The sequence below is a fragment of the Microplitis demolitor genome, chromosome 6, assembly GCF_026212275.2.
Source record: "Microplitis demolitor isolate Queensland-Clemson2020A chromosome 6, iyMicDemo2.1a, whole genome shotgun sequence".
NCBI lineage: Eukaryota > Metazoa > Arthropoda > Insecta > Hymenoptera > Braconidae > Microplitis > Microplitis demolitor.
Genome location: NC_068550.1, coordinates 6977941 through 7050029, shown reverse-complemented (window position 1 = coordinate 7050029; position 72089 = coordinate 6977941). Strand labels below are relative to the sequence as shown.

The window sequence follows — 72089 nt, the reverse complement described above, 5'->3', positions numbered from 1 at the left end:
CTTTTAATCAGGGCCCATAAGAATCTGGAGGTATGAGGAATTCAGTTGAAAGTATCATGGGAATCCATAGGAATTAATTGGGCCCAGTAGGACTAATAGGAGTTCTGGACATGATATATGATTCATAGAATTCTATTGGGATTCGAAAAACCCCATAGGATTCTATTGGCTCTTAGGAATTTCGCTGATAGTATCATGGCGTCCCATAAAATTTTTTATGAACCATTCAAGCCTTTAGTTCAGTCTAAATTTCTTGGAATTTATATGAAATTTATAGACATCCATAGGAATCAATTGGAGCCCTGAGTTTGGCCAAAAGTTTCATAGAAATTTTTGAAAAAATTATTGGGAATCCATGCAAATAAACAGGAACCCATAAAAATTCATGACAATATTAGATTATTTAAGATCTTAACCATAAATGTCATAGAAACTCATGGAAACCCATAGAAATTCATCCGTCCTTGAAAATTTGGCTGATAATGTCAGGGGGTCCCATGGAAATTTATTAAAATCCCGAGGATTATATACTAAAGTATTTTTGTCGTGAATTCTAAAGAAAAATGATTTTTCTGTGCAAAAAAAAATTTTGGGTGAAAATGCGCAATTACAGTTCTTAGGTGTGACAATTTGATCAGTTTAAATTATAGGTCAATTTTGATATTTTAATATTGACCTATTGGCCTTAAGTTTTGATATAAAAAAAATTCAAATTTTTTTCTCTATAGCGGCCTATTCAATGTCAGTGTCAATTTTATCAAGGTCTCGATAGCATAATTCAAACAATATTTCATATAAATTCATGTCTTATTCATTTACTTGTATATATATGTATATATAAATCTTGTATCATATGTTAGAACAACCTCAGAAGCCAAGAGATTGTAATCATCGATCTATGATCAATATCATAAATCATTTTGAATCACGACGATGATCATCTAATAGCTGATTATAATTACAAATCATTTGATTTTATAAATTTTTAAATACTGATTTATAATTTATTTAATAATTACTAATAAATAATAAGTGCTAATTTTATTTATAAAAAATAAATGAAATATATTTAAGAATCAGTAAAAATAATAATATTATTTTTGAGACTACGCCAATGAAAGTCAATGATCGTTGACTTGCGAGGGAGAGTCTCCGCGCGCACAAGTGTGGGTCCACTATATATCCGGAAGAAGTGGTAGTCCTTTGAAAGTTTCAAGGACTCGACGCCAGGTGCCGCGGTCAGGAACTTGCCGAAACATATTTACAGGTACAATATTTAATTTCATATATTTTTTATAATTTATTATTATAATGGTACATTTTTTTCGAATTTAAATGACAGGCGATTGTGAGTTATGTGATATACTTTTTATTATTTTATTTCAAAAAAGACTTTGAACGAGAGTCAAATTTCGTAACAATTATTGTATAGTTAATATCGATAGATCAATCTAACCCCAAGAACAATACTCTAAGCTATATAATTTTAGTTGATCGATTTTATTTTTAACAATAATGTTCTTTTTAATTATATGTCAGGGTCACAGTCAGTACTTTTATACTGCTCGTATTATCTTTGAAAAATATTTTATTGAAACAAAAAACTATACTTTTTTTGGTATTTATCTATTTTGTAAGCAATAAAAAATTTTAATCCATACAAACAAGTTCGATCAGTATTTTTATTTCACTGAAGGCATCAGTGAATTAATTTTAATAAAGCAGCCAGTGAATTTGTATCACTACAGCAGTCTAAGAATTGTATTGGAAAAATTGGTGAGTTTCTTTTACTGAACCAACCTGTGAATTTGTTTCACTGAGTCCATCAGTGAATTTTACTGATGAAATCCTAGAAATTTGTGCAGAAAAAAACTCGTAACTTTGTTTTACTGATTGCTTCAGTAATTTTACTAATTCAGTCAGTGGGTTTTTTTTTACTAAAGCAGTCAGTGAATTTACTTTACTGAATCTATCAGTGAACTTTACTGAAGAAATCAGAAATTCCTAAAGAAAATAATCCGTACGTTTGTTTCACTGATTGCTTCAGCAATTCCATTAATTCAATCAGTGAATTTGTTTTACTACAGGCCGGAGAATATTATTAAAGAAATCAGTAATTTTCATTCAGTGAACTAATCAGTGAATTCATTTCAGTGAATTTTACTGAAAAAATCAATAATTTTTGCAGGAATAAAAATCCGTAACTTTTATCTACTGATCGTTTCAGTAATTTTATTAATTCAATCAGTGAATTTATTTCACTGATGCAGTCAGTGAATTTAACTAGATACTTATCTACCATTTTACGGACGCAAACAGTGTTTTCTACTAACAAAACTATTAAATATTGTTAAATTCGTAGTAGCATACTACTAAAGAAAATATTGAATGCGCAGTATGACTCAGTGATAATTCACTGTTTCATTATTAGATTTAAAAAAAAAAAGGAACCTTTAAAATCACATTAGGTATATTAATTATATCGTATTGACTTGGCGTGTTACCTTCATGTGTTGAGCTAATTGAGTAAGGCGGAAGTATACGTGGGTACTACACAGCATATATCTGTATGACGGGGATCGATTGTTGTCTGCAATCGGACGTCTCGAAGATCATTAGGCTGCGCGGGAGTCCTTTCTCGTATTATATATACATATATATATATATATATATATATATCTGTAAAATATATCGAGTGTTCTGACGATGTGATGTTGGCTTTGGCTTTCACATCAATACACACACTGACTTTCTCCAATAGCCTCTCTCATACATTGTGTGCAAATCAATTTTTATTCAATTTGAATTTTTTTTTTTTTTTTTTATTTTTATTAATCACCGAAATTAAATTATTCTGCATAGCAAATAAAAATAATTAAATTTTAATAATTATTGCATAAAAATACAACGTAATTTAACTTTTAAGTAAATAAAGTCTCAAATGAATGGATAAAAAATATTGTTATTAATAATATGAGGGAATGAAAAATATGATAAAAAAAATATAAAGAACAAACGGGCTCTCGGTCCACCTTTGGTGGAGCTCGATGGTACACGCGCACCCACATACTACATACACCTACACAGTTGGAAACTTGCTGAGGAGTTTCGTATCAGGCACAGATCTTCGTAATCTCCGGCATCGACACATGGCTGTCCTGGGCCTTCTTACGGGCGTGCATGATTCATCCGTGGCTGTAAATCACTTCTGGGTCCCACTTTATAGCTTTCGAGGACGAGATCCACCCGAAAATCGTTTTCTCCATGTATCCAATACTCAATACATGCATAAAATATTCACAAACGTGGATATATTTGTTTTTTGAATGTACATATTGTTGTTGTTGTTGTTGTTGTTGCTATTATTGTTGTTGTTATTGTGATGATAAAAAATGTTTTTAAATTAACATACGTAGTACAATGGATTCAAATTTTATTTGCTCATTTATTTTATGATTGTATGAATTAAAAAATTGATTTTATTTCAATGAATGCTCAGCTTGAAAGCTTGATAATTGATAAAAAAAAAGTTTAGTATTTCCAATAGACATCTTTATGTAAAACCGTAGATCAGATTAATTTCTTGTAGTAAAATAAAAATGTTTGTGGTAAGGAATATTTACTTTTTATATTGTGGTGAAGAAACAAATAAGTATGAATGATTGTTGCTGGCGTAATGCGAAAATTCAAAGCGATCAGTGGGTAAATTTGATAGAGAATGGTAAATAAGATAGTGTTTTATGTATTTATGGATTGCTGTTGTCGATGATGTAGGTCAATTTAACGTGAGTATGGAGGTCCGACAGGACGTTAACTCGACAATTGCGTTTAAAATAAGCTCGAGAGCTGGTTATCGCTGCACTCCTGAGAGCACTGATGAAAGTTATAAGTCGAATGATCCTTCGGTAAATCACATTGCGGCACAATCTATCGGTTTTTTACGATCTATATATTCATATCCAAGAGCAATAGAGACCGAGGAACCCAGTAAGCTAGTAAAGACAAAGACAGAGATCGAAAGAAAGGGAAAGAGAAAAGGAAAAAGAAAGAGAAAGAGAATGAGTGTGTTCTAGGCATCACGACTCTTCTTGAAGAGTTGACGCGGAGCATATTCACGGTGTCTCAGGAATCATCGGATATTATACTCTGATCAACGTTATATAGAGAGCAACAGGGTGGAGTTTTATCTAGTCGTTGTATATCCCAGCAAAAAAAAAATAAACGTGCAATCGATTCAGCCTGGCTCACTTTAATACCAAATCCCGTATATTATTTATCTTTTTTACAAACCAGATAAATATCTGGTTAAATACATTATGATTTCTGTAACTGATATTTGCAATGAGGACGCTGGCATAGAGTCAGTGCACACCAGAACAAGGCAAACGTTAATGCAGATCAGCTATCACTCTAACGCAACACCAACAATTATCAATAATAACAATTAAAACAGCTGATTGATTAACAGAGTCGCTAAAAAAAAGTTAAAATTGAATAACAAGAGTCAAGTGTTGAATCAATTAACTAATCAATTGTCAGTCCTCTTGACTGTCCTCCTGAATTACTCATCAAGATCGCGAGTGATTCGTTTGTTGGCCCAATCAACATAAAATGCCTCTTATTTTCACGGCGCCGATACTTTGTGTGACATACAACAGCTCGGTGTTCTGACCGTCAATTTACTCTGATCACACACACACGTGCTAGACACCCGACATATCTATTATTTAATAGGTCTGCCTCCATCTTTATCTTCATGTGCACTTCCTTAACACAGTCCCTGAGTTCCCGGGCATCATCTTGACATTATACCTTTGGACATGATCACTATCTGATCATACAAGACAACCCGTGCAACACACGGTCACCTTACTCCATTTTATTATATCTTATCTACAATATAATTGAATAAAAATATTATTTAACAATCTATTGGACGCAAATAATCATAAGAATATAAATATATTTTTGTAGAATAATATTTATTAAACAAAATGAGTTAGTAAATAAATACAAATATGAAATTTAAATTCAGATTCTATCAAGGCTAATATTAAAATCGATCTCGTGGTACTTTGGGCTGTTGCACCCGCACTCTTGTATAAGCAGTGTGCCAAACAGGTTTGACGAGTTGAAGGTGGTGTACCACTGAGGCCACGTGCTGCAACGCATTACTTATAATCCCATCAGCATTTCTCTCCCTCTTTCCCCTTCCCCCTCTCCACGCCCTCCGCTATCTCACTTTTTTATCATCTTTACTCACTCGCTATTTTTTAATATTATTTTCAATCCTCTCTTCATCCTCATACTCATACTCATCTTCCCTCTTCATTATTCCCTTCTCGGACCATTTACTTACTCAGTTACACTCATGTATAATAATGATTATTTTTCTATATACTTCACTTTTATTTATCTTAACGTCCATTCTCGCACTATCACCGCGGTCTAATAGATCCGATGCTGTTGCTATTCTTGGTAACAAACCGCATCACGTCCACTCAACTTAACCGCACGTGCGCAAGTGAATTCGTCCATCCAACACTTATTGACACAAGTATTTTAACGCACTACCTTTTATTTTTGTTGTTATTATTATTTATCAGTACAATATTTTTTTATTATTATTACTGTTTGTTTACACTTAAATTAATCAATCATTAGGTTTTTTATTCATTTTTTTTATGCTTGTTGTAAGGAGTTGTTACATGCTTATAATTATATTGTTTAATGATTTATTATCTTTTAATACGTCTACTTGGGGTAATAAATAATTTTTATTATTATTAAATACAAACGTTATTTTTTACAGTTAATTAATTGGTTACCTTTTTTTTATTTATTAATTCTTATGTGAATGCACAATATTATTTTTTTTTATTTTTTTCTCCCGGAAAAAAAATGATTTACATGTAAGGTGATTTACAGTAAATCTATGGAAATCAAAGAAGTGTCAAACTCTCTGAATCTGAAATAGTAAAAACCACTGAAAAATAGTGTGGATACACTATTTCACAACTATTAGTATCCCTGTTTAGAAAATCTCATAGAATCCAATAAATTCTCATACATTCTTATAGAGATTTTATAAGAATGAATGAGTTCTATGAGAAGTGCAATAGTTCCGTATACTCTCTAGAAATGAATCAGTGAAATTTCTTCGAATTAGTGAATATTCAAGGAAACCAGCTATAAGTATACCACTGGTTGAATCAGTGATATACTTATAGCTGTAGAAATAGTGACGATCCACTATAAGAATCTATCAGATTTTTTAAGCAGGGATACCACGACATATGTAGTTAAAGCTGTGAAACAGTGAATAGTCACTGTTTCAGATTTAGAGAGTAGTTACCAGGATTTTTTTTTCAAGAGATCAATGGAAATTTGTGGAAAGTCACGGAAATCGTCGGAGATATACGATGAGCTTCACAGCACTCATACACGGAGGAAATTCTATATTAGCGCTAACAATACTTCTTTTATAGATTCTACTATTTTAGATGGTAATTAAACTTGTGAAAAACAAGATGATAAATATAATAATTTTAGTATTGTATAAGATGATAATTTCTAAAATCGAGCGATCATACGATTTACAATCTAGATGATTACATTTACCATCAAAAGTTTTTATAGTTACCAATCTTATCATAAAAACTACACAGTAAAGACAAACACTGATTTTTTTAATAATAATAATAATGTACACACGGATGTCCAACCGAAAATAGTCAGAATAGCTTTCTAAGATCTCAAAACGTCGAAATTTTAAGAAAACTTGACTTTCGAAAATCGGACCGAAACCAATAACTTCCCTTTTTTGAAAATTTTCAATTTTCATAGCAGGAAGTTTAAAATTGTTTTTTGGTAAAAATTTCAAAATAATCACACTATTTGGGATGATCAACTTACCTCATATTTTTTCAAACTGTAGACAAACCTTTTCAAAAAAAATTTTGTCTGATAATAGATGGCGTTTTATTTTAACCCACTGTCTCCTAAAGTATTTTTCAAGATTTTCCTGAATTGTTCCACATTTCTACTAAAGTCTAATTTCGTTTTTTTTTTTTTTCTTCTAATTATTTATATCACGTTATTCCAGTGAAAACCGACATCATCAATTAAAGTTTGCGGCCATTTTTAATTCTTTCTTTTGCTCTACCAACGACTGGCAGCAGCATCAGCGCAACGGTACTAAGAATCAGGCGACACCTATCAAAAAAAGGCGGTCTATTTAAAAAAAAAAAGAAAATGGGAACAATTGATATGGCTCATATACAAATTTCAATATCAAAATTAATTATTTATCTAATATTATAGTAAATAAATAACATTAATACTTTAATTAATGTAGAGCTTTGTTAATTTATTTTATTTACATAAAAATAAAAAAAATCTACTAGCTAACGTTGCAAAGATAAGATCGAGATAAAATTGTAAAATACCTCGTAAGTTTCATCCCTAAAGGTTTTTTGCTCCACTATCACCATATATATATATATATATGTATATATGAGATGGTATAGTACAGTAGGGTATTGAGAGCATCTTGTGGGTAATACTTTAACGCTGGTTTAGTATATGGGGGAGGAACAAACGCGTAACGAGAATGCGAATAAGTTGGAGAGGTATATGAGATACAAAAAAACTGCAATATTTATACAGTGCCATGTAAGTATGGGTTCGCAAAAGAGTTGTGAGAGTAAGCTTTTACAATCTTACATAAGTATATTTATTTTTCCTGTTTTTTGCTGACCATGTGCTCTGACTTATCGATATTGGCCGCGAGTTACGCTCTCTGAAGCTAAATTTGTATTCCTTTGCGGCTAAAACCCTAGTGCATTGTAGAACCTTATAAATTTAAGTAGCCGAGAAACGTAACTAAAAAATTTGTAGTAACGTCTCTTCAGCAAGTGAATTTATTGCTAAGTGAGGGCATAAGTTCAACTAACATTTAATATATTTTTTTTAGATAAAGGGAAGATAAGGAAAAGTAAAATAAGTATTCTAAAGGAAAAATCCTGTAACTCAACCCTTAAATGATGCGTCAGTTGAATGACGCATGTGTCAAACGGTGACATTTTAACCTCAGTGTGACAAAATGGCCAATGCAGTTTATAAAATTTATCTTTCAATAAATTCTAGATAAATATTTCTTCTCATGATGAATTTTTTAGATTTTCATTAAAAAAAAACCCGTGAAATTTTTTTTGCAACTCAAATACGCGCCATTTTTTAAATTTTCAATACTTAAACAAAAACAAGATTCTGAGCTACGGATAGACGACTAAAGGATAGTTTTGGTTCCATAAATGGGTTTCCTAAAAAAAAGATCTTTATTTTGAAAGATGAAAAGTAAATTTTCGGAGGTAACGTTTGAGGTCTCAATTGACGGAAGAAAAAGCGGCGCCCAATTTCTAGCGGGAAAATTTCAAAAAATTGATTGAAAATCTTTGGGGTTAAAATGGCCGCGGTGTCATTTGGAGTTTAAGAAAAAAAAATTAATTCCCATTTCCCAGGTTCTCCGAATTTTTGGTGAATTATTTTAAGACTGTTATTCACATTAAAAAGTTAATAACCCACGTTGAATTTGATCACAAATGTTTTTATAAAAGAACATCGTAATTAAAAAAAATATTTATTGTTATTTTTATATTACTGTCTTTATTTCCTGTTATACAAGTTAAATGAATATAATGACGGTTATAAACAATGATAAATATTTTTTTAATGTTTTTATGGTTGCATAAAAAATAAATTTATTGTCGACCGAACAAGGTGAAGAAAAAAAATAAAAGAGCATAAGAATAAAAAGGAAAAAAAATGACGAATTTTTTATTTCGACATTAAATGAATTTATGTCGTGATTTTATTATAAAAAATTTTCTGTTCACCAAAAAACATACTCGAGGTGGTTTATTGTTTATTGCTGTCACTTTCTTATGTCTTTAGAATTTTTATACGCCTACAATTTAACGTTGGTACGCCTGCTACTTTGTAAGGGGATACCTACTAACGGTGACTCGACCTACTACCAGACCGGAAGTATGAGGGCGCTCGTTTTAATTTCTCTCTTCTAAATTTTCTTTTCTGATTTTTCTTATTTTTACTATTAATTAATTTTTAATAAAACGTGACGTCAAGATTCATAAATTTCATCTTAACGGTTTGTTTTTCGTCAGATTTTTTTTTCTGATAATGAAGAATTTTTTTTTTCTTTCGATTGAGATTAGATAATCCGACAGGTTAAAATAAAAAAAAAAAAAAGAAAATTTTTTTCCGTACAAAGAAATGCGGGCCAGGCACCAGCAGTATGTGCAGGTGAAAAACAGTAATTTACTTATTTATTTTATGAGCAAGGTGTATATTTCAAATATATATTAATAACATTGTAACGACATTTTGTATTGAAAAAAAAAAAAAAAAAAAATTAATTACTTGACTATTTCATTGACGGAAATGAAAAAAAAAAAAGGGTGAGTTTCTATATTAGATTTGCATTTTCTCACTTTAATGTCTTTTGAAGCAAAGAGAGAAGGTTTTAAGACCAAGCCTCTGTCTCACACAGTATAAACTCGTACATGAAAATTAGCATACGGTTTGAAATCGAACGAGGTACCTCGCGATGTCTCCATCGCTCGTGAAATGGATACCTCGTTGTAGTTGTATCGCTCGTTCTCTTTTCTTCACGATTGGTTTATGCACGATCCAGACGACTTACGACCATCAGGCTGTGTGCCTCAATCGCGCAAAGTACTTACACTATACTCTGTGTAGGTGTTTACGTGAGAACATTAAAGTACATTTAATTTTTTACTTTACATTTTTCTTATTGGAAAATTATTATTTTATTCAATGTCAATTTACTGGTAAAAATAATTTGTATGATTGAATTTTTATATTTATAGATTTTTGAAAAAATATTTATAATTATTTACATATATATGTTCATATGACGATAAATCAATTGCCTGTGATAAATGAGAATTATAGTCTTAGCCGAAAAAATACTGTTATAAGACACTCTGTTTGATCTTATGAGCATATATCATCATATCTGACCATATCACGTATGACCATGTTTGATAGATATTTTGCATGAGCATGGCTGATACTGATCATGTATAACAATATCTGACACTGATAATGTGTGATCATGTCTGGCACTGATCATGCATGACAGTGTCTGATACTAATTGTGCATGATTATGCCTGATACATGTCTTCCATGATCATGTTTGACACTAATCATCTATAACAATGACTAACATTGACCATGTATGTCCATGTCTGGTATTTGTCTTTTATAATCATGTCTTATACTAATCATGCATGACAATTTCCGATACTGGTCATGTCTAATACTGATCATGCCTTATATTGATTATACATGACGATACCCGATACTGAACGTGCCTAATATTGACCATGCATGACTATGCCTAATTCTAATAATGTATGGCCATGCCTGATACTGATCATACATGTCTATTCCGGATACTGATCATCATGACAATACCTGATACTGATCATGTCTAATATTGATTATGCATAACAATACCCGATACTGAACATGCCTAATATTGACCATGCATGACTATGCCTAATTCTAATCATGTATGGCAATACCTAATACTGATCATGCATGTCTATTCCGGATACTGATCATCATGACAATACCTGATACTGATCATGTCTTATATTGATTATGCATGACAATGCCTGATATACGTCCTCCATAATCATGTTTGATACTGATCATGTATGACTATGTCTAATTATTATCATGTAAGATCACATATGATCTACTTTCTTTGTAAAAATCTAAATGCGCTTATAGTATCGCTACATTTTTTCAGCATATTAATTTTGAAAGCCGTAGATACTTGTGAGAAAAATATACACAACTACGCCACCTAGCGATTGATTTAAATACCAAGATATTTTAGTAGATAATTTCTATTACTTGAAAATAAACCTTATGTCAATTATAAAATTATTAAACAATACAGCGATGATGAACTGGCCCGAAAAACTACCGTCCCTTGATCATGAAACATAAAAATAAATATATAAAAAATAATAACAATAAATAACAATAATTTATCATTAAATCCAAAACATTAATAATAATAATAATTAAAAATTAAATGTAATTTATTTAATGTATATTTTATTATTTTTATCAATTGTATTTGTTGTATATATATATGCATTTATAAAACCTATAACGAATGGACATGAGTGACATAATAAGTCACCATGCTCGACAGGACCATATAGCGCTAATGATTATGAATGGTCTGTATAAAAAAAAAATAAAAAAAAAAAAAAAAAGGTTAAAGAGTTAAGGTCTTGGGTTCTTTGTGGGCCTTCGCCAAAACTTGATACCGTTGATCGACCGGATTGTATGGTGTGTGTTATATGTTCTGCATATATATATATATTGTATGTTGTATATAGTAGGAGTATGTCGTGTAAGACACAACAAAAAAATTCAATACACTAACGAAACGACACTACTCATTTCAACTCATTCTAAATTTATGTATCTGTATATTGATAAAAAAAAAATTATGGATAATCGAATATTTCTAATTATGATTAAATAAAAAAAATTATGTTATATAAAGAATCTGTTAGTTTGTAGGAAATTTATTTTAAAAAAATTTTAAAAGTGGAATTTTGGAAAATTTTCTACATAGATAATTAATAATTAATTAAAAAAGTGAACGTAAAATTTCATTAATTTTAAATATATATATGTATGTTAGTAAAAGCTCCAGGTGTGATATTTCTGCCTCACATTAATTTGTCAAAGAGTTTTTTTTGGTTTAATTGGTAACATTAATTCATTTCCGGCTTGAAAAGTGACGGAAGTTAGTTGTTAGGATGAGGTTATAAGCGTGTGCTTGCCACGTGACCACAATAAGTATTCATATATTAACTCAATAAATATGTATTTCACTTATTTCTTATAAAGTAATAAATAAATTTATTTATTTTTCAAATTAATTAACTACAAAAATAATTTATTAAATAAATTCTTTTCAAAATTCAAGTTTATAGCAATTAACAAAAAAAAAAAAAAAGAAAAAATACGTTATGTATATAAAAATCCGTTGATTGCACATGTTATAAATAAGCTAGACTGTAATAATTACAGTAAGTTTTATTTTATCTTTGAAATCGTGCGGGTAGCAGTGCGTAGCATTAAATAGCTAGAGAATAATACAAACACCTGTCAAGCGCGTGCCAGTACGCAGCTAGTCACATTACTATGAAAACACAATAACACGATAATCATAATGATTTTATTATTTCAGAGACACTTCTATTTTTATTTGTTAACTTGTTACCTGAGTCAGAAGATTTTATCTTTTGTTGGTTGACCTTTTTTCCCCCGGTGAATTAAAAAGTTCGATTAGTCGGAGTTTAGAATTTGAGACCAATTCGAACTTTTTTTTAATTTTTATACCAAGTGGTAGGACGCAAATTATAGAAAATCGAAAACTTCGATCACCTGTGAAAAAATAAATCAGATCTACTGTAGATCTTCATAGATCTAAAATTTGGTTCATAGATCTTTGATGATTTCGATGGGTAGTCATTGATTTCAGATCTATGATGATCTCAAAAGATCTCTTTACTGATCTCGCACCAGATTTTTAAAGATTTTACCATAACATCAATGGAGATCTATTGAGATTTATGGAGATCTACGCAGATCGACAATTTATAACCATAAATTTTTCTTATTAACGTTACAACAGACACCAACTATTTTCGTGAATTTCCGATAATTTTCGTAGATCTCTTGGAAATAAGTTCCTGATTACTATTAGATCTGTTTCGATTTCCGTAGATCTACTAGTAGTAACGTAGATCTAATCGTTAGAAAAATCAGATTTCTATAGATCTTCTGTAGATTTACGCAGATCTCAAATTCAGAACAGATCTTAGAAGATCTTTCGCGATTTCTGCAAATCACTAATTATTTCAGATCTATAGTAATCTCTTAGGATTTCCAATGATCTCGAGTTTTCGATGATCTTAGATCTATCGCGATCTTCAAAGATCCAAATGATTTCACAATGATATCAATCTAGATCATTGAAATTTATGCAGATCTACGCAAATTGACAAATTATAAATATTAGGGTTACAAAAATGGCTGACGATCTCTTGAAAAAAAGCTCTAGTAACTCTAAGATCTACATTGATCTCCATAGATCTGATAGAAGTAATATAAATTTAATTTTTGGAAAAACCAGATCTCTGTAGATCTACTATAGATCAAAATCGATCTTAATTATTTATTTCCACGTATCCACCTTGTCGTCTTGTTTGTAATAAAATATCCTAAAAGATATGGAAATTAATACATATATATATTTTTTTGAATGATAGTACCCCTTGAAAGCCGATAAAAGTACTTATTAAATAATTATTTATAGGGATTATGTAAATCAATGGATGTGGATATGAATATTTGCATTTACGTGCGGGCAGATGATAAATGTATATCATTTAAAAATTGTCAATCGAATTCATCGAAAATTATAAAGTCAAAAAGTCTAGATGTATGGGTGGTCCTCGTGATAAATGTGTTGCGTGTGCAAGTGAATGTCCTTTGACTTGTAATAGTCTGTCAAGTCCTACTGTACTTCGTCCTTGCATGTAAGTATATAATCTCAATTAAAATAAATTTTTTTTTTTATTTTATACAATTTTACTTAATTACAATTATTATTATTGTTTCATTTTTTTAGCATTACAAGTATTTTTTTATCAATTCAATTTTTCGAACTCCGTACACGAAAATCTTTACTTTCTACTGTCATCAGTTTACTTGATTTTTTTTTTATTTATTAAATATGAAAATTAATTAATGTATGCATACAGCAGTACAAACATCTGGGCCATTTTGATATTGAAATGTCTTGAGACAATCTGGTACAAGCAACACAAATTTCATGTTTACCACCTGTACTAAAGGTTTCACAACTTCCTGGTATTTTTGAAATAAAATAAATCTGAAAAACTGGTTGACCGTGTAAGCTAACCCCAAAATTTTTCACTCTTTTCGAGCTCACGAAGCTCAAAAACGTTAGACTTAGTAAGCTTTTTAAACTTTTCGAGTTCAAAAAACGTCTGGACCAAAAAAATATATTTTTCACTGAAAAAAAGTAATTTTTGATCGAAGATATTTTTGGAGCACATATTTTTTCATCAATCAAAGTTAAATGCATACTTCCTCTAAATCATGCTTCTAATACATTAGATCACATTTTTGATCTAATTAAAATTTTTTTATTTTTTTTTCGCAATTTATTATATTTTGTAGTAGGGATCGTTCATATTAGAACATTTAGGTCTTACCTAATTGGAAGAGTATAGGGAATGCCCGATCGAGGTCCAAGTACATTTTTGCATTACATCATAATGTGGGGTCCCAAGTGGGTGCACTCAAAAATTTCTAGTCGGGATCAACCGATTTGCATGCTCATCGCGACAATTGAAAATACTTTCCGAGACTTAGCTTTGATCGAATTTTAAGCCAAATCAGTAAAGCAGTTTACGAGTTATGCAGCAAGAAAAAAAATTTTGACTTTTATTTTCCAAATAACATGGAAACTACTCAGCAGACACACACGCACAGACGTCCATCTGAAAAAAATCAGAATAGCTTCCTAGTACCTCAAAACGTTGAAATCTGCTGAAAACTCAATTTTCAAAAATCAGATCAGAATCAATACTTTACCTTTTTTTGAAAATTTTCATAGCGGGAAGTTAAAAGAAAAATAAAAAATTTGATTGAAATTTGAAGGAAATTTCTTGAAGTTATTTACCATAAGTACGCATTTCTTATATAATTATTAGTTTATCAGTTGAACATTTGCGATAAGCATCTGAGGTGAGGGTAAAGATAATTTTTGTTTTGATAAATTTGGAGGCCTTATTAAGACGGAATAATGTTATTTTTAATTATCTGACTGATAAGCCTCTGGAAATATAATTAACATGACAACGATCTACGTTTTACATCTTGATACCAGAGTCAAATAAATTAAACGTGGATGCCCCTCACAGACCGTGAAATAGTAAAACTAATGACGAATCGAGATAATTTTTCTAAAATAAAGCGTACACGGTAGTAGATGAAATTGCAGAGAACAGTTCGTAATGAAAAAAATAGTAAATGTGATGCATCATATAATGAATATATTATTAAAACCTGTATTTAGATAAGGAAATATTTTTTATGTTAAAATGAATTTGAGTTTAATTTTTATCAAGATTGTGACACGAGATCTACTCCATCGCAACATTAATCAAAGCAATAATGAGGTAAATATTATTTCCATCTTTTTTTTTTTTTCATTTATATGAACTCATATTCCGCCTGGAAATATATATGCAACATATTAACGCGCAAAAAAAGGTGTCATATATGTTGGATATAATTTTTACCTTACATACAGTTCCATGCTGGAAACTCATTTTTCAAACTCATGAAAAATTTTCGTTTTATATAAAAATTATATTTTCCAGATCAATCTCATGAAACATGGAATCTTTTAAAATAACTTTTTGGATGGCATTAATTTTTGCTTTATGTGTTTCCTGTATAGTAACCTCATCTGCAAGTATATTCAACCTTCCATATCCAGCATGTCCTGAGGGTCAAATCAGAAATTTACAAGGATTCTGTACGCCTGTTTTTACTGTACACTTCGATGATATATTTGAAAATATGAAGTATATAAGTGATTATGATTATGATTATGATTATGAGGAATAGTTTAATTGTTATTATATGTTCATTAACAGTGTTAAAACTTATGTATTACTCTACATGATTATCGTGTCATACAATGTTCAAGTTTACGGAAATAAATTTTCAGTAGATTTTATAAAAATCTAACTGTTGTATTTGTCCTCATGACGCAACTTTACAAAAATTTTAACATTTTCTATCTATTTGAGTCAAGTAGGTTCCAAAAATACTATTGATGAAAAAGTTTATATATGTATTTATATATATACGATATAACGCGCGGTTCTCCCACGATAGCGTCCACAATTCTGTACTGATCTTAATGAATTTTTTTTTTGCATATTCTTTAGCTAAAGAGCTCAGTTCAGTTTGAAAATGAGCTAAATCGGCCGAAAAGTTTAAAAGTTATAGTCATTTAAATATTTTTTAATTTTTCAAAAAATTCAACTTTTCTTGATTTATCTTTAAATAACTTTTGATCCTAAAGAGATAATCTATTTTTTGTGATTGAATCTTTATGTTCATTCGATTTGCTTTAATTTAAACTATGTTGCTTACTCTTTAGATAATTTTTTCTAATACTTTGATGAATTTCAAAATTTTCAGAAAAATAGAAAAAAACGTTTTTTTTTTACTTTGTCATTTAATAACTTTCAAGTTATACATAATAGTTGAATTTTGTTAATATTTTTATGTAGCTTATCTAATGAGCTTCATATTTCAGTAGTATTTTTTTTATATTCAACGAAAATTACCTATTTATTTATTGAAATTTAGCTGTTGCATTCGTTTTTCCACTTTTTAATAAATTCATGTAACTGTTCCAATTCTGATTCCTGCCGTGTAACACTTTTAAAATCTCAACATTAAAATATACATAAAGTATTGTTTTAAAATTGACAAGCATAAATATAATTGATCTTATAAGCTTTAGATGAATCTTTAAACGCCACTGCCTACCTTACAGATTTAAATAATTAAATAAATAATAAAAAATCTACTTCCATTTTGGCTGCCGAATAGCCTTTTCTTAATGGATTTAGTTAAAGTATGCGCTATTTACAAAAATCAAAGGATATTAAAAAATTTACTAATTTTTGAGTGATCTTCATCGAACTGTAACTCGGAAGACAATAACGGAAATAGTAGCTTTTCTCGAAGCGAAAATGTTGACTGAAAAAAAAAGAAATTCATATATTTAAGGCCATTTGGATAACTTTGGATATAATGGATGAATGAAGGATATCGTCAGTAATTTTTTAACCTCAAAGTCGCTCTGAGAAACTCTGAAAATTTCAAAACGCGATTGGATTGAAATTAGCTTGTAAGAGACTTTAAGTTTCGATGCCGGTATCATGAAAAATATTTTATTCTAGTAAAATGTAGAAAACATTCAGACATTTTGTTACCGAGTTATCATTATCTTCTTGGCCTACGTTTTAAAACTTTCTTTCATTTTATATTTTTTCATTATCTATGACTCTCAAATACGTCACTAGTCATCCTACGTCATTCATTAGCATTTGTTCCATGTAGTTGATCACGTCGCCTTTTTCCTATCAGTAACTACGTACCATCCCTTCCACTCACCTCCCACTCACATTTTCCTTTTGTCAACCTAGGGCCGTATGCCCTCGGACCTACCAATTGATCAATTAGTTAAAGCACAACTTTGTAACTGTTCAAGTGATTGATACCTTTACTTAAATAAACTTACAATTGAATATATTTTCAAGCTAATTTCATTTCTGCACACCCTGTTTATATTTTAATTCAAAAAATCAAATCGCAACATTAATCAGAGCAAGAATAAGGTAAAGATTTTTTTTTTTTTTTTTTTTTTTTTCATTTATATGAACTCATACATTTTTTGATAAATTCGAAAAATTTATGGACAATTTTCTGTAACTGTAAAAATTTTATTTTCCAGATAAATCTCATGAAAAATGGAATTTTTTAAAATAACATTTTGGATAGCATCTATTTTTGCTTTATGTCTATTGCGGTCAGCCACCTCAACTTTATTCAACCTTCCATATCCAGGATGCCCCGAAGGCCAAATCAGAAATTTACAAGGATTTTGTACTCCTGTTTTTACTGTGAATGATGTTCCTTCCAATAGTATATTCGATGAAATATTCAAAAAAATGTCGATCAGTGATAATTACGATTATAATTGAATTATTGTTATATATTTATTTATTAACTGTTAAAATTTATGTCTCACTGTAAATAATTATCGCATATGTCAGACAATGTACCAGTGCATGTAAATAAATTTATTCAATAGATTTGATTATAACCATTGTAAAAATTTAAACGAAATTTTGTTTTTTATTTTAAACTTCTTACCTAGGAGTCATTATTTTATGCGGACTAAGTACCCGGGTTGAAAAATTTGATTTAATTTAAATCAAAAGAAAATTTTAACTTATTTTTATTCAATTTTATTGTTTATTTTTATTTAATTAACATGTAAAAACTTGTTTTTAATAATTTTTGGTCGGTCTTTGGTCTACATATATCCTATTATTTTTTAATACTAAATTTATAGGTTTAAGAGAGTAGGAGAGAGGGGAAAAAATGAGACACCATTTGTAACAAAAAAAAAAATTTTTTCCCCTACTCTCCTCTGATACTTATAGACATCCTGTCTAAGTTGATGCGTATAATTGTAAATATTAATTCATATAAATTAATTTTCTTGTTTGCTTAGGTTATATTCTCTCAAATATATTTACTTATCCCACGAGTTTTAATGTATGTATCAACATATACACGCTAGTCAAAATAAACACAATAATCCATTTAATAATTTAATTGAACAAAGCTCCACAAAATTTATTGTAATAATTAAAATTTATGAGTTACCTCAGCCTAAAAAAAAAATTAGTAAATAAATATGTCTATATAATTGCTTACACTGTAAAAAAAAACAGGGTAAATTCAGACGGTGGAGGTGTTAAAATTTTCGGTGTTAAAATAACACCGTCGCCGGTGTAAATATTCTTTACCGGTGTTATTTCATTTTAACACCGCGTGGTGTTAAATTGAGTCTATTTTTAACACCGGTCTTTTTACTGTGTACAGTTTCATAGATATTTTAATTGAATGTAATTAACCCCACCGTAATTTCGGTTTCATAACAATTTTTTTTGACGAAAAAAAATATGAGAAAAGAGTTCGCCAAATATACATATATAAAATATTCATAAAAGTAACCTGTAGACTGGTCACCTGCTTCGGCCACCAAGACACCATTGAATTATCTGTTGAGACTCGCAGGAAAAACCTGCAGGGTAGCTAAAAATCACTAGAGCGTGTCTCCTTACCCTGGCACATGTCACGTATACTTTTGACCGTAAATATTAATTTACATTCATCTGCGTCCCGGGACAGGAAATTTTTCTTTACCAAGTGCGCAAAGCAACTTAGCACGTGTCTTTAAATTCACTTTTATCTATACAAGTCCATTAAATAACATCTTCAGCACTAGTAAGTTAATTTAAAATTATAAATATAAATATAAATATATATATATAAATTGCCCCCCTGAAGACCTGCCCCCAGTAATCACGCATGCATGAATCCGCAAAGGATATAAGTGACGAAACACCTGCAACCCCCAAGACAGACACGTTGATATTTGAAAACATACTCAACCATGCATAAATCCTTAGTCCATATGGTTTTTAGATGTTATGTTATTTAGTGAATCTTCTTTTTATTTTTAACATTTCTTTTTTTATTATTAACGGATAAAAATTATTAATTTTAATGTCAATGGAGTTTTGGAGTTTAGAAAAAAATAATTACGTATATGTATACGGAATAAATAGGTGTTTTTTTCAGCAGAGCGATTTAATCGGCATTCACTCTGGTCCTCAGTTCAAATGTTAGAAAAAATAATCGCTTTAGGGTTAATTTTATTTTAAGGAGACTAAGTAAGTAAAAAAATTGACCACTCCGCGTTCGATCCGCACCCACTCCGCAATTGATCCACACCGACTCCACATTTAATCCGCATCAACTCCGCATTTAAACCACGATCCAAATTTACTTCGATTTTAATTCGCGATTAAATTTTTTTTTTAACAAATGGTGTGGCATAGACCACTTATACATTCAATAATTTCTTATTTTGCCCTCCTCCCCCCTCCCATGTCTTGACTTTACAATATACAGTCAAAAAATTTTGCCTCTAATTTTTTTTTAACTATTACTTTTTTTAATTTTTCAAAATTCATCAATACGTATATAGTAGTGTTTTATTTTTTTACATCAATATTATAAATGAGAAAAAATACATTTTATTATTCATTATTACTACATTCTGATAGTATTTTTCAGAAGATTATGAAAAATTTGAACGATAGCCATAAACTAGTTGTGGCCGATATTTAAAAAATTTAGGACGTCCGTAACATTGAGATTTTATAACACATTTTTTATCGTACGTTCGATAATAACCAGGTTCGCATGCGCAATGTTTAGAGTCACAGATCTGTAACAGTATAGAAAGAAAAAAAATCTAGATTACTTTTGTCGTAGTAAAAAAAAAAAAAATTTTATCTGAATTTTTAAATATAGCTAAAGTTTTTTAATTATGTTATCTCTATATTTAGTTGGATTAGTTAATAATATATATGATAAATATGTGTATATTTACTTCAAAATAAAATATGTTAGGTTCTTTGTCTACATGATCGCAGTGTAACTCAAAATCATTGACACATTGATTACATTTATCATGTGTACCACCAGGACATTCTGAATCTGATTGACAATCAATCAGTTCTCCGGAAGTATTGTCATTTACTGAAAATAATGTAAAAAATTTTATATAACTGTGATTAATTACAGGTTACGTATGATAAATTTAAATATGCAAATACTATATTAAAGAATTGAAAATAATCCAAATGTCTAATGAAACAAATTATAAAAGTGCGGCATTTGATAATTTTCTATCGAATTTCAGTCACTAAGCAGTAAAATAATTGCGGGTCGTGTGCGGAATATGTGTGGAATGTATACGGATCGGATGAGAAGTGAATGCGGAGTATATGCGGATTAGATGCGGAGTTAATGCCAAACCCTGGTGGAAATTTTTCAGACTTTTGTCTGAAAAAGTCTTTAGAACTTTAGAATTGAGTTTTTCAAAGAAAATTCCGAAAAATATCCACCAGGGAAGTGTAAGGGGCAAGTTAAAATTTTACTGACTTAACACTGAAAAAAAAAAAAAAAACTCTATTCAAGTATCTGCGCGTTTGTATCCTCCCGAGTAAATATTTGTTGAATCATAATAAAAGTATACTCCAACCGAGTAATATTTTCTTAATTTAAGAATTTGTATATTTATTTTAAGAAAATATTCTTAGTTGGAGTACATTTTTACTAAGATTAAACAAATAATTTTCTCGGGAGGATACAAACATGCAGATACTTGAATACAGTATTTTTTTTTAGCGAATGTTAAAAATACTAATTTAACTATTTAATTACCAACATGTACACACACTGATAAAAAGACTTGATTCAAGAAAAAAAATCTTGAACCAAGAATACCATTTTGAAGAAAAGGATTTTCTTGATTCAAGAGAAAAAAATCTTGAACCAAGAATACTATTTTGAAGAAATGGATTTTCTTGATTCAAGAGAAAAAATCTTGAACCAAGAAATTATTTTTATTCAAGAAAATCATTTTCTTCAAAATGGTATTTTTGGTTCAAGATATTTTCTCTTGAATCAAGTCAATTTTTTTATCAGTGCAGAAAAAAAAATCTCGACTGAAGATAAATATTCTTGATTCAAGAAAGTATTTTTGAAAATCTCAATTTTCTAGGATAAAATAGAAATCATTTCTGACAAATACAAATTTTCTTAGTTCAAGAAAATCATAACTTGGTTTCCGAAAACGTATGTCTTCTGAAATATTTTCTTGACTCAAAATAACGTTTTTTTTCTGTGTATTTATTTCAAATAATATCAGGAATTTGATTAAAAAATAATTAAATTTCAATACGTACTTATTAAACAAAGATAAAAAATCACAAAGATAATAAACTTAGAGATCGTCATTTTATTTCGTGTCAAAAATTAACTTTGAAATAATGACAAAAAAATTTTGACTGCTATTTTTATATTATCTTATAAGACACGTGATCTGCATAAAGAATGATTAAATTATATTACTTGATAATTGGCACAACACTGTGTACGTTGATTACAATTTAATTGTTACGTTTTATTTGGAATAATTATGATTTCAAGGCCGTATTTTTTTTATTCTATTCATAATATTAAATATGTTCAACCTAATTACTGGACTTTTGATAATAAAAATTATTTTAGCTAAGGATTGGAATTTCAAGAGAATTAAAATCGAACACACGTAAAATATGTCTAAGCTCTAGGTGGGATTGAGAGTTTATAGAGAAAAAAAATAATTGATAATTAATCTAAAGATAAATTTTAACTGCATTGGCTACAAAGTAAACTCCATTAATTAAGGCAATAAAAAAAAAAATAAGTGTCAGAGTTATGTAGAAATAAATTATTTACTGTGGCACACGTCAAGTTCACCAGCGAGCAGCAGGTCTTGGGGGTTTACTCGGCCATATCTCCGTGGAGGGTGGATTAAAAACGCGACGACACACAAGCTAAAAATTCACATAGCGTGACAGACAGGTGACACGTGCCGGCACACGTCCATCGTTATCCCAACTACGCGATTTTTTTTTTATTTATAAGTCACTTGAAATGGTCAGAATATATATAAGTAAGCAAACATAATATGTCGACTATAAATTTATAAGTATGGGGGACAGGGGGCAAAATTTTTTTTTTATTAAAAAGTAGTGACTCATTTTGCCCAACTCTTCAATATAAACATCATTAGCTACACGGAGAGAAAATTATGGTAACAGTTACAATATATTATGGGAATGGTTACCATAATATTATGGTAATGGTTACTATAATATTATGGTCATCGTTACCATAATATTATGGTAATCGTTACCATAATATTATGGGAATGGTTGCTATAATATTATGGTCATCGTTACCATAATATTATGGGAATAGTTACCATAATATTATGGGAATGGTTACCATAATATTATGGGAATGGTTACTATAATATTATGGTAATCGTTAGCATAATATTATGGGAATTGTTACTATAATATTATGAGAATAGGTACCATAATATTATGGGAATAGTTACCATAATATTAAAGGAATGGTTACCATAATATTATGGTAATGGTTGCTATAATATTATGGTCATCGTTACCATAATATTATGGAAATAGTTACCATAATATTATGGGAATGATTACTATAATATTATGGTAACCATTACCATGTACGCTTAGGAACCGTTACAATGTGGTTATAGGATTGGTTCCTATTTTCTTATGGGAACTATTCCTATGAGTATGGTAATTATTACCATAATTCTTTCACATGCGATATGGGAACTGTTACCATAATGATAGGAATTGTTCCCATACTTATGGAAACTTTCCCAGAAAGTATGGTTCTATATCCCATAATCCCAAGTAATCATTACCATAACGGTATGGGATGATATTTCATAAACGTACTAGGAACAGTTACTATAATTTTTTCTCCGTGTAGAAAAAGATTAATTTGAAAAATCCAACATTCTAAATCGCTGTTGTAAATATAGTTGAGCATTACTTTGAATTTTTTTTTTGTTAAACTTATTCAAAAATCGAAAGTTTTAGTCGAAAAATTTTAATGACTTTTGTTTTATGATAAAAACTATTAAAAATTTTGTTGTTCTTCCTTTGCATACAGTAACTATGTGAAATGTTATGTTTATTTACTCTTAAAAAATGAATTAGTGAAATTTACTGCATATTAATGGGTAGTCACTATTTCTGCAGCTATAAGTATACCGCTAATTCAACCCATAGTATACTTATACCTGGTTTCCAGTGCATATTGACTGATTCGCAGTGAATTTCACTAATTCATTTTTAGAGAGTTCGTAAATTACTTATAAGAAAATTCAATTTAATGAAATTTATTCATTTTTCAGAATTGTTTTTTTCATTTTTTTTGGGGATGTCTCATTTTGCCCGCAAAAAATTAAATTTTTTTTTTTACGGCAGCTGAAAATTTTTCCTATTCTTTTAGTCATTAAGTTTGAACCAAAAAGGCGTATAACTTTTTTGGCCAGTGGTTTTGCAGACTTATTTTATAGCTGAAAATTTAAAAAAAAAATTTTGAAAGCCAAAAGGACATAACTTATACACTCTTTTGACTTTCAAAAAATTTTTTTTCAATTTCCAACTTTAGAATAAGTCTACATATGTTTAGCATATATGATTAACAATTAAAAAAATAATTATAGGCCTTTTCAGTTTTAAACTTAGTGACTAAAGCCAAAAGGGCGTATAAAAATATAAAGTCTTTTGAAATTAGTGACGCGATATCTATACTCGTGAAGAAAATTAGCGAATTTGTTATTAGTTGAAACGATCAATTATAGGTTTTCATTCAAATGTTAATAGATGCGACGGTTTACAATAGCCATATTCGGAAGGATTTCATAAGAATTTGATTCCAAAGCTAATAAATAAAAAAACCAGTGATTCATTAAATCTCCCAAGAGATATCGTATTCATACACGTACAGACCAACTGACGGATAAATTTTTGTTTAATATCACTAAATGAATAAACTTATGACCATGTGTCAAAATTAATCATGGAAATTTTCTCTTGTCTATAGTGCACTTATTTTTACCAATTACAATATAGTGCATTATGAAATCGGTAAAAATAATTTAAGCTGAATAAGTAGCGTTTTTTTTCTGATGATAGCAGAACAGTTCTCTGCTTCGCGTTCGAAGTGTGTGAAAAAATCATCGTAAAATATTATACCCCCATCAGAAATAAAGTTAAATTCGCTACACTTGCTGTATTAAGATAAATTAAATGTACACTGTGAAAAATTCCCATTAAATTTTACTATGGGTGCATTGTAACCCCGGACCATAAGAAAACTGGTATGAAATTTACAAGTGTCCCATAGTAAACGGTATGCGCAGGCGACACGATTGGGACCTATGCGCATACGTTTACTATGGGACACTTGTAAATTTCATACCAGTTTTCTTATGGTTCGGTGTTACAATGCACCCATGGTAAAATTTGTTGGAAATTTTTCACAGTGTATATATTTTTATATTAAATCACCTGTAACATTATAATGATTATTATTATTATTATTATTATTATCTGACCAAAGATCGAGGATTTAGTGGATCGATTGGTAAAAGAGTTAAGTTATTTATGTCTTTCTATCAGGCGTCGCCATTTTGAATTACTGCGATAAGTCACCTGTCGGATAGTTTACTGTAAGGCAGTATAATATAACCAACCTTACAGTACAGACTCCAGAGCGATTAGGTATCAAGACGACGATCCGGATAAACCAGCCAGCCGTCACGGACATTCACTACTTCTTTACTTTTATATGTATATATGTATATATTATTATTATTATTATTATGCCGTGTATTAGGTTTAAAACGATTTTTTATATGAGCATTTTCTCTAACACTGTTATCTCTTAGCGCTTCTTATTTGCGAGGTGTGCAATACTTCCGCACCCTACTACTACACTACACAGTAAGCATTGCTCATTGCTCGCGGTCGATTCATCGTCTCTTAAAGATTATGCGATACATAACATACAGACGATACGGATGATACTCGTTTCTATATCATATATAATACGGGTTTAACTCGTTCATTTTAAAATATTTTTATTATTTATTTATCGGAGATTTTAATTATTATTATTGATATTATTGTAATTATTAATTGATTGCTGTAAGTTAACTACTGATAGTTCGTTATGATTATATCGATATTTATGAGATTTGATCAAATTAATCGATATATTACTACTGTTGAATGGGTGGTCAATTATATATATTTTTTTCTCATTTATATATGTATATTAGTTAGTAAAATTACATACATATGTTGAATAATTTGTTTTGGGTATACAATTATATTCATCTAGAAGTGCGGTTCTCGATATTTTTACATAGTAATTATACAATTTTTGTATGTATTACAAAATGTATGAAATCTTAAAGTGCGTGATTTCCTGTAGACAAGACAATAAATCTAATTCGACTTTTTTGAGTTTAATAGACATTAAGTTTGTCAAAAAGTCAAATTTAAGTTATTTTTTTAACCTATTGTAAAAAATGAATCATATATGGCCATATATGAAAATCAACATTATATGTTTCATATGTAGATCATAATGATCCATATGTAGAGTATATATGTGATCCATACATGCGTATATGACTTCTATATGGAAAATATATGAATCATATATACATATGCATTATATGATTCATATGTTCATGAACATATATATGATTCATATATAAAGCCAATTTTCAAATGCGCATACATATATCATACATGATTAATTCTTGGTCAGTTTTCATATATGGAATAAATATGCTTCATATATGGCAGTTTTCATGTATGATTTGTATATGGAGCATATATGATTCATACATGGTCAGCTCATATATGCTTTGTATACGAACCATATATGCTCCATATATGATCAACTTTCATATATGATTCACGTATGATCGATATATGGCCAATTTTCAAATATGATTCTTATGTGGAGCATATATATATAATATGATCCATATATGGCAGTTTTCATATATGATTCGTATATGGAGCATATATGATTCATATATGGTCAGCTCATATATGCTTTGTATTCGAACCATATATGCTCCATATATGATCAACTTCCATATATGCTTCACATATGATCTATATATGGCAGTTTTCATATATGATTCTATATGGAACATATATGATTCATGTATGGTCAGCTCATATATGCTTTGTATTCGAACCATATATGCTCCATATATGATCAACTTTCATATATGCTTCACATATTATCTATATATGGCAGTTTTCATATATGATTCGTATATGGAGCATATATAATTCACGTATGGTCAGCTCATATATGCTTTGTATTCGAACTATATATGCTCTATATATGATCAGCTTTCATATATGAGTCATATATGATTAATTTTCATATATTGATCATATGTAAATCATGTATAGAGCATATATGATCCCTGCATGATTGATATATGACCAATTTTTATATGCACCTTATATATGATCATTTATGATTCATTTTTCAGAGGCTGTTTCTGAAGATTATTTTTTCTCTCTATGTATTATTTATTATTATTATTTTTTTTTTTTATTTCTTTGTAGTACAAATATTTTTTATATCACACATTCTACTATTAATCTGTATATATATTAAAATCATCTCATATTAATAATTTTAAAGAAAAACTTCTTTTAATTGTCTGCTTCGCAAAAGTCATCAGTAAATTAATTTCATAATAATAGTTTCACATGATTATATTTTATCAAAATAATAAATTTTTATCCACACGGATATTTCTTATATAGTTCCTGTACCTTTTTAGTTCGTGCTACTTAAGACAAAAAAAATTTATAAATCACTCCAAAAAAAAAAAAAAAAAAAAAAAAAAAATACTAAAATTGGATAACATGTAAATAAAAATAATCTATGACAATAGGTCGTGAGATATCAAAACTTGGTCAGTATTTGATACCAGAACAAAGCTAAAGTCAAAGTACACGTAACCCTATAGTCTCGAATAAGTTAAAGACTCAACTCGTCGGATATCCATAAATCTACTCGATAGTAGAAAGTCTTTGTATTATTCTCGGCAACAACGTCGACGAGGACGACGTTATAGAAATTTTATCCGCCTTCTGATATAAGCGATACATATATATATATATATATATATATATATATATATATATATATATATATATATATATATATATATCTACATATATATTTTAGTTTTATCAAAGCATTATAGACTTAAACTAAGAAATTCGAGCGTGAGCGTAGGTTGAAGGTTAAGAATTGAAACGCGATACTTGGTTCGAGTTAAATGAAGATGTCAATAGAGAGCAGACTGTAATGGAAATAAGAGATATTCAATTAAAGGTTTAAGAACTACACGAGTTATATAACAACAAGGCCAAAGGCTAAAGAGCGAGGTGAGAATATCGCGTGACGGTTAAGTTAGTTTATCATCAACTAACACATTGGGTGGTCTTTTTATTCTCAACTGTTAATCTTCCGTTGCATTTACGTCGCTAATATTTTTTTATTTTTTATTTTGACCGCTAGAATATACACTGATGTGTCTGTATATTTTAAACAACCAGACGTCGCTCTGAATGTACTCAGTACTGTACATCTTGGATGGCAGAAACAAACTCTTGCCGTTATTGTTGTGTTCACTTGACGTCTTGTCAACATAAAATCAGTCGTTTATATATTTTTATTCATTTCCCACCCGTAATATGAACATTGTTATTTATTTATATTTGCAGAATGTTGTTGTGGTACGTTAATAATATTTACTGCCCACTTTGTCACGATTATGATTCACTATTTTATAGTCACTTATTATTTGAAAACTTTGTTTTGATAAATCAAAAGTTTATATGAAGAGTAGCTTCACTCTTTACTTGGCGCCAAGCATAGTTCTGGTTGGGTTTCTCGAGATCCGGCGCCTCTGGCACCAAACGCTTATCCCAGCCCGCGACAAATTCAGCGACAAGGCGAATAGAGAAGAAATCTGACCGTGCAAGAAGAAGATCCGTAAAGTCATAATTACTTTCGCCCTACTTTATATGTCGGGTTTAATAGTGTTGGTAATTTTAAATAAATGTTACTCTTTAAAATAAAGAATATGTATATTTATTTTAGTGCTCGTCTTGTATTGTTACTATTTTTTTATAATGACAAATTTATGATCTTATTCGAGACGAATCTCAGAAGTCGCTGAAATTCAAACTATTTATCTAATTCAATCTATTTATCTAAGCTAATATTACACTATTTCGCGCTGTTGATAAAACTAGCAGAAGTTAATGTGCAGGGCACCAAAAACGCAAGACCTCACGAGTCCTCACTAGTAACCTCGAACATATCGATATACATTAATGATGCAGAATGACTGTCATTTTGAGTTTCGATTATAAGATGGTCCACCGACGGTTTTAAATGACGAGCCTGTTCAAATGCAAAACGACCGTCACAAATTTTTCGGTCAGAGTTCGTCATTTCGGACCGTCAAAAAATTTTGTGTCACAAATTTGCTCAGTAACGTCTAGTGAGATGACTTGTTACCGTCATTAAATTAACGTTTAGTCAAGAATTTTGTTAATCACAACCAGCTAAATGAATGGTCAGATGACGGTCTCGTGTCCATGACGTGACAGTAAAAAATGATCTGACTGGTCAGACTTGCATCACTCTACATAACCAAAACTGCAATAATATTTTCTATTATAGTACCGTATGAAATAATAATGACATAGTGTAGGCATCAGGAATCGGTCGCTCTTAAATTAAACTTCTGAGGCAGGGATCTTATAAAAATTTTCAACAATCGCTGAGATTCGAACCCACGTCTGGCCAGTGGTAAGTTTCAATAGTGAGCATGTTAAGTTTTGGTATTTTTTTTAAACAATATCCTAATTCTTTTGAAATTTTTAAGATTTGCTTCTCCGTGTATTTATTAGGGTGAGTTGAAGATATTTTATTTGTATTTTTGGTTCCATTAACAATCTGATCGAAGAACGCACCTTCCATCTGTTGAACGTACATAACCAAATTGACATTCGCATACTGATAATCCACATATCTGTAACAATTCAAAATAATATATATATATATATATATATATATAAATATATATATATATATATATATATATATATATAAACATCGATAAAAGCCATAATCGCATAACATATATGGAGACTACTTACTCCCTATGTATCGTCTCCATAATAAAATAGCTATTTATAATATAAGTCTAAGTGACAAATTTATGATATGAATTAGTTTTAGAATAACCCAACAGGTTGCGCTGTGTCACAAGAGAACGGATGAAGAATTTAGTGCCCGAATACAGCGATGGCGATAAAATCTTCATGAGTTCTTTTGTGACACAACGTAGCCATGGGCGTTTAATCGATTAATGATTAATTGATTAATAAATAATATATATGTGTGTATATATATACAGTGCCGGAACAAAATAACCGCGGATGAATCATCCACGGACAGAATATCCAAATATCTAATTTAATAAACTTATCAAAATTAGACTATTTTTCAATAATATAGAGATATACTCACAGGATTGCAAATTGGATCAAGTGGATCGTCATTATTACAATTCAACAAACAAGGGCTTGTACAATTTACACACTTATCGAACTGCCCTCCTTCACACATTTCATCTGAATTACAGAATGCAATAAATCCATTGATACCTGAAATATATTCATTTTAATTTAATCTAAACACATAATTATAATTACTGTATAAATTTTGAAATAATACATACCCGTTACAAAAACTAATATAATTAAACAAATTTTTGACAGGACAGTAGCCATTGTACTAATCGTTAAATTATTTTTTTTAACTACTCTAGGTAGAATAAAGTTTTGTTATGTACGCAGCTATACACTTCATATTCTTTTATATCTTCATTTAATAATGGTTTTATAGATAATAAATTTATGTAAAGATTATATATTTATAACCTCAGTGGAATTTTACAAAAAATTATAAAAATGAAATATAAATTTTTTTTTTTATTCGAATTAAACAACAACAAAAACTTAAATTTTCTCCGATGAATATATATACATATATATATATGTATATATATATGTATATAAACTCATATGGCTTTCTCGCGTGGGCGAACGATCGAATTTCATACAAATCACTCGTGGTAACTTAAATTAATGCCACACGCCCATCTACACGGTATGTACCATTAATAATCAGCATCGATAGACGATAATCATAATATTATAATAAATGATAACAAATTTAACAGACTACAATTTCACTTGAATTAATTTTTATTTTTTTAATTTATTAGATCAAACTAATAAATAAATTTAATTATAAAAATAAAACAAAGCGCTATATCGGCTGATAAAAATACCTAATTTAAAAAAAATAAAAAATTTTTTATTGCTCTGTTATATATACTAAAGAGCCATATAAGGCTAGACAGAGGAACAGGTCGAAGATCTTAAGTCTTCCGCCGAGTGACCGAATGCACTTTCCCATCGTGAGCTGAAGCTGCCGGCACGGTTTTGCATCACGATGCCCACTTATCGTCGTTACGAAGCTACGGTAACTAATACACATACACATATATATGTATATATGTATAGTCACCATACAGTGCACTATACTACACTACACTACACTAGTGAGGCCGTTATATTTCTTTAAAGGTGCATGGATATTGAGTTTAGAACACAACACAACCTCAGTACACATAACGGCGGCTCACCGATAACACAAGAATAGTATAGGATGGACCACGACATCAACTTGTTATCGCTCTTATATCATTTTTTTTAGACACATTAAACTAACTCGATTAAAGCGTTAAAAAATAAAATATCATTTTTGTTTAGGGGTAAGGCCAAAATAAGACACCATTTTTGAGGCAAATTTGTTTGAAAAATTCTTGATACAATTTTGTAAAAAAGGGATCATTACACCAGACAATGTCCTTTTTAAATTTTTACTGACAGTATAATTTTATTCATAACTGGGAAAAATTAATTTTGAGTTAAAATGGGCCATTAATAAAAATAAATTGTAATTTTTTTTATTTTTCATTAGTGGCCTATTTTACCTCTTATCAACATCTCGCGGTTATAAAAGAAAAATTAATTACTGAAAATTTGAAATAGCCGCCACTGTCAGGGCCAATCACGCCATTTTCTCCAAAATCGTATCAATAATTATTTTTGTCACAAAATGGTGTCTTACTTTGCTTTGTCTTTTTCTACAGTAAGTAAATAAATTTTTATTAATTCCTGGAATATCAAAATAATGTAACGGATAAATTAGCCCAAGGGCCACAAGTATAGGTATCATAGAGGTCGCGCAAGAAATTCTCAACACAACGAGGGTCGCGAGAACTTCTTCTAAGAGTATTTTCTTCCAGCCTCTAGGCTTTCATCTATATATATTATATATACATATATATATTTAGTAGAGTGTATACTAGATGATGTTAGAGTCTTAAAGTAGTAAAGAGTCATGAACGCAATGGTTCATGGTTCCCAAGCGATTCTATGAATACAAAATACGAGGTCGAACTCTGGCTCTAGCTCGGTGATAGCAGACTCAGCTGCACTGCCGGTACATTCAATCATCTTAGACACGCCCGGCATGTTCGGCTGCATAAAAATGTAACCATTTTTTATCATTATACTCTCTAGTATTATATATCTCGTGACTCAAGATTCGCTTTTAATGTCATTTTGATTGATGAATTTACAAGCTAATGATTTACAGTAATTTTATAAATTTTCTATTACTTATGTACTTCTGTATTGTACACCTCAAGCGCGAAGCGCTGACGCTGCTTTATGAACGGTTTTGTTCCAACTATTTTACCCGCACAAAAATATTTATACACACTTATAATAATACCAAAACAGGTCATTGTACACTAGCATATAGAAAATTTATTAAGGAATAATTTAAACCTAATGGTAAGTCGATTCGTTATTTTATTAGTTTAAAATATATTATTTTAACTCAAGAAACCAGCACTGTCTATTGTCACGTATGAAACTTCGCACACACGATAACTATCGATAGACACAATTAATCGGCCTAACTTTATTTTATTATCTTTGTATTTTTTACCACAAGAGCCATTATGAAAAATCATTATCTAAATCCTTTTAGTTTAATTGTAATTAATTAAAAACGTAAAACTGATTATCCACGAAAAATTTAGCTGCCATTTTTATTTTTTCATTTTTTCTCTCCATCAACTACTGGCAGCAGCACTAGCATAACAGTATAGGCTTGAAAAAAAGAGCGACATCTAAGACAAAAAGGCGGGATATTTAAAAAAAATGTTAATTAAAAAATATTAAACTGAAAATAATAAATAAAAAAATCAAATTGATAATTTTTAAGTTGAATAAAAATTAATAATAAAAAAAAATTAGTGTTATAAAATAAAAGTAATGATTAAAAATAAAATGAGCGATTGAGGTCTGCACTTTTAGATTTTCTTTTTTTGTACACTTCGGAAACCCGTCATCGCTGTACAATAATTATAGAAAGTTTTATACTTTAATCTAATCTTCAAATGATCCGGGGTCATTTTTATCCCGAAGATTTTGAATCAAATTTTCAAAATTTTTTAACTGGGAATAAAACTTGCCGCGTTATCTTCCGTCAATTGAGACAAAAATTTTATCTTAAATTTTTTTTCAAAAACTCCGTAATTGCCAATGGATAATTCGGACCATTAAAAATTTGTAAAAAAAATTTTTAGAATTGAGACTTAAAATTTTTTCCCCACCCTTATTTTTAATAATAATTCAAATTTTTCGTTCAATTCATATACATAATATATACTTTTTTTTTTCTCAAGAGAAAAGTCTGCCCTACATATATATATATTTATAGAATAATATATGATATGTATTTAAGATAAATTAAACGACGTATACAGGTTAATTTCGTGACTCTACTTAACATGGAAACTGATGAGATTTATCGTGCTAATAGACTACCTGATGCTCAGCAATTATTGAGTACAATTTATAAGCTTTGTAAAGATAAAAAAAATAAATAACAAAAAAATTACTGGGAGTACAGTATAAAAAAAAGAAAAGTTTGTATTTGAAAACGGACGTTGCTAAAGTGTCTAGATGATCAACAACGAGGTGTAATAGACGAAGAAGATGGAGCGGAAGGTGAAGGAGGAGTGGGTGGAGGTAGAGGTAGAGGAGGATTTTCGCTGAGAGATCGTTAAGAGAAGTTGCATTAGGTTATAGTGTTATGTTGATGCTCGTGTTATTGGTGAACGTGTTTTAAAAGTGTTCATAATATAACTATGAGCGTGTATGCTGCTGCTGATGTGTGGATGTGTGTATGTATGTGAGCGTAGTTACTCAGGTGTGACGGAATGCATACTAACGGGGGTTATAGGCTAACGACTACTGCCTCTTGTAATTGTTCAAAGGGATATTACCAATTGCATATAGACGGAGATTTTACTGAATCAGGTAACAAACACAGATTTTTCTTTTTATAAAATTTTTTTTTTGCAAGTAATTTAATAGAAAAAGAAAAATTTTAATTACAAGGATTTGTTAAGAATTTTGAAAGCCTATTTTACACTGCGGTTATTAAAAATTTTTAGTATTTTTATTAAAACTAGAGATTAATTTAAAATTTAAAAAAAAATTTTATTATGAATTATTCCATATTCTCTAAATCTGAAACAGTGAAACCCACTGAAAAATAGTATATATACACTATTTCACAGCTATAAGTACACTTCATCAGATTTAGAAAATAGTTACATAAAATTTTTGGGAAATTTTACTATAAAATATTCAAATATAAATATATGTACCCTGTAAGAACAGTGGTGTTAAAAATGGACTTAATTTAATGCCGCGCAATGTTAAAATGAAATAACACAGGTGTTGGCGGTGTTAAATCGGTGTAAAAAAAATTCCACGCATAGAAATGAAAAAAAAAATGTATTGTATGTAAAAAAATAAAAAAAATTCAATGAATATTAACTGGAGGAAATTTCAATTTTGCTATGTACTTATTTAAATAATAATTGATGTTATACATACTTTATTTCAAAATTGTACTATTTTACAACCACCGTTTCAATCACTAAAAATTTAATTAATTAATGATGACTCTGTTTAACTGTAGTGATAGAGTAAGTAAAAACATTCATAAAGCAAAATATTTTAAACATCGAAAAATATTTTAACACCGCGAAATTTTTTTTACACATGTATTGAATATTTAAATCGGCGACGGTGTTATTTGAACACCGCTTTCGGTGCTGAAATTGAACACCGAAAATTTTGACACCTACACTGAAAAAAATAATCGGTGGTTACTACCGATTATTTTTTGGTAGCCGCTACCGATTATTTTTCAATAGCTGCTACCGATTATTTTTCAATAGCTGCTACCGATTATTTTTCGGTAGCTGCTACCGATTATTTTTCAGTAGCCGCTACCGATTATTTTTCAATAGCTGCTACCGATTATTTTTCAGTAGCCGCTACCGATTGGAATGAAAAAAATATCGGTAGCGGCTACCGAAAAATAATCGGTAGTAGCTACCAATTGCCAATAGGTAGCTGCTACTGATTATTTTTTTCAATGTACACCAACTGGACTTACTCCAGTTTTTTTTACAATGTATGATCTACACATGACCAGTTTTCATACATAATTCATATATGGAGTATATATGATTAATGTATGATCAGCTTATACATGCTTTGTTCATGAAGTAGATATATTCCATATATGATCAACTTTCATATATGCTTCACATATGACTCATATGTGACCAATTTTCATATATTGACCATATGTGAATCATATATTGAGCATATATGATCCATGTATGATTAATACATGGCAAATTTTCCTATATACACTATATATGATTCTTTTTTCACGGGTTTCACTCAGTTTCTAAAGCTGATTTTTTTTTTTTACAGTGCATACATTTCATTTGATTAATTTGTGTAGATTTTGACAAGATGACGACTAAAGTAACATAGACGCGTAATATCAAGCTGACATAATTATAAAAAATGAACATTAATGTTGATTATAAAATATGAATAAGCTCTGACTTAATACCCATAGGAAATATATGTATATAATGTATATAAACATATATATAGTAATGATTAGGTATACAGTGTAGCATTAGCGAGTGGATAGAAGCTTCTGCATCGAATCTGAGTAAAGATTACCAGTGACTACTGAGTGGCCCCTGTTAGATGAGATTACAGACCGGGGCAGCAGCTCATCTGCCAGAGGTCATAGAGTCCCGTACCTGATGCCCGGAAACAAATTTTCCACTGCGCTACTGACTCAATATCATCTTCCATACCCGTTTTTTTATCACTAAATTAGTCTTGTTAAATTTAAATTATATTTTAATTAAATATAAACTTAAATAATTGTAATTTTTTATTTTTTAATTAATTTAATTAATATTAATAGTTTTCTAATTAAATTGTTTTTTATTTATTTATTTACTGCATTCATAACAGATATATATATATATATATATATATATATATATATATATATCTGTTATAAATGCAGTATATATATGCATATGAATGCAATATATATATATATATATATGATAAAATATAAATAAAAATAGAAAAATAAAAATAAATTGAATAATATTTTTAATTTTTTTAATTCATTGTATATCAAAACATTTAGTATATAAGGACCGGAAGCGATTAGGCTTCGTCACGCTCGTTATAATTACACGGTCATCATGATGATGTAGATGTGCCTCGAGCTACACGTCATATATAAATTTTTACAAGGTGAACAAAAAGCGGATAGAGAAAAAAAATATTGTGAGAAAATTTTTTTATAAACAAAAAAAATTAATTGAATGTATGAGTAAAAAAATTAAATAATAATAAAAATATATATATTACAGATGAATAATAACGAAGGGATAAATATATAAGTCATATATATGGATATAAATTTATACTTACAATTGACACCTGGCGATAAGTGAATTAATTTTATGGATTATTTTTATTAATATCCCGTTTATTTAAGAATTAAATTAAGAGGGTTAAAGTCTTAAACTAAATATATATATATATATATATATATATATATATATATATATATATATATATATGAACGACTGGTGAAAAATAATTTTAATATTTTTTTTTCTTTTTATAAAATAAATTTAGATAATTTAAAACTCAAAAGAAATCATAAAAATAAAATCTCACGGTTTTGAATTCTGAATTTTAAAAATGAAATCCCAACATCCTTTATTAAGTATATATTTGATTCAGTATCACGCGTGAATCTTTAAATTAAATCTCGAGTTCTTTCACACGAGACACGCATTTATCATATGAAAACCTTACATATATTCTTGTCTAACAAATATATGTATATGTATATATATGTTATGAATGACATTTTGGGCTACTGTTGAATACTTTATTTTTATTTTCTTTCATCATGACATATATTTGTTCTTTACTACGCAGCTTCCTTCATATTTTATTCTAGAGCGTAGTACTATATGGTAAAAATATAAATATATATGTATACATATTCACCTTTGTGACTAACAACAGGTTGACTTTGTCTTATCCATAAAAAAAATCTCACGTACACTATTTTATTTAAATTTTATCTAACATTTGAATATACTATTATACATTTCACAATAAAAATAATTTTACATCCGAAAAGACTTTTTTTGTTTAACAAAAAAAATTTTAATATTATTTATTTTTAATTGAAGAGACAATAGTGCATCTTAATGTTTGATTTTATGAATATAAAAATTATTCATGACATTTCGGAGTTCACATTCACACGTTTAAATTTATGAAAACTATTAGAAATTACTTATGTACTTTATTTCTATAAATTGTTTAAATAAATATGTGTTATTTTTTAATATGTATGTGTAAAGTGTGAAGCGAATATGTAAAATGCCCGGTAATATTAAACATCAGGTCAAATGTCAGTCCACAGGCGTCAAAATAATAACGATTATTAAGAGGAAATTTATCTTTAACTTGCCACGCCGTAAGGAACGAGATTGCCCTTACTTAACGCCTATATATATATATATATATATATATATATATATATATATATGTATAATAATAATCTCAATAATATAATACTTAACGCCGGCTTTTTCTCGCTTATACTTATACATATTCAGCGCGAATTTCCCATACAATATTATTATTACATGCATTGATTCTTGAGAAATTTCTTCGACAGGTCAACAACTTGCATTTCGTCGTCTTTTTATATATATATATATATATATATATCAGTTTTTTTGTTCAAAAGTATTTATATCTGTAGAAGAAAAGAATTTCACGAGTCGGGAAATCCTATTATTTCAGTGTAAATTTTTGATAGGAATCGCCACCTCGGGGTAAGTTGACCATCTTGTAAAAACACATGAAAAAAAAAAAATCCTCTTACAAAGATTCCAAACAAGTTCGACATGTTATAGAACTTCTAAATTTGGGACAACTTACACGGAAAAAAATAATTAGTAGCAGCTACCGATTAACGATCGGTAACTACTACCAATTATTTCGGTAGCTGTTACCAATTTGTTTTTCTGTAGCTGCTACTAAATTGTTTTTTGGTAGCTGCTACCAATTATTTCGGTAGCTGTTACCGATTTGTTTTTCCGTAGCTGCTACTGATTTGATTTTCGGTAGCTGCCACCGTTTATTTTGGTAGTTGTTATCCATTTGTTTTTCCGTAGCTGCTACTAATTTGTTTTTTGGTAGCTGCTACCAATTATTTCCGTTGTTGTTACCGATTATTTCGGTAGCTGTTATCGAAAATTAATCGGTAGCTGATACTGATTATTTTTTTCCATGTAGAACTTAAAATTGAACATTTTTTGAATTCGTATTTCATACAATAAAATGATCAATAATAACACAATAACATGTAATTGTGAACAAATACTCTTTACATTTCTCTATAAATTAGTAAAACCATCGTATCATTAAATTTTGAAGCAATAAAAAATTTTTGTTTGCAATCGAAATACAATTCGACTTCTAAACTTCAAATATAAAACTCCTTTTTTTTTACTACCGTTTAAAATCTGAAAAATTTTATCGCCGATAAAGGGTTAAATTTAACACCGATAACCTTATCAATGAGAACGTGAACCTACATCATTTTTTTCCGTGTATTAAAAGTAAACTGATTTTCAAAAAGCATTGAGATTCAAATCTTACTCAAATTTATATTCATTCGTGTACCTAAGAACTGACTTATACTTTCACTCGATGTTTTATCGGATATAATAAAATGTGATAATAATAAAATAAAAATAAAAAAAAAATTAGAAACGTAAAATTGAATTGAAGTGACATTCAGAAGCTATATCGATATCACGATTCAATCAGCAAAACAAGCTTCTATATTGTTATATTATTATACCAATATAATCTTGATAATCTATAAATATTTATAATACAATATTATTAGTTTATTATATAGTCAATTCAAATTATTTATTTTATTGCTTACAATAATATCAAAATAATTAAAACAAATATATGAAAATATTTTTATAATAGTGTTCTGTCAAAAAAAATAGTTTTTTTTTACCGATTATTTTCGCACGGTATTGAATGAGTAAAAAAAATTTTGTATATAAATATATAAATGTATATAAAAATATAAGACAAATACGACATAGTTTGAGGCCACCTGTGTGCCACACTTGGATATTACTTTTCCACACATGTTACGATACAATATAATCGTGTTCACGTTTGCACTGATACAAATACATATTAAATTCCCACGTTAATATATATATATATATCTATATATACATATGTAATATATATAATAATATAACCCCAAAGGATCGAAAGGTGAAATCGTCGCATGAGGGGCGTCGAGATGAACTGAGAAACGTGGGCCGATGTCGACCTGTTCTACTGTATATGTATATACATTATATATATGAGGAGCAGCCAATCCATTTGCCTCTTTACCTTTTCTTTCATTCAATCGTCTGAATATTATTATTTATATTTTATTAGTTTAATAGCTTTCACATCAACACTTAAATGTTTTAATGTCAATTCTCATAAAATTTCTGGTGAAAAAAATTTTAATTAGTGATATTACAATAATAATTATTATTGTTATTATTAATGAACGCCGGTGGTCTTAAGCCATTTAAATAAGAGTGGTTGATACACCCAGTCAAGTTAGATTCTATCTTCCGATTTGCACACGTTTACTCAATCGAGCGTGATCTGTACTGACTTGTCGTCGTTCTCGTCTTTGTCAACATCACAGATGACATCGATATATGATTATAATAAATATTTATTTTATCTAACATTTTATCGATAATAATGATAACAATTATGTGTATATATAATTATATATGTTTTTTTTAGGCTATTTTTAATCACTGAATATTGAGTAGAAAAATGGTCCCTATTAGTTGTTAATTTTCATAATTTTAATGACAACATATTAAAATTTATTTTCAGTACCGAAAATTCTGGATTTTCCAGATTAATCTCATTGGAGTCAAAACTCTTTTGAATTATTATTTTAATGACATTGATTACTTCCACGTATTTTTTTTTAATTGCAATTAGAACTTGTAATTAGCTGCTGTCAAAATGTATCCCCACGGTACTTTACCAGAATTTAACTCTGCGTCTTATAGTTGGCTTTTCTAAAGAGACGTTTAGAGTCAATATATATTTATTAATTTACTTACTTTTCATATTTTCATATGTTTTACATCATTGAAATTATTATGGTTTAGTTGTTTCATTACTATGATTATTATGTTCATTATTTCTACTCTCTAAATCTGAAACAGTGACTATTCACCGTTTTACAGCTATACGCATACCAAGTAGAAGATTTAGAGAGTATAATGCTGTGTTTTATCATTTTTAGTATTATGTACTATAAGTACCATGTACTCACTGTGTATATATAACTTTACGGCCCTTAGAAAACACTCATACTAGGGCCGCTTATTTTAATAAATAAACAAAACTAATATTTCGGGGATGATTCCACTATCATCTGCAAGCACATTCAACATTCTGTTTACACGATATCCGGAGGGTTATATAAAAAAACTACATTTTAACAATGAAGTAGTTGCTATAGCTATAAGTATACTATTAATTTAACCAGTGGTATACTTATAGCTGGTTCCCATGTATATTCACTAATTCGCAGTGAATTTCACTGATTCATTTTTAGAAAGCAAGAAATGTGATGAGTGGGAATGTAGCAGACATCAGACAAATTTAAAATTATTAATGAATAGAGTAAATAATTACTAAAATGAAGTTTTATAAAAATGCCCATTTAAAAAATTTTGAAATTATTGATAAGTGTAATTTTTATAAATTTTATTTTTATAATTATTTACTCTATTTTTTTATGGCTTTAAATTTATCTGATTACTACATTCACACTCATAGAAATATGAACGCCTTTTTACAACTTAGATATAATAATAAATTACTTTGAATTTATGAATTACGGGTAGCTTTGATAATTTATTGGTAATAATGTATGAAATCTTGATTTTTAATGCTGTGCATTTGAATAGAGTGAGTGTTCTTCTTTTTTAAACTTTCATTTGAAGTATTTTAACCAAATTTCCAGTTGTCGTAGAAAAAAAATTGTTTTTTTTTGCGAACGGGCAAAATGTACTGCTTCAAAAATTTAGTTAAAATTTTTTTTCTTTCCAAAATCCGTCATTTTCCATCCTTATCAAATTTCTCAAATTTTGAGGGTCCCAAAAATTTTTTCTAACGGTGTCTTCTTTACTGTATTTAAATTTTATGAAAATTATTCATCTTCAATAATTTTTTTTTTTTTTTTTTAAATCAGGAAAATCTACTTAACAATGTTATCATGGTCATTTTTTTTAAATAAAAGAAAAAACAAAATTTTTAATTTTTTTTGGTGTCGTCCGGTTTTGCCATCCGAGGAAAAATATTTTTTTTTATGAAACTGTAAATTTGCTTTAATTATCCAGACTTAAATAAAAAAAAAGAAGATTCACCTCATTGTTCATATGCACAAAAATCCATTATTTTCTTACTGACCCTGTTTGACCCGCCCTCCCCCAAATATGTTCATATTATAGTTTTAAAAAAATTTGTAAATTTCGACTAATAACATTGTTCAACACAATAAATAATTTTTTCAACATTAATCGATTTGAGATTTATAAATATACTAACAAATATATTTAAATTTATTACACTTAAATAATTTTTTGAATGTAATAAAGACTTGGAATTTTTTTTTAAAAGGTTAGCAGGTGCTCTAACTGATGAGAATAAACACCATAGGGGTCCAAAGTTGCTGAGAAAATTAAACTAACGACTTCTCAAATGAAAAAAAAAATGACGTACCAGTTTTCGATCACTAGACCATGGGAAAATATATATTTCATGTTCAATTCAATTCATAGTAAATAAAAAAAAAAATTATTGCTTAATTCGCGACATAGAATATTGAGTTTATGAAGGAATCGTTTAATAAAAAATATCGTAAAAAGTGAAATAATGTATTTGAATGTTTTAAATTTGAAAAAGCGAATGATTCAAGTGTACTACATTCCATTGGTACAAGATCACAATCTTATAATTACTAGTTACATATAATCGTTAATAATCAAGCCCCAAGGATTTACTCTGAGTCGATTAGGATCACGAGACGCGACTTTCCTTTAGATCCATGTGGCGCCTGAACATACATTTACCCTGACAAGACATAACAGCAACGGCAGCAACAGAGCAACTAGAGGAGTACCAGAAGTACTCTGGCACCACCAGCAGCTAAAACAGCAGCAAGCACCATCTCTACTTTACTATACTCTATATGTGCCCACAATGTCTCTAGTTCTCACGAGGTTCTGAGAAAGCAATTCTCTCTAGCAAACTACTAGATCAATAGCCATATATATACATGTATATATGTATATATGTGTTACATAGGCATACAAGCCACCATACAAACTATGTTTATAATATCGATTTCATTTAAGACTAAAGTACCTCAACCACAACATCAATTTTATATTTTCTGGTTCAATATTTTAGTTTAATCAGCAATTGGATCAAACTCTATGTATATATATTTATATATTGTAACGTATAATTTAATATAATATATTATTTTTTAAATTTCGGTATCAAAATCATTATAAAATAACATTTTAATAAATAAATATTCATATGTACACGGAGAAAATTTGTGGTAACAATTGCAATATATTATGGTAGTGGCGCCCATATAAAAATTATGGGGAATATTCATATCTATATTGGTTTCATTGTACTGTATGATATCGCAATAGTTCCTACACGAAGAAATTATTCTTTTTTGCAATGCTATGGTGCCATAGTAGAGCCAGACCATGTTGGATATCTTTCGGAGATTGAAATAAACACATGCAAAATTTACCGTGCACAGACGATGGCCAATAGTATAGTAGATCACGATTACATCACAGATTACTGTGACCATTGAAAATTTTAGTATGGTCATAGCAATTTCTGCATGTGTTTATTTCAGTTTTTGATAGGTGGTATTTCAATTACAGTATGCCACGAGGGTAATTTCACATATTTTATGGCAGTGGTTACTATGATGTTTAGGATTTATTCCCATAGGCACCTAGGAACCGTTCCAATGTAGAAATAGGATTTATTACTATGTCGCTATGGGAAATATTTTCATGAGTATGGTAATGATTACCATAACTCACTTACCATACGTTATAGAAACTATTACCATAATTATCCGTAAGTATCCCATAATTTCAAGTAATTATTACCATAGCGTTATGGGTTTATAGTTCATGAGCGTACTAGGATCGGCTACTATCATTTTTTCTCCGTAGATATATTTATTAGGGGGGTGTAAATAGTGTTCGGATTGAAGAGATTCTATAATTTGAATTTTTAAATAACTCGAAAAATTTGAAAATTAACGAATATTTTTAAAACTTGAAAATAATCAATATATATATATATATATATATATATATATATATATATATATATATATATATATATATATACTGAAATAAAATTTTCAAATTTTTATCACCGGATTTACAGAGAATCGATTTCACCCGTTAATATTAACAATAAAAACCTCACTCAGAAAATATCTTTTCACACAAATATTGAACTATAGTCTAGTTTACCGGCACAAAAATTTTTTTCTTTGAAAAAATAACAGGTAGGTATCCAATTTCTATTGAGAAACATGTATCCTTTGTGTATTTGTGCACTATGAGAATGTTCACCTGATGTTGTCGGTTTACCTATAATCCTATAATATACATACATATACATTTGATCTACCTGCTAAAGAAAACCAGAGCCAAGAAGGATGGGAAGCACGCTCAAAAAGTAGATTAATGTATGCAAAAAAAAATGTTCCCAAGACCAAGAATAAACCTTTTGACGCTTTGGAAAAAAGATTTTTTTTCCCACTGTAGCAAGTGGGTTTGAAAGTTGTCATGGTTGAAAAACATTATTTACTCGTATAATTATTTTGGTAACTGTCACCTATGAACTTAGATACTTCTCCATCATATATATTTTTTATAAAATATACATAGAAAATACGAATTTCTTGGCACTAAAAATTATTACATGTCACAAGAAATTTTTTGTTCTATAAATTGGAAACAAAAATTATCAATTATAATAAAATACATATAAATAACATCTATCTTGCTATTTTTGTCCACATATCTATGATCATTCCTACTTACAAGTAAGATGAAAAAAAAGTGAAGAAATAATACGCACGTAGTGTATATATATACTAGACGGAAAATTAGTACATATGAATTTTTAATGAACCCATTTCTCATCAAATTGACGTTAGAAAAATAATCAGTTATTTCGAACGCTCATTAGAGTTCAGTCGTTTGCTAGACACCGTCGATGTAGTTGAGTAAAAAAAAAATGTTTCTGGTCAAGAAAATTATTTTACCAGCTTGCATTTATTTTTATCTATTTTCAATTAATTTAATCCACGGAAAAATTAATTACACATCTGATAACAGTGCTCTGATTCTATTTTACGAAATGATGGTAATTATTTGTTTTTACTTTCAATTTATTGGTTTGTTTGTAATTTCAACTTTCTGTAAGTTACGTTTGTCTACAGATGACAAAAAATTAATCATTGTTTAAAAAAAAATTCTTTTTTCAGGAAAATTTATTGATCAAATGTTCGATTTATAAAACAGCTATTTTACACGGTGATTTTGGCAATGATATGATAAGAGTGTTAACGGAAAACTACGAAAAAAAATTATTGTTAATAACAAATTCAAAAAATGAAACCCAATTTTTTGAAAGTCAAAACTCGGATTTATTAATTATTTTCATTAATGTATTGGATAATATTAATTACGCGGAACAATTGACACCCGTCTCATTAGCCAGTGGAATTACAGTTTTTGTTATTATTGAAAATAATAATATATTTTATGGAAGTATAAAAAATATTTTTAGTTTTTTTTGGAAAACCAGCGAAACTTCAAAAGTTTTCGTATGTTTCCAATCCAAAAATCAGGATAACGTTCTCGAATTATTTACATATAATCCATACCATGATTACGCACCTTCACTGTACTGGTCTAAGTATAATGATTACAATAGTACATGGGCAATTTATAATGGACGATATTCGAAAAAATTTGGAAAAAATTTCGGTAAGTGCAAGTTGACAATTAAACTGAGTATAAAAGTTTTCAAGTTACTTTTGTTAGGGTTTGTAAACGTTCCGGATTTTAAATCACTCTTTTCAAAGAGAAAAAAATAATTTGGCGCTCAAAGCGAATATTGATACATGGGCGTCTTTTATTAAATCACTCGTAATTTCTCAAGTTTTAAGATTACACGTAAAAGTTGTAAACAACTTTTATAGGAAATTTAATGGGATACAAAAAAGGTATTATCAAATAAATCGATAAAATCAATAATTACAAAGTTATCGGCCGGTAAAATCTCTAATTTCAAAAACCGAAAAATTATTACTGAAAATTATCAAACGGTTATAACTTTTGAAATTTCAATTTTATCAACTTTTACTATCAGGCCTTTTTTGTAGCCCTTCAAATTTTCTTGAAAATTTTCTTTAACCTTTTCAACATACCGTGGAAACTGTAGCTTGGACAATGAATTTATTGCAAACCGTATTGGGCGCCAGATCAAATTGAACTAAAAGCTGACAATTATTCTAATGTAGGTTTATGTTCAAATTTACTCTTCGACCGCACAAAGAACTTGGAAAGTTACGAGATAAAAGCATTACAAGTAGTTCCCACAGTGTTTTTGTCGTTTTACTCAACACACAGTATAGTAACTCAAACAACTAAGAATCTAAGAGCAAAAGTTATGCAAAATTTTCATTTTTTGGTTCAATCGATAGTCAAGTCACTCAAAGTATCAGTTTACATAACGACCATTCCAAATACCAATGTAAAAATGAGTTCAGCTCGACACCCAATCAGTCATTTTGTTGACAAGTCGATGGATCTAAATTTACAGCCTATACGGTTACTAAATAACAATTTATTAAATACGGTTGAGCTATCCTACCCCCTTGAGTTCGTAAATGACGTAATAGTCACCCACAGTCGAGGATTTTCATCGCCACTAGAAAAAATGTTCAATTTTTACGGTTGGTTGATTATTATTGCGACAACAATAATTATATTAATGACATTTGTGGTTATATATTTATCAAACAGTAAAAAAAAATCAAAATTGTCATTTACGACATTCGAATGCTTAAGACTGCTGATAAATAATTCGATTAACACGCGCATGGAGACATTTAAAATGAGAATATTTTTTTCTGTTATATTTTTCTATTTTTTGGTAATACAAGCGACATTTTCTGGGCATCTCGCGGCTTTCTTAACCAAGCCTGAGTACAGAAAAAATGTTGAGACTCTTGAAGATCTTAGAGACCCGCGATATACTAAAATTTATGCAGATATTGGAACGAAGTACTATATTACTGATGAATTATTGCTAAAAAAAACTATATTTGGAACATTTGATTGTGACGTTAATATCATGAATGACACATCTGTTGCCTGCGTTGACACATTTGTGGCATTGAAACATTTGATTATTCAGTATAATCTTCATCATACGAATAAAAAAGTCCTAAGTGGATTCTATGCTCTGATAATGAGAAAAAATTGGCCACTTGGACCTCGAATTAACGCTATTATTATGAGACTTGCGCACTCTGGTGTTCTTGATAGGCAACTAAAAAGAAGATCTAAAATCTTGGACAAAGTACTTCGAGATAAGCAAGAAAAATTTATACAAAATAATTACTATAGGCCAGTTAATTTTGATGATGTTACATTTTCATTTGTTTTACTGGCTGTCGGATTGGTCCACTCATTCAGTAGCTTTATTGTCGAAATGGCTATTAAAGTATATAAAGATCATAAAAAAGATATTCGAATGTGCCTCTGCGTGACTAAAAGATCTGTCAGACTTGTTATGAATTTCATTTTTTACAAAGTAACAAAATTTTACCGGTGTGCGGTTTCGAAAGTAAAACGTTAGTATAATTTTAATTTATTATAAGTTTTTGTTAAGGGGGAGAGATAAAGGCAAAAAATCAGATTTTTTTTTGCTTTCTTATAGCTACACATTTTAAGAATATAGTCTTCAAATCTGAAGTCAATCAGAGCAAAACTCTCGAAGTTATTAACTAGTTGGTCTTCTCTAAAACTGAAGCTTCGATAGCTGCGGATCAATCCATACGCCTAAAAAAAATTCGTAAAAAAACGTTTTATTCACGATTTAGCCTTTACCACTTCCCCCTTAAAAAATTGTGTCTTTTTTTACCCCACTCTCCCTTGTATGAAATAAAATAAAAACTTTGTCATCAATGTCATCCTATATTATTTATAAACAAATTATCCGATAAAATATCAATGCAGTATATGATAGTGTAGACACTTGTATACAGCAACTTGCTATCTAAGAATAAATGAACAGCGTTCATGTGAAGTCTGATACAATCCGTAAGGTATGAAGGCATGCTAAGATATATATATATATATATATATATATTTTAAACATTATATACATAGAGAGTATCTATAAACAAGTAAAGAAAGAACGGAGAGCCAGGGCCGGCAGGTGTTGGTATGCGAAATTATCACGTTAAGTCTTGAACACTACACTAGCATTTTTCATCGTTGACCTCATACCACCAAGAACACACCGCCGCAGTATAAAACGATCCAAGAGAATTTAAATTGACTCAACTATACGTCTCTTCTACGTCGTAGTTGACGATGTTTTGTTGCCGCAAAAACTTTTTAAAACATAAAGCCCTCTATCACTCTCTTTAACTTATTTCACTATAATTCCAGAACTCCATAGTGGTACGTGTTATGTCTAGAACACGAGACACAAGATCCAAGTAAACGGGGAATTGATAAATCTCGCGTCACTTCATTTTTCATCAGATTGAACGAGAATTTAATATTTTTTATTTATTTATCGATTAACCATGATTCTCAGGTGCTTTATAATGTCAAGTGTATCCATGTGGTAAATAATAATTTTTTTTTTTATTACTATACCGTTAGGATAGATACTTTTATCTACGTTTTAACATTCACATGATGTTTAGTTGTAATATATTAGTTGGTTAAATAAATTATTAATAAGATAATTCGTTTTTTTTTTTAAATAGATAACTTTTTTGCTATTTCCTTATTATTTATTCATATCTAAAAATTTTCTTAATATTAGATGAATAAAAGGTCATTAAGGCAGTATTTGATATGAAGAAATCATTAAATGCTGGTATTTATTAAACTAGACTAGTTATCCTATAAAATGCTACGTTGGTACGAAAGTGGCCGCCAGGTGGCAAAACTATCTCGCTTATGGACCGGATGCGTGAACAATTTAAGTGCTGGTATAATACAATTCTGAAGTTCTAATTAAGATTTGACGTAAGTTTTTCTTACAAATTATTGTAACTCAAATCACGCTTATGATAAATTAAATATTTTGGCTCGAAAGTCTGGTCAAAAATAAAAGATGACAAAAAAAGTTCTTATAACGCAATGCATTTAAAAATGAAATAAAAAGACTTACTGCTCAAAAGTAATAAGTGAAGGTTACACATAAATATAATACTCTATTGTATATGAGGTAAGTGAAGTCAGCCAATAATAATTCCAAAAGAAAGTGCGCAGCATGCCGTAAAAATTCTTACGAGTGATAAAAAAAGACAATAATATCGAACGGAGGGTATTGTGAAAATTAAAAGTTAAAAAAAAATTATTTTAACGTCCGTTTTAATGAGAACTAAAAGACACTTGTTGAGATAGCCTGCAATAAATTTAACCACAAACTTAAGAAGTTTTTTGTTTTATTTCTTCGCTCGCCCTTTAATGATAATTTTTTAATGCTAAAATACAAATGACCTCAATAATGGTTGAAAAAATATTTTACCAAGATATATGTCATATATTTTTTACACAATGTAGTTTTTATTCTTTATTATTAATAGTCATTTTTAAATGTAATTTCAAATTTATAAAAATAATCAAGAAAAATAAATCGGATATAACAAATTAAAAGTGAACAAGAACGACAGATTATTTTAGTATCTTGAGCATATATATTCAATAATATGTATATAAATATAAATGTATATGATTATATACAGTTCGTAAACTTTTGTATAAAACTTGTCAACTTGTATATAGTAAGCTCGTGCGCACAAAGTGAGAAAATACGAATATATATATATATATATATATATATATATATATATATATATATATATAGATGTATATAACCAAGCATTTAAATAACGCGCTATTGCGCGCGCGAAGCGCCAACTCCTCTCCAGGTTGGGTGCCGGGCTCGCGCGAGATAAAAATCTAACGCTACTTTATGAGCTGCGGGCCATTCTTTATGACCGCCTGGATATTCACTACAAACGAAACATTTATCCGTATTTTTTTATTTTATTTACATTATTTTTTTATTTATTCATTTTATGTCACTTGTATTTTTCTTTTTTTTTTTTTTTTGCCTTTTCTCTTATTGCATTTCTGTTATGCCATGTTAAATTTTTTATTCTTTTATTGGCGTATCGTGAAGGCGTTGACAGTATCTACGGGCTCTTGACATGACTCTTTTGGTTTAGTAACTAAAGTTGGAGAAATCGATACTTAACTATACATATAGGTACACGTATACATATGGATGTATAAAAAGATATAAAAATAGGCACCCATCTAACCTTAAGTCTACAAAGTACTCAAAAAAAAAAAACCAAACAAACAAGCATCTATGAGATGCTTCTCTGCGCATGCGTGTGGGATGACCAGTAACGTAGGTGGCGGCTATTTTTAAAATTATCTTACGCGCTGTCGATTGTTATCTGGAATTTATCTATCAATAATATTCATATATTCATATTGCATTTGAATGCTAATTGATGAAAGTAAAAAAAAAAGACTAATTTTTTGATAAACAACTGAACCAATTCTATAGAACTACTGCACACCTCAAGCGCGAAGCGCTGACGCTGCTTTATGAACGGTTTTGTTCCAACTATTTTACCCGCACAAAAATATTTATACACACTTTTAATAATACTAAAATAGGTCATTGTACACTAGCATATAGAAAATTTATTAAGAAATAATTTAAACCTAATGGTAAGTCGATTCGTTATTTTATTAGTTTAAAATATATTATTTTAACTCAAGAAACCAGCACTGTCTATTGTTACGTATGAAACTTCGCACACACGATAACTATCGATAGACACAATTAATCGGCCTAACTTTTTTTTATTATCTTTGTATTTTTTACCACTAGAGCCATTATGAAAAATCACTATCTAAATCCTTTTAGTTTAATTGTAATTAATTAAAAACGTAAAACTGATTATCCACGAAAAATTTAGCTGCCATTTTTATTTTTTCATTTTTTCTCTCCATCAACTACTGGCAGCAGCACTAGCGTAACAGTATAGGCTTGAAAAAAAAGAGCGAAATCTAAGACAAAAAGGCGGGATATTTAAAAAAAATGTTAATTAAAAAATATTAAACTGAAAATAATAAATAAAAAAATCAAATTGATAATTTATAACTTGAATAAAAATTCATAATAAAAAAAAATTAGTGTTATAAAATAAAAGTAATGATTAAAAATAAAATGAGCAATTGAGGTCTGCACTTTTAGATTTTCCAACATTAATTTTTTATTTCTTTTTCGAACAATAAAATATTACAATATTTCATATTATTATTTTCAATATATATTATAGTAAAATTGAGATTTAAATATTTGACATAAATCTATGATATGTTTCAATTCTGATACATGTTCCAAAATCATGATTATTCTTTTTTTTCAAGAATTAATTAATTTTGGAACCCTGTATGGTAGGCATGCTTTGATGTTGCGTAATTAAATGGATAATTGTCAGGTAACTGTTTTACTGCGTCTTGAAGTGTCAAATTGTATATGAATGACTTCAACGTACCATCTTTTTGGAGAATAACGAATAAATGACCAAAACCAGGGCGTTTTAATATCGTGGAATCATCACCTGATATTATTGCGATCACATCGAAATTGAGTAAGCGTTCGATTTGATGGTCAGACAATAAGTAAGAGTTTCCACTTTTATCAATTAATTTGTATAGAATTACTTTTTTGGCATTTGATGGTAGTTGAGGTGAGAGAGAAAGTATTTCGGAGGGTGTCAATATTTTTTCTGATCCATCGGGTGAAATCATTTCCATTTCAAGTGGCCCTTTTTCTTGATACGATGGAGGTTTGCTATAACCGTCGTCTTGTATTGGCAAAGAATTTATCTGTGCAAAAAAAAAAAAATTAACAATTGAGGTAAAAAATTCATTATCCGCTCACTCTTCATTGGAGTGAAATTAAACTACTCAATATACCGATAAATGAAATGAAAAATCATTTTTTTTTTCATAGGTATGTTTTGTAGTTTTAAATATTTGAATAAAATTTTAATTTGATAATTTTGACAATTAACTATTATTAATTTTTTAAATAAGGTCTTTTAGTGTACCCATAGTCACTCATTAAAAAGTGTGATGTGCCATAACTCGATCAATACATGACTCTATACTCGCACAAACAAAATATCAATTGAGCTATGATAATGAGTTTATTGTTATAAAATATAATACTTTATTTAATTTTCAAAAATTTAAAATTCATGGAAAAAAAAAAAAAAGATTTAGACCAAAAAATTTTTACTCGCCTCAAGATAATTTTTTTTTTGCCCAATAAATTTTCTGCATTATAAATTGAAAACAAATATTTCTGGGAATAAGAAAAAATTTTTTTAATCAAGAAAAAAATTCTTGCACCAAGAAATTTTTTTTGAGACCTGAGAAAATTTTTGTCTTCTATTAATAATGCAAAATAGTTTTTACTTGAAATTTTTTATGAAAATTCTAAAAACGCATTAATTAGTTGAAGAGAGAAAGACTAATGGCACTGGCCCGGTTTAGGGTCTTTTTATAGCTTACTTGGAAAGGTAAAAGAATTTTCGAGTATTGGTAATTAAATGAACGTTATTTTGTAATTTGATGCTCATAATTATTTTCTTACATTTTATAAAAAATTATAAACAATTAATTTTAATAAAAGTTATATTAGCAATAAGTTTTTTTTACCTGACTAATTATACAGCAAATAAGAGCAGCAGCGACGAATACTTTGGTGAACATGATGAGTCGTTGAGTTGATTTCTTCGTAGAAGATACTTGGCAATTGTTGAACTGATGCTGATTGAAAAATTCGTTGACTATTTATACAAAAACTAATTGCACTTTAAACCCCACTATAATTCAAAATTTCAGTACACGCTTGTTTTTAGAAGGGGTATTGTGCCCCTTCTAAAAATTATGGCTCCGCCTACTTTACGTATTTCCAAAAAATTTATAAAATAATACTTTAACGCAAGTATAAGTGCGTATATCGTTGACGATTATTTAATTGACCAATGTCTTTATTCAATTTATCAGTAAAGGATGTAATTATTTTTATAACTGAACAATTAACCGGTTCGTTAACTTTATGACAAAAAAATATTTTTTACTAGAAATGATCCTAGCTATTTTTAAAATAAAATCCAGTTTTGGGAAAACACAAAACTCGAGTTCAAATTAAGGTCAAGTATTGGTTAAGGTTGAGGAGTCCCATTTTACCCCAGATTTTTTTTCCTCTTAAATTCCTAATGAGCTCAAAATTACAGGAAAAATATTTCGAAAAAAATTTTTTTTCAGTTCTCTTAAATTTTTAGGGTTAAACCATTTTGCCTCGGCTACATATGCATAATAACTTAATCAATTCGATACTTAAATTATTATTGTGGTGGTGAGATGATTAAAAAATAATCAATATGTTAAGAAAAAAAAATATTACGTTTGAAGTTCAATATCGAGGTACGTAATTTCATATTATCATTATTATAAAAATTATATAATGCTATTCCCAATATATAAAAGCCAATAAAACTAACATTAAAAATTAATTATCAAGACGTTGTCTCAATTCCGAATCTGGTAAAGGAAATTAAAAAATTATTAGCTCGTCACTTTATTGCGACTTAATTATACTCATTTATCTATGCCTATTTCGTATCATATTGATTACTATTGAGTATTAAGCAATAGTTTTTTTTTTTTTTTTTTTTTTTTTATTATGATAAATAAATGACATTTTAAAAATTATATATGCGTAATAGAATATCCAGCTTATAAGTTAATGTAAATGTAAATAATATGATATGTGGGAAATATGAAACTCTAATTATTAAAATTTATTTTAAGAGGAAAGATGGGCCAAAATGAGAGTTGAATTTTTCACGAAAAAAAATTTTTTTTGTAAACTGTATATATTCTTTAAAAAAAAATGCGGTAAGTTGGGCCATTTTGAAATTTTTGTGAAAAAGATTACTTCAAGCTTATGGTTGAATTTATTTTATCACAAATCGGCCAAATGGACGGGTATAAAATGAGATTTGAAAAAATTGTTTTTTTTTTTTTTTTTATTTAATTGGTAAATTTTTTAAATGCATTGAAAAAAAACACACTACTAATATTGTTTTTTTAAACTTCCCGCCAAGAAAATTGAAACTTTTAAGAATTCGAGAAGTTATTGGTTTCGGTTCGATTTTCAAAAATCGAATTGCTAACAGATTTTAACGTTTTAAGGTTCTAGGAAGCTACTCTGACTAATTTCAAGATGGTGTCCGAGTGTATGTATGTGTGTATATATGTACGTACGCATGTAAATATCTGTAACTTTTGAAAAGATGAACCGATTTTGATCGCCAAGGTGGCATTTGACGAGACTTGTCAATATTTAGAAGCCGTTACAGAATTGAACTTGATCAATAAGGCTCGTTCAGCGATATTCCAAAAATAAAATTTTTTCAAAAATGTTTTTTTTGGATAACGCAACGTGCTCGATGGATTGATTCTAAAATCAACTGGGCTCTGAAGCTTCATAAGCCGCGTCGAATGCCACCTAAATTATTAAAATCGGTTCATTCGTTCAAGAGAAACCGTTGTCTAAAGAATTAAAAACGATTTTTTTTTTAATATTTTCAAAATTTCTCAAAAACGACTAAATAAATCAATTTTAAAATGTGATCAGCTTTAGAACTTAATAAAACGCGTCGATTGCGACTTCAACCGTCTTAATCGAATAACTCGTTCGAGAGATATCATTGGCGAAAATGGTAAAACCGTTTTTGTTCGAAAACAAGGACATACAAAAGTATTTTCGAGCTCAGAAAGCTCAAAAATGTATTCACAACAATTTTTCCGAGCTCAAAAACGAGGATTTTACTGGAATACTATTTTTAATTTTAGTATACATGGATTCTTATTCTTTTTAGTAAAGATTCTGAAATGCTCGCCTTACTCAAGATGACCAACTTACCCCACACTTTTTGTAAAGATATATATTAACATTTACAAAAAAAAATTTATTTTTAAAAATGGTGTCTCATTTTGCCCCATTCTTCTACATACATACATATATATATATATATATATATATATATATATATATATATATATATATGAGTTTCGCATCTCAAAGGTTAAAGTTCGTTGCAAACCAACACATATTTTTTAATTGAGTTGTTGACCTGATAAAATTTATCAAAGCTTTAAAATTGACAAAAAAAAATAACTAAAAAATGTGTGTGAAAAATTACATCATATCCCTGAGGACATGATTTAATTAGTCTTAAGTTAAAAAAACCCATTATCGAAAAAAAAAAAAATTTTTTAACAGTCGCAGGGTAATAACACCATTTGCTCTGTTATTCAATTGTCGATAAATAAAAAAAATATAATAATTATCTTCTACTTAACGACAAGTTAAAAAAAGGATTCATTGAACTTGAATCGACGAATTTCGTAACGGTTCAATTAAAGTTTATTGCTTTGTTGACTAATAAGGTTATTGTCTTAAAATAAATTAATTGCGCACTAGCTGAAACTTCAAGAAGCTATCCAGAATGTTCGACATAGAAACTATTTCCATCGGTTTTTGTGAGATCCTATGATTTATTCAGCCGGTTCCATAGATTTCAAAAATCCCATGGATTTCCATCGGAATTCTTGTTTAAAATTTTTTCCATAAAATTTTTAAAAAAGCCTATGTCATTCACCGCAAATTTAAAAAAACAATTTTAGGAATTTTCCTCATCGATTTTTACATGAAAAATATTCTCATGGATAATATCAATGTATATAAATTTTTTCACGATCGCAGTTATATATTTATGATAATTTTTTTTTAATTTTGTCGAAAAAAAAAAACATTGTTCAACTATAATAATCGAGTAAGTAAAATAGTCACAAAGTAAAATATTTTCAACACCGAAAAATATTTTAACACAGGGAAATTGTTTTAACACCGAAAATTTTAACACCTTCACCGTTTGGACTTACTCCGGTTATTTTTTACAGTGCATATATCGAAGTTCCTACGTGAGAATCCTGATACAAACCGATTCCTATATGGATTTTCTATATGGGGACCCATGCACTCCTATATTAATTCCTAAGGATTCTTACATAAATCCATACTTTCCTACATCAATTCCTATGGGTTCCCATGCATGCATCCCACATGGGTTTTTTCGATAGAAATTGCTTAATACCTGAAAAAATCTTAACACCGTTTTCGCGGTTAAATTTAACATCAGGATAGAGTAGACTTACATCGGTTTTTTTTTTTACAGCGAGATTAATTGAATAATTTGACTCAAATTAAATTAAAAAAATTTTTTATTTATTAGCATCATTTTATAACATCCAATAAATTAAATATTTTTTTCAATTATAAGATATTTTAAAAAGTGTTCAATTTAGCACTAGTTTATTGATTTGTAACGTTGTTAATTTATTTTAAATTGAAACAACGGTCGTATGGGCAGACGACGGTGGACCATGGTGATAAGAACTCTCGGATGATGAATGCGGATAGCCTCCATCTGCATCCACTTTTTCGAAGGCGTCACTCAGATTTATGTTGTAAATAAAAGTTTTCAACGTTCCCTCATTGTCAACCGTCACGAACAAATGTCCGAAGCCAGGTTGATTCATATTCTTCGTGTCTACAATAGCCATTACTTCACGATTTGCTAAGCGATCCAAATGATGGTCAGATAGAATACGAGAAAATCCATTAATGCCAATGATTTCATATGTTGTCGTAGATGGTGAGCCTTCGGATTGCAATCTTGTACTCAAATCAAGTAAATTTTGAGGTGTTAATATCGTTTTTGTACCGGCAGCGTCAGTCGCTTGGATGTAAGGTAAATATTGTCGTTGGAATGATCCATCAAACTCAGGTCCTACAGCAGGTGCTGAGTTAACCTAAAATTTTTTTCTTTTAATCAAATTTTTAGCAAAACTATTAATTTTAGAGAAAAATGTTTTAGACAAAAATTGTAGAAAATTGAATTTGCTATAAAAGAGCTAATTAGGTTTATAACCGTAGCTCTAATATTTCCAAAGTTATAGAGAAAATGAATACGAGATCAAGTCATCGAAATAATATTGAAATTTATTTTATTACTTCAAGTTGAAATTACGCTTAAATAATTAAAAATACGTAAAAATATCATGAGACATTTTTTGTAGAAAATTTAATCCGTTACAAAATTGTTCCTATAAATTTTTGTCGTATCTGCATTAATTACGCCAGAATTATTATTTTTTCACAATAACTTGAAATCGTAAATTTTTAAAAGTTAAAAAAAATATTTTGAATAAAAACAATAGGACATTAATCTCAAAAATTATAAAAAATATTTTGCTCACTTGATAAATAGCAAGTACACAGAAAAGAACCCTAATCTTTGCAATCATGATTATTATTAATTTTTGAAGAGTATAAATCTAAGATCACAAACTCGAAGAAAAATTAAATAAAACTAACATGATCACTGTTACTCGATGAGTATTTATATTTATTCAAAAATGATTGCGTCATCGAATAATCTGCAATGATTAACATCCGCAGTGAAAAAAAAGTTATTGCGGGAATCACCGCTATTTCTAAAAAATTATAACTTGTACAGAGGAAAGATTTATAAGGAAAATAATATTTACTTAGAAATGATATATCGTCTTTATATCATGTTATTTATTTATGATAAAATATACTATAAATATTTCTTACAAACATTTGATTTCTTTTAAAATCTAATTGTTTTTGTAACGCCTGCAACTAAAGTCCAATATTGAAAAAAAAAATCAAATAATTCAAAAAATGACTAAAAATTTTACACATCTTAAATTTTAAAATAATAATAGTCAACATGAATGATGATTTTAAATAGTTAAAAAAAAATTTCAAATTTTTTGTAGTAGATCACTTTCATGCCCCCCCCCCTCTCTTCCATGCACAGTAACTGAAAAAATATTTTTTTTTTAAATCTTGAATTTGGTGTCCCATCTTTCCCCCTATTTCTTATTAACATTGACTCCTTTAATTTTCAACTTTTTCAAATATTCATATATAGTAAAACCTCGCGAGATTACGCGGAATGATATGAAAAAAAAAAAAAAAAAAAAAAAAAAAAAAAAAATTTCTTAGGACTAAAAAAAAACTTTTTCTCGCCCTATGAAAATTTTTATTCTCAATTCATGATGCAAAATTTTTTTCGGTTAAGAAATCCTATTCTTCTGTGTAGTAAAACTTTGCTGTTATACAAGAAATCATTAAAAAATATAATATTCCATTTAATCTCTTTTCATATCCCAGCTCCCAGCATTGAACTTAATTTCAACCTAAATTCAGGCTACAAATTTTAAAACTTCATTTAAACCTCTATGCGCGCATGCGTGCTTATTTCCGTTTCTACACTAGAGGTTCAAACGAGGTTAGGAATTTCGATTATAGTATTAACGATTCTTTAAAAAGTTTTTTCAAAAACCGTATAGTGTATGGATAAAAACCAGGTCTTAACATTCTATTACCTTAGCTCTGTACACTGTACAGCATAGCAAGGACTATATACACAGCGCACATAAATGCGATTGAGAGGTTATCGGAATCACTTAACAACAGGCTCACGACTTTGGCGCCTCGCCTCTCACGATAATTGCCCGTTTCTGGATCGGACGGTTGGTTATATCTTAGCAAACCAATCGGTTTCGAGGGCGTCCTAACCTTATAACTAAAACTTGCACAAATATACTTTAGATCTTCAATCTTATTATTATATATATCTAAATATATATATGTAGAACTTGTCACGAGGTGTGTATCATGTAGCGGTATTCAATCCTAGAGGCTATTAAAAAAATGTACTAAAAAAAAAAATTTATTACAGCAATTGTTTTATATCGTTAAGTAACGATCTATTGGATTTTTTATTTTATCATTAGAAGTAAACTTTAGTTATAACGTGTTACTTGTTACGTTTAAAGTTTATTTATTGCTAACTACTGTTATTTGTTTTACACCGCGTTTACGTTCATTTTATTTTATTGTTTTATTTCAATTGATTTTTTTTTATCTTCAAGTTTTCTAGAACTCGACATTTAAATTATAATTTTTTCAATGAAGCGGGTGAATTTTTTTTTTTTTTTTTATAGAAAATTTATATTTTTACTAAATCTGGAAAAACAGTCGCTCCGTCTTTTTAATGGGAAAAAACTTTCCGTCTTTTTATTGGGGAAATAAAATATTCATCTAATATGCGCATTCACTATTTTCCATTTTTATAAAGAAATTTGGAATGCCCATTTTGCCCCCCCCCCTCCGATACTATAAAAATTTCTTGATCAATAAAAAAAAATAAGTACTTAAAATAATCAGAATAACTGATTTTGGAAAAATAATTTTGTTAAAAAAATGTAAGAATATAAAATTTTTAGATTACTCATAGGAATAAACTTTGCAATGTTAATTAGATAAGAAATTAAGATTAAAATAGCAACCTCTTAAAGTTTAGTCGGCATTCCATGCCAGATCATCCTACTGTCGAAATTTGCAACTTCGGTAGAGTTAATATTCAGCTACCTTTTTATATTCCGTGAAAAAGGTTTCCATCTTTTTTGTCAAATTTTTTCATCAAGTCATTCATGAGATATTAATTTTGGAAAAAATGTTGATGATTATTTTTTCAAACTTCATAATTATTTTGAAAAAAGTGAAGGATATAATCATTTTGAGAATAGAATTTTAATTACAAAAAAAAAAAAAAAAAAAAAAAAAAAAAAAAAAAAAACACCTAGTAAGTTAGTTTTGAAGAATTTTTTGCATAATATTTTCATAAAATTCATAAAAAAACATACAATTGAAAAAACAAAACGCTCAAATCGATGTAGGTTTCAAAGAGTTATGACTGTTTGAAAAAAAAAAGTCATAAAAATTTCTTGATCAATAAAAAAAAATAAGTACTTAAAATAATCAGAATAACTGATTTTGGAAAAATAATTTTGTTAAAAAAATGTAAGAATATAAAATTTTTAGATTACTCATAGGGATAAACTTTGCAATGTTAATTAGATAAGAAATTAAGATTAAAATAGCGACCTCTTAAAGTTTAGTCGGCATTCCATGCCAGATCATCCTACTGTCGAAATTTGCAACTTCGATAGAGTTAATATTCAGCTACCTTTTTATATTCCGTGAAAAAGGTTTCCATTTTTTTTGTCAAATTTTTTCATCAAGTCATTCATGAGATATTAATTTTGGAAAAAATGTTGATGGTTATTTTTTCAAACTTCATAATTATTTTGAAAAAAGTGAAGGATATAATCATTTTGAGAATAGAATTTTAATTACAAAAAAAAAAAAAAAAAAAAAAAAAAAAAAAAAAAAACACCTAGTAAGCTAGTTTTGAAGAATTTTTTGCATAATATTTTCATAAAATTCATAAAAAAACATACAATTGAAAAAACAAAACGCTCAAATCGATGTAGGTTTCAAAGAGTTATGACTGTTTGAAAAAAAAAAGTCATAAAAATTTCTTGATCAATAAAAAAAAATAAGTACTTAAAATAATCAGAATAACTGATTTTGGAAAAATAATTTTGTTAAAAAAATGTAAGAATATAAAATTTTTAGATTACTCATAGGGATAAACTTTGCAATGTTAATTAGATAAGAAATTAAGATTAAAATAGCGACCTCTTAAAGTTTAGTCGGCATTCCATGCCAGATCATCCTACTGTCGAAATTTGCAACTTCGATAGAGTTAATATTCAGCTACCTTTTTATATTCCGTGAAAAAGGTTTCCATTTTTTTTGTCAAATTTTTTCATCAAGTCATTCATGAGATATTAATTTTGGAAAAAATGTTGATGGTTATTTTTTCAAACTTCATAATTATTTTGAAAAAAGTGAAGGATATAATCATTTTGAGAATAGAATTTTAATTACAAAAAAAAAAAAAAAAAAAAAAAAAAAAAAAAAAAAAAACACCTAGTAAGCTAGTTTTGAAGAATTTTTTGCATAATATTTTCATAAAATTCATAAAAAAACATACAATTGAAAAAACAAAACGCTCAAATCGATGTAGGTTTCAAAGAGTTATGACTGTTTGAAAAAAAAAAGTCATAAAAATTTCTTGATCAATAAAAAAAAATAAGTACTTAAAATAATCAGAATAACTGATTTTGGAAAAATAATTTTGTTAAAAAAATGTAAGAATATAAAATTTTTAGATTACTCATAGGGATAAACTTTGCAATGTTAATTAGATAAGAAATTAAGATTAAAATAGCGACCTCTTAAAGTTTAGTCGGCATTCCATGCCAGATCATCCTACTGTCGAAATTTGCAACTTCGATAGAGTTAATATTCAGCTACCTTTTTATATTCCGTGAAAAAGATTTCCATCTTTTTTGTCAAATTTTTTCATCAAGTCATTCATGAGATATTAATTTTGGAAAAAATGTTGATGATTATTTTTTCAAACTTCATAATTATTTTGAAAAAAGTGAAGGATATAATCATTTTGAGAATAGAATTTTAATTACAAAAAAAAAAAAAAAAAAAAAAAAACACCTAGTAAGCTAGTTTTGAAGAATTTTTTGCATAATATTTTCATAAAATTCATAAAAAAACATACAACTGAAAAAACAAAACGCTCAAATCGATGTAGGTTTCAAAGAGTTATGACTGTTTGAAAAAAAAAAGTCATTAAAATTATTTCAAATTTAATATCTTATGAATGACTCGTTGAAAATATTTGACAAAAAACATGGAAATCTTTTTCACGGAATGTAATAATGATAGTCAAATATTAACTGAAGCAGAGTTGCAAATATTGATAATAGGATGATTTGACATGAAATGACCCATATATACTTATATATAGGAATCAGTGGGGAGGGGGGGGGGGCTCAAATTTGTCATATGCCACCACACGAATCTTTCTCCAGCATCTAAGACCCACCGCTATCAGGACTTTCTTCAGAGGACACTTCAACGACTTGAACAGTTGTTGCCCAATAGTCCACGAAAACAACTTCTGATTTGATGGTTCTTGAGCTCAATCAGTGGAGATCATTCCCATGGCGTTCATGAAATCTGAAAGACTTCCTATTTTTGCGTTTTTCTTACTTTTCACCAGTTTTAATTTTCAAAAACGAAGTCCGTACTCTACGGCTTGATCTCTCGTAACATTGTTAATATTTTATTTTATATATTACATAATAATATTATTATTATATATATTTATTTATTTATATATTAATATTTTTTACAAATTCTAAATTTACTTTTGTAAATATAATTGTGGATTATTCTGAATATTTTTCATACTGTTTTTGGAAAAAAATAGTACGAAGAGAAAAAAAAATCGAACTTCTTTCATGTGTTCGAAATTTTCGACATTTTTTAGAAGTTTCATTTATTTCTCTTTTGCTCACATTTACTGAGCAACCAACACAATAGTGGATGATAAATAAAAATAAAAAATAATTTTTTCATGCAGATGATGACAATACAATTAAAAGAACAAAACTTGTTTCTTAAATTGTTTTGCAAATTTTTCAAAACATTTTATTCAATCAACTTTATTAAATGTTCAGACATTTTTTTTCTCATATTTTTCAGTGATAGTAGTCCATGTTGCGCGCAAAAAATGAATTTTTTTTTTTTTGACAGCTGATTATTTTTCCTATTGACTAAATATTAAAAAAAACAAAAAGATTTTACGCATTTAACGTCGCACGAATTGGGAATTCTCAAGTACTTCGTTTCACCCCCGCCCCGAAATAAGTTAATTACATTCATTATTTCAAAATATTTTGAGCTTGTAAATAATGTGAAATACTAGTCCTAAAGTATGAAAACTATAGTTTACCGTCTCAATAGTCTAGACTGTCTAGTAATTACCTCTATATTGAATGCGTATGACGAATGGGATTATCTACTTAAAGGACAAATTACCTGAAGATCTTTCGATACAATCATTATTTATAATCCCGTGTACATTAATGTCGCAAGGTAAACGATATTTTTGAATACTGTAAAAATGATTGAATTTCAAAATTTATCAATTTAAAAAAAATTATCATTTTCGAATATTTATAGTAGCCAATTTTGACCCAGGCATAGAGAATCAAGCGAAAAATGAATGAGTATATTAAATTTTTTATAATTTGACGATAAAAATATGAAAAAATCTTTTCAGAATTTTAAAGTGTAATAATAATGTTTTCGAGCCCTGTAAGTTCGAAAAAAAAAAGATGTTTTGGGATTGACCCGCAGGGTCAAACGATTTCCAGATTTTTTTCCGTGCAAGCATGCAAATGTGCAATAATTCAAAAAAAAAAATTTAATTTTTTGTATTGAGGGTCATTGAGATGAAATGAAAGTCATCATATTTATTGGGGATACAGAGTATATATTGCAGAAAAAAGAAAAATAAATGGAATGAAAGAATGCATGGACTGTTATTGGAATCTCGACTAAACAGTAGCGAAAGGAATTGAAGGAATTCTCGAAGGCATCCTGTATGTCTCGCGTATGGCCTCCCACACTGTGTTACATATGCGATTTCTCAATCTGTAAAGTGCTCTCACTGCATATATAGATTCAACGAACAATATCGTAATTCAATAAAAATTATACTTTATTATCGGCATTAACACGGCAATAATAATTTTCTTATTTATTTATATAAATCTTTATCTTTCGAGAGTATATTTAATTAGAAATATATCAGTAATCCCATTAATAATTTAATAACACATAAACAAAGTGAAAGTATATATCAACCGCAAATACGTAATGTTAAAAAAAAAAAATTATAAAAATGACAGAAGTCCGTCAGGTAAATATGAATAAATTTTTATTACAATATCATATATATCACACACTATATTTAAGTACTTAAGATGTCAACAATCTATTAAAATATTATTATTTATTATCACAAATTTCCACAGTTTACTTTTATTTCCGTTATATATATTATGTATTTAAATTTTTTCATGAGTAATCTAAAAATTTTATAGCAACAAAAAATTAAAAAAAAAAAATAATAATAAAAGCGGAACTCGATCATGGGTCAAAGCGGCCATATTTTGAATTTCTAAAAAAAATTATTCTTTCAGTATCAGATATTCTAATAATTTCGAGTAATCAATTTTTTTTTATTGATCAGGAAATTTTTATAATTTAAGAAAGGAGAGGTCAAAATGGGCATCTTAAAATTTTTTTGAGAAATGGAGTAGTGAAAGCGCATTTTTAATTAGAAAATTGTTATTATTAGTAAAATAATAATAATGATAATAATAATTAATAATAATAATAAATTTTATTAAAAACCGTAAGATGGACGGTGGAGTAAAGGACTTTCATGATATAATGTTTTATACAAATCCATGTTTATATCATGAATATGTTATTTAATTAAAAATACCATGGATTTGCAGATAAATACTATTTGAAAAAATTTGTTTTAAACAAAAAGTAAGTGATGCTTATAACGAGCCTCTGAAGTAGTAAGAAAGCTTGGAAGTCGTAATAAAAAGAGTTACAGGGCAAGTTGTTCGCAACGAGCTTGGGGTATAGTCACATTGTTTTTTCATTAAAAATTATGCGCATTTTTAATGATATTTTTCCTTAGGCGGAATAATCTCATTTATCATACATGGGTTCGAAGTCGAGACGATTACTTCAGAGCTTAGACTATGACGACAATACACTATGGTCTCCATACTTTAGGCATACTACTTACTTAAAATTGTCTGTTTAATTTAAAAGGGATTTTTGTAATCATTAACAAGGTCAGATTATTTAGAAATTTTAAATACAAAGACACTTATCTCAGTACTTTATTTTGACATAATTGTACATTTCTAAGTCATAAATGTAATGACACTAATGACAATGTACCCGTATAAAGAATTCATGTATAGGGATTTCCGTCGAGCGCCCCTTAAAATCTCATTAGGCCGAGCGAGGTATACCTGTCCTCCCGCCTCATGCAATAAATTTATAAATAAAATATACGTTAAAATATAAAAAAACAATTCATAAAAACCGTGCAGACATATATAAAAAATATATTTTTGATAACTTCTAGCCAATTTTCCTATATATTTCATACATTTTAAATATAATTTATATATATATATCAACAATATATCTTGGAATATATAAAAAATATAATTATGGAAATTTAAGAATAACACTTTTAATATACTTAAAATACATATACGAAAATCAGCCAAAAGTTAGCTATTAAAAATATATTTTTTATACATATTTGTATATTTTTAATATACTTTTTATATTTTAACGTAAATTTTTTTTATAAATTTTCGTTCATAGGGGTTTTTCAAAAAAAAATTAGTAGTGGACATGAAACATTTTGTGAATTTATATCAAACTCAAAAACTATCCTGATTAATCACATATGACGTATATTTTTAATTACAGTCCAAGCTCTTTATAAGCAATCGTCAGAGGATGTAGAGGAAAACAATTTTCCGTATGTGAATCATTGTAAGTTGCTTATTATAAGCAATGATTAAAATTGCGGTAAAAAAACCGATAACCTGCAGTATGTTTTATACAAATCCATGTTTATATCATGAAAATGTTATTTAATTAAAAATACCATGGATTTGCAGATAAATATTATTTGAAAAAATTTGTTTTAAACAAAAAGTAAGTGATGCTTATAACGAGCCTCTGAAGTAGTGAGAAAGCTTGAAAGTCGTAATAAAAAGAGCTACAGGGCAAGTTGTTCGCAACGAGCTTGGGGTATAGTCACATTGTTTTTTCATTAAAAATTATGCTTTAATTTTTTTTACTCGTGTGAGCAAATCATTGGTTATGTAAAGTTAATTAATTTTTCAAAATTTTTAAGACATTCATCCTTGAAAATGGAAATTACTTTCAACAGTAATATTCAAAATCCTTTCTTGAAAAGTAGAAGAATACTTGGAGGAGGAATTAAAATTTACGTCCTTCTAATGGCGCACTTAATCTCGGTTGAGAAACCAATCAGGTGAAATCATAGAGAAATAGTCATTAGGACCCAAAGTTATCGGCGATAACTACTCAGAAGCCTATATATACCTGAGGGTGAGCTGCAGTACGTCATTGCAAAAGCTCAAGCCGTAGAGTACGGACTTCGTTTTTTCAAAGTGAAACTAGTGAAATCATAAAGAACTATAAAATGGGAAGTTTATCCGACTTTATGAACGCCATGGGAATGATCCCCACCGATTGTGCTCAAGAACCGTTGAGACAAGAAGCTGTCTTCGTGGACTATAGGGCAACAAACGAGCCAGTCGTTGAAGTGTCCTCAGAAGAAAGTATTGTAAGTGATGGTTCTACGACTTCGGAAGATCCGTGTGGAAGTAGCACATCCCTTGAAGACCATACTTTTAAAAAGCCACTACTGCTCCAGTGCCCATTTAAGCCGTGTCAGAAGACGTTTGTGTACAGAGTTTCGTGGCGACGGCACAGCATTAAACATCTCAAAAAAAAATTTGATTGCAGTATTTGCAAGAAGAAATCACGATTGTTAACATGTAGATCGCAATGTCCTCATGAGCAGATGAAGTTGAAATTGATAGATCAATATCTTTTAAATAAACGTTCTATTTATTTAAAAAAAAAAAGGAAAGTAATTAGATTGTTAAAAATCAAAACTCTAAGCTATTCGCAAAAAAAAAGAATAGTCAAAGATTTATTAAAAATAAAAAAATTTTAGTTTTTCAATTTAACAAATCAAACGGCCCTTTTCAGGGCCACCAAATTTCTCAAAACGTTGGAAAATTAAAAAGATTTAATTAATTTTACATTATTTTTATTATAATTGAATATTTTGTTTATTTTGGTTTGTTTTTTATTTATTTGTTTATTATTATTTAATGTTCATTTTATTAACTATTATTTTCAGCCAAATATATATATATATATATATATATATATATATATATGTTTATATATACATCAGAGTGAGTCAAAGATTTATTAAAAATAAAAAAATTTTAGTTTTTCAATTTTACAAATCAAACGGCCCTTTTCAGGGCCACCAAATTTCTCAAAACGTTGGAAAATTAAAAAGATTTAATTAATTTTACATTATTTTTATTATAATTGAATATTTTGTTTATTTTGGTTTGTTTTTTATTTATTTGTTTATTATTATTTAATGTTCATTTTATTAACTATTATTTTCAGCCAAATATATATATATATATATATATATATATATATATATATATATATATATATATATGTTTATATATACATCAGAGTGAGTCAAAGATTTATTAAAAATAAAAAAATTTTAGTTTTTCAATTTTACAAATCAAACGGCCCTTTTCAGGGCCACCAAATTTCTCAAAACGTTCGAAAATTAAAAAGATTTAATTAATTTTACATTATTTTTATTATAATTGAATATTTTGTTTATTTTGGTTTGTTTTTTATTTATTTGTTTATTATTATTTAATGTTCATTTTATTAACTATTATTTTCAGCCAAATATATATATAAATATATATATATACGTATATATATACATCAGAGTGAGTTGGTTTGTTTGTGCCCTACAAGGTCATTTGTCCAGTGCAAAAGACAGCGCAACCACCACCGGATTTGGTAACCTCACGTATTCTGATAATAAATATATATATATATATATATATTTATATATATATATATATATATATATATATATATATATATATATATATATATATATTACTGATGGCGAACCGATTTTCAGTGCGCACCTGTGCACACACTTTGTCGTGGGAGAGTACAAGAGAGATAGCATTAGTACACTATTAAATGTAACCAAGTGAAGCCGATTGAGATTCATTGGCTATATCAAGAGAAATAATGCAGATGGCGTGTAGTTGCGAAAGTGTAGAAATGTATTTTCCTTTATCATACTCTTACCAAAGAACTTTTATTTTAATTTGCTATTTTTTTTTTCTATCTTATTTTATTTATTCAACAATTTAATTTTTAAAAAACTTTAATAGCACGTCGACATATTTATTGTCTTGAATGTGTATATATAAATATATGTATATTTATATATAAGATTGTTAATGCGGTAAAAAAGGGATATCAAGCCTTTGGAATTGTGTTCAATTGAATTGTGAGGGTACGCAAGTGAAGTAAAGTCATTCTAAGCTTAAATCGTATAGTATAAATTGAAAGTTCTAGTTATGGAAGCAAGGACTTGATGTGTTTACGACCAATGAATTCAATATACGATTGTTAAGGATCATGAACAGTCATTGATTTTATTTAAATGATACATTTTGTTGAATTATTATATATTTAAATTTATTTATTTACTTTATTTGGTTATAGTTTTAAATAAATTATTTTTCTAGCCTTCGTCAAGTCAACGGTTCCACAATTATTTTTTTTAATTAAAATTTAATATAATTCCTTTTATGATTATTTTAAGTTTACAAATTTTTCAAATTTAAACTCAAGATCATAAAACCAATTTTAGTTTTCAAATTTTTCAAAATAATTTTTTGAGGCCCAAATTGCCCCATCATTTTTGTGCTACCTCGTGTGGGGTTTAAAGAAAAATAGACTCCTTTACCTCCCCTCTTTTTCTCTTCATGTATAGATAGGCGGAGGGAGGGGGGTTCCCCCAAAATTAAAAAAAAAAAAAATTTTTTTTTCTAATGATTCAAGAACTCGAAAATATATTCAAATTGAACTTAAAAAACGCGCGAAGTTTTAGGGCTGGCCCACAGGGCCAACCGTTGCTTAGAACTTTTTTTTTTTGTATCCAATAATTGTGTAACTTTTCTTCATGTAAATTACTTAAAAAAAAATTTAATTTATTTATTATTCATAAACCTTTTTTTTTACTTTTTTTAAGGGGTACCCATTTTGCCCGAAAAAATGAAAATTTTTTTTCCGACTGCTGAAAATTTTTCTTTTTTACTTAGAATATCATTAAAAAATTTATATATATATATATAACGCATTTGAGTCCCCGAAAACTTAGTATTTCCCTAATTACCCCCCCCCTCCCTCTGTCACTATATATATGAACATCAATTTAGCTAATTATCAAATTCCATAAAAATAATTTTTTCGAATGGGAAAAGAATTTTTAATATAAATATCATGATTGCAATGCGATAGTTCAAAGATATACACCTGGTTCCCCGGTTGTAAATAAATAACTATAAATTTAATATAACAATAATTATATATACGACCTTGAGGAATACATATCCGCATTGAGAATAATTTTTCTTTTAAAGAAATCAGCTTTGAAGATGCACATATATAGCGCCCCCGAGCGATCAATCCTCGCCGATATACTCAAGTAGAATTCATGCCAATTTGTTGTCGGCCAGTTAACCAACCGAAGGACGCCGTACGTACCAACAGATACACAAGTCCCATTCGCCAGAAGGCAAAATCTTTCTTACTCTTACTTACTCTTACTCTTTTATATATATATATATATATATATATATATATATATATATATATATATATATATATATATATATATATATATATATATATACATATATATACATTCAAAAAAGAGAGTCCTGTTCTTTTGATTTGTGCCCTCGTTATATGCGTCCTCGAGCCCCGAGATCTCGTATTGCTTTGCCTAATTTCATATTCCGTTCTGTGACTTAATGTTTTATTATTTTTTTTTTTTCATATTTTAAATTAAACGAATTTCTATTATTAACTTACACGACGAATGTATGTTTACATATGCCAATATACATATATATATATATATATATATATATATATATATATATATATATATATATATATATATATATATATATATATATATATATATATATATATATCTATATTTACATGTTAGTAATTATGACTTTATTACAACTATTGAATCAATTAAGAGGAATTATTAATCCTACCAAAAACAGATTCTCTGTATAACATCGCGCCAAGTACACGTTTAAAATTTTTTACAAATAAGAAAAAATTATTTTTTACAAAAAAAATAAATCAAATCGAAAAAATACCAAGTACTTCAAATCCTACCAAAAACAGATTCTCTGTATAAATTTGCGCTAAGTACACGTTTAAAATTTTTTAAAAGTAAAAAAAAAAATTATTTTTTACAAAAAAAAGTCAAATCGAAAAAATACCAAGTACCTATTATGATGCAAAATCATAACAAACATTTTCATAAAATTTCAAAAAAAAAATTGTATAACAAAATTTCAATGTACTTGGTGTGTGTTACTACATGTAGTCAAGCAAAATTAATTTCTAATAAAATCAAACATGTTTTTTTTTACTCTTTTGTAAGCACACCAAGTACATTGAAATTTTGTTATACAATTTTTTTTTTTTAATTTTATGAAAATGTTTGTTATGATTTTGCATCATAATAGGTACTTGGTATTTTTTCGATTTGACTTTTTTTTTTGTAAAAAATAATTTTTTTTTTACTTTTAAAAAATTTTAAACGTGTACTTAGCGCGAATTTATACAGAGAATCTGTTTTTGGTAGGATTTTAAGTACTTGGTATTTTTTCGATTTGATTTATTTTTTTTGTAAAAAATAATTTTTTCTTATTTGTAAAAAATTTTAAACGTGTACTTGGCGCGATGTTATACAGAGAATCTGTTTTTGGTAGGATTTGTTTTCTTTTTGTCGTGTTGGTTGTGAATAGTTTTAATGTATACTATTAGAAATCGACTTCCAAACTAAACTCAAAAAATTCGTCTTAAAGTAATGCGTAGTCGTGATATATAACACGTGAGGGTATACTGTTTATAGTATTATTTTTTAGAAACAATATAATAGTACTAACTAATAATTTAGTACTGCCAAACATTATAACCTGCTTGATCTATTTTTATAAGACAAATAGTTGCAGTTGTTTAACGACAGTTCGCATTAAAATTAACGTAATATATATTATCAACGTCGGGCTTTTCTGTTAATAATTTTAAATATCAAATGGTTTAGTGGTTTGACCCCTCTTCCAGCATCTTTCATCTATTACAACTAGCAAGTGGTGCAAAGTACTTATCCTCCCTCTCCTTTGACCCAAGGGTATGCTTTTCTTTTTTTTCAGAATTTCCATGGACATATGAATATACATATATATATATATATGCACTAGCTATTGCTTGCGCGCTTCGGTTGACACGTCGTAATGTTGGATGAGTCTTTATTTTTTATTTATTATTGACATCGACATATTCACATTTACCATTCAAATATTCGTAAATATACTTATTCTCTTGCACTTTTCTACGGAAAAAAAAGTTGTAAGTGGTTTTAAAAATTTTTAGAATCATCTGATGCGTCATTAGTTGTTTGTCCATAATAATGACAATTAGAGAAAATTATGCGTATTTTCGACGCAATTAGTAAGTAAAAATACAGTCGAGTCTCGTTATGAGTCCGTGAACCAGGATTTCCACGGAAGACCTTCCCCCTCCACAACGTGAAAAAAAAATTAATTTCAGAGTCTCGATATGAGACCATATATTCCTGAAAAGAAATTAAGAGTTTATTTATCATATTAGTCCTATTTACATATAAGAAACATAACACTCAAGTCAAACGGACTCATAACGAGATACTGGAAACAATCACGTACACACTCACACGCTTAAAAAGTAGGGGAAGTTCAACTCACAACTGTCGCCTGCGCTGACAGAGTGGGGGTACACAAATTCTTAGAATTGTATCCCCCTACACCCCTTTATGCGGGTTCATAACGAGCCTCGATTGTATTTCAATTGATCTACATATATATATGTGTGTATATATATATATATATATATATATAGATATATATATATATATATATATATAGATATAGCACTAAATTGCCTGATTTGGCACTGTCTAGCGGATATAACTGTATATACAAACTGTCTAGCGGATATAACTATATATACAACGAAAGGGTTTAAAATTTTGACGTAAATATTGACTGCAAGTTGTTACCAACGTTCGTAGAAAGTTGACGATAATCTACTACCGCAACCTGTCACTAACTTTCTGCATGATATAATGTAATTTTAATAGTTATTATACTAAAAATTATGTTTATCATTAGAAAATTGTTATTATTAGTAAAATAATAATAATGATAATAATAATTAATAATAATAATAATAATTTTTATTAAAAACCGTAAGATGGACGGTGGAGTAAAGGACTTTCATGATATAATGTAATTTTAATAGTTATTATACTAAAAATTATGTTTATCATTAGAAAATTGTTATTATTAGTAAAATAATAATAATGATAATAATAATTAATAATAATAATAATAATAATAATAATAATTTTTATTAAAAACCGTAAGATGGACGGTGGAGTAAAGGACTTTCATGATATAATGTAATTTTAATAGTTATTATACTAAAAATTATGT

General features: G+C 28.5%; 4 protein-coding genes and 1 long non-coding RNA gene across 5 annotated transcripts in view; all 5 read right to left on the bottom strand.

Annotated features, from left to right (window-relative positions):
* The window catches only part of LOC103568781 (acetylcholine receptor subunit beta-like 1), a 14158-nt gene extending 7139 nt beyond the window's left edge, over window positions 1-7019 (bottom strand). The window contains exon 1 of the mRNA XM_053739736.1: window positions 6916-7019. The gene's annotated coding sequence lies outside the window, so the exon portion shown is untranslated. The remainder of the gene's footprint in view (window positions 1-6915) is intronic.
* A 13164-nt stretch (window positions 7020-20183) lies between these two features.
* On the bottom strand, window positions 20184-21868 carry LOC103568780 (uncharacterized). The gene is made up of 3 exons (XR_548888.1): window positions 21814-21868; window positions 20454-20602; window positions 20184-20288 (listed from the first exon to the last, which is right to left on the bottom strand). It is a non-coding gene; the product is annotated as an uncharacterized LOC103568780 (long non-coding RNA).
* A 7159-nt stretch (window positions 21869-29027) lies between these two features.
* On the bottom strand, window positions 29028-30390 carry LOC106693128 (venom peptide BmKAPI). The gene is made up of 3 exons (XM_014439346.1): window positions 30318-30390; window positions 30107-30243; window positions 29028-29606 (listed from the first exon to the last, which is right to left on the bottom strand). Exons 1-3 carry the CDS (start codon window positions 30367-30369, stop codon window positions 29523-29525), a joined length of 273 nt encoding a protein of 90 aa, XP_014294832.1. The 5' UTR covers window positions 30370-30390; the 3' UTR covers window positions 29028-29522.
* A 20497-nt stretch (window positions 30391-50887) lies between these two features.
* LOC103568779 (uncharacterized) lies at window positions 50888-52463 on the bottom strand. The gene is made up of 2 exons (XM_008545745.3): window positions 52356-52463; window positions 50888-51518 (listed from the first exon to the last, which is right to left on the bottom strand). The coding sequence occupies exons 1-2, from the start codon at window positions 52407-52409 to the stop codon at window positions 51063-51065; spliced, it is 510 nt and encodes a 169-aa protein (XP_008543967.1). The 5' UTR covers window positions 52410-52463; the 3' UTR covers window positions 50888-51062.
* A 3512-nt stretch (window positions 52464-55975) lies between these two features.
* LOC103568778 (uncharacterized) lies at window positions 55976-57121 on the bottom strand. Its single transcript, XM_008545744.2, has 2 exons — window positions 57030-57121; window positions 55976-56582 (listed from the first exon to the last, which is right to left on the bottom strand). The coding sequence occupies exons 1-2, from the start codon at window positions 57075-57077 to the stop codon at window positions 56112-56114; spliced, it is 519 nt and encodes a 172-aa protein (XP_008543966.1). The 5' UTR covers window positions 57078-57121; the 3' UTR covers window positions 55976-56111.
* Between the last annotated feature and the right edge of the window lie 14968 nt (window positions 57122-72089).

What these genes read in the sequence shown, in the direction of transcription:
- LOC103568778 (XM_008545744.2), bottom strand. Translation starts at nt 57,077, where the DNA reads ATGATTGCAAAGATTAGGGTTCTTTTCTGTGTACTTGCTATTTATCAA. An exon ending in GTGTACTTGCTATTTATCAA is followed by an intron (nt 56,583 to 57,029) that starts GTGAGCAAAATA and finishes AAAAAATTTTAG; the next exon opens with GTTAACTCAGCACCTGCTGT.
- LOC106693128 (XM_014439346.1), bottom strand. Translation starts at nt 30,369, where the DNA reads ATGGCTACTGTCCTGTCAAAAATTTGTTTAATTATATTAGTTTTTGTA. An exon ending in TATATTAGTTTTTGTAACGG is followed by an intron (nt 30,244 to 30,317) that starts GTATGTATTATT and finishes AATATATTTCAG; the next exon opens with GTATCAATGGATTTATTGCA. An exon ending in TTGATCCAATTTGCAATCCT is followed by an intron (nt 29,607 to 30,106) that starts GTGAGTATATCT and finishes GAATTGTTACAG; the next exon opens with ATATGTGGATTATCAGTATG.
- LOC103568779 (XM_008545745.3), bottom strand. Translation starts at nt 52,409, where the DNA reads ATGTTCACCAAAGTATTCGTCGCTGCTGCTCTTATTTGCTGTATAATT. An exon ending in TTTGCTGTATAATTAGTCAG is followed by an intron (nt 51,519 to 52,355) that starts GTAAAAAAAACT and finishes TTTTTTGCACAG; the next exon opens with ATAAATTCTTTGCCAATACA.